We start from the raw sequence: 60,948 nt of genomic DNA, 5'->3' as shown, positions 1-60,948 counted from the left end.
TTAATGATATATAAATATATACGGATATTTTATAACATAGACTCCTGTTACAATATCAAAATTCTTTTCCTGTCATATAAATGGCCAATTAAAATTTCAATACTTCACTTAATTAAAAAGTAGCTTTTATCCGAAATCTCAAAAACCAAAATTTTTTAATGATCTTCCATTTCGAATTTATATGTTACTCATGAAACATAGCCAAAATATGTCATTGAGTACCAATGACAATCAATTGACAGCGGTTGTCAATAGTTTTCGCAAGATGTCGTCTAGTCGAGTAGTTACGAACATATTTCCAATTTAGTTTTAATTTATTTTCATATTTCATTTAAACTATTTTCAACGAAAAATATTGAAAAACATAGTTATAAACGTGAACGACGGTTTTGTGATGAACGAGAAAGTGTGCAAGTATAATTCAATTATTTATCAGCCTTGAAAGTTAGCAGTTGAAAAGTGACAAAGGCAATAGGGCGCAGCCCCAATGCCAAAAGTGGGAAAAATCGAAGTCCACAGATCATTAAAAAAAAGAGCAGTAGCAAATAAGGGCGTATACATTTGCATCGCAGAAATTTCGTTTCATCAATTAATAATGTTAAGTGGAAAATGATGTTAGAATGTGTAAAAATGTATACGAAATGTTAGAATATAATGAGAAGTGCCCGTACAGTGTATTATAAGCGGATGAGATGTGATATTTCTTATCAATATATATATATATGTTTTTTTCTTTATGTAAAATAAATTGCGACTGATTAATACGGTAGTTTTAAGAAATTAAAATAATAATAAGGCAATTTCAAGATGGATATGGTTTCTGAAGAGACTGATAATAATTTCGGGTTCCCCGAAGCGGGTACCTGGAACAATACCAGCCACATACCGTTGGAAAACATGAAAATCGATGCGCCAATGGTGAGTGACACTAATTATATTATAAATATAAAAAAATTAATAGTCAATAGTTAAGAGAAATTAACTAATGTGAGTTTTAGAACACATCCATATCATTTTAGTTAGAAATATTTTTGTTGTATTAATAAGCTGTTTAATCATCAACTTATGGCCAATGTGCATGCCTATAAGTGTAATAAAATCCAGCACACGTACAGGCTTAAAGTGATTCATAATGTTAGCTTTATATTAATTAATGTGTAAAAGCTTATCGCATTTTCTACAGTTGCATATTTATGTTATCATAGAATTTTTTTAGAATCAATTGTATTTCTACGCCTCATTTTAATCAATACGCTACTTGAAATTCTACTTATCTCTATTGTTATAGTAGCGAGGTCGTTGCCTTATTTGTTCCGGAAGCATGCATACTTATAGATGTATGTACACAAATATGTATCTATAAAAATAAAATTGAAAATAAAGACTTTGATGGTTTTATTCCAATCATTGTCGAATTTTGCAGTTTATGAATACCAAATATATATAACATGGTATTAAAGTGTGGAGTCCTAATCAGTATTCGCTAAATAAATATCAACACTGATATATTAACATACTTAATATAAATATATTTGTATTGTTCAATTGGCTGCATCTTTTATAGATTGGTGTTTTGTTTCTGAGTAAAATTACTTGTGTCCTGTATATATGTACTTACATATGTTACAATAGTACATACTTTGGGTGGTATGAAGGTTTGGAAGCCCCCGATCGGAGGTGTGTTTAACTGTCTTAGTAGTTATGCAAAATAAACACAGTGAATCAATCAGCTGTTGATGTTGTTTAATTTGACATAAACAGTTCATGCGCATTAGCTTTGTTTTGATTTGAGCTGTTTTGTTTATTTACATTGTTGTTTTTGGGCTGGCATGTAAACAAGTGTTTGTTTACTATAACGCTTTGGGTATTTGACCTCAGACAACAAGTTGTCAAATAAATTTTAAACATATGCATGGCGAATGTGGGTGGTAAATAACGCCGGTAGGTTGACACCTGTATAGTATGTAACCTGTAGTTGATAACAGCATGATGTAAATATGTATGAAAAATAAATACTATGCAATATGTTAATCATAAGTTTGTTAATCATTTAAATAAAATAAATAATTTTAATTTTTGATATTTCTAGATATGGCTATTATGCTCTCTACTGACATCTATAACATGGGTTACCTATATAACATTTTACAATTCCCGCCTGGTTGGTGTTTTCATAACAAAAATTGTAAATCGTTGGTTCATAAAAGGCGCATACTTTAAGATTGGTAACTTTTCTCATTTCTATACGTACATAAGTGCAATAAAATAAATTTCTTGTAATCCTTTTTTAGGCTCAGTAGCATTGAATCCATTGGCGGGGAAAATCATGTTTCGTGATTTCGTCTATATAACATTCGACTACTCAGTGCGCGTACAAGATGGATATTTTATATTCCGTTGGTGGCGATCTTATGTGCCCAAAGATGTTTCCGAAGGTTGGTTATTCATCACATTATCATATTTGAAAACAGTAAATTAAATTTTTCATGTTGTCAGATCTTTCACATTCGGACACACGTCTCTCCGTGCAATTAAATGGTTTTGAGCTCCACATATATAATCGCTCTGACCTGTATGATCAGCTGGAGAAAACGTTTGGACTTAAGCCATCACTGCTAATACCGGTAAAGTTTTACAATGAATAATAAAATAAAATAAAAATACTCTAATAATATCTCTTCACTCCCATAGACGGATAATTTATCTTCCGAAGAGCGCTCCAAACTTAAAGAGCACACCATGAACATGGAAATAGCGCGCCAAAGTAAGCGCGAGAGTGTTAAAAATTCCGAGGCCATGAAAGCCACGACTTGGCGCGATTTAATACCGGTGATAAAGATGGACATTTGTTCAGGCCGTTTTGTATTCGGTAATCGTTTGACACCAACAACTTTATCAATTTCGGTGGAAGAGGCGCACTGCACGTACAGCACCAAACCCGCGGTGTGTCGTCTCGATCATTTCATGCATTTTGTGAAGGCAAATGTGGAGAATGCCAAGGTTATGTTTGCACCCAGTCCAAAGTATACCGGTTTGGTGGATGAACCACCGCGTTATATGGGCGAAGGTTTTGTCGTTATGATGTGCAACCAAATGGAATTGTATTTTTATATGGACGAGCCGGGTTTGGTGCCAGAAGAACCAGTCACTATTATACTTGCCAATGGAGATGTTGTTGAACCCTCGCCACCGGTGTGGGGTATTAATATAAAATGTTTGAAAGGTACTGATTTTAGCTATGGCCCCTGGGCGGATCGTCAACGTGATCATCTCTTCAAGTTTTTCTATCCACCCGATTGGCAAGAGATGGTAGTTACACCGACGCCCAAACCGGGCGAGTTGCGCAGCTACCAATCATTCGATGTCACGCTCTGTGTGCTGAGTGAGGCCACAATCGATATACTCTTCTCCAAAGATAAAGAAACCAATGCCATGCATATTACGGTGGGACCAGCCTCCTATGTGGAATTGACCATACCGTGGGTAACACATGCTGATGGCTATACATCCAAAATTCAAGGCCAGCTATTTCATGTCGAAGCAACCACTTCGCTGCAGTACCGCAGCTTAGCCGAGCTGGAGTCACTCGAGTATAAAGTGCGTATACATTACCCAACGCTTTGGAACGCACCACAAGATTGGAGCATCGCTTTAACTGGCTGCAAAGCAACTGCTTTCATAGTTTACAAACACAAATGCTTCTTTCAGGATCTCATCGAAGATTGGGCTAGCAAAGCACGACCCGATATTTTAGCCTTTGTACCATACACATGCAAATTCAATATACTCTTGAATGAGTTTGAGATTTTAATGCTCTGCAATGAGTACAATTGGATCGACTGTTCGAGCGCAAATCAGGAAAATAATCATTTGGCATTCTGTGGTGACGTTTTCGATATGAGCTTCGCGCTGCCTTTCGACGATTTTCTGCCCAAAACAGTAACACTGAAATTTTGGATACATGGCGAAGGATTAGACTTGAGTTTGTATGTGCCAGAGGTGTCCTCGGTGCGCCCCATTGTCTTGGCGATCGATGAAAATGCGCGACTTTTGACACGCGGTGGTCGAGTTAAAACCAGACCGGAATTGTATACGAAAAAGTGGCGAAAAATATGCCAGCGCAGGTATGTAATCAAAAATTTTATATATTTAACATTATTAAAATGTGTTGTTGTTTATTTTCTCTTCAGCGCCGGTTGGATAGACTGTTGGACTGTGCCCATAGTGGCATTATCAATACAGTATGTGTACCATCCAGTGCCACCGTTGGGTCCCGATCCACAAGCTGATATCACTACACCTGAAAAAGAGGAAATTCTACTGAGCCCCATGCGCATACCCAAAATACGCAAGTCGCCCGTCTCCTCTTGGCAAAAACCCGAGCAACACAAATTCGATCCAGCCACCTTAGCTGCCGACCAAGTAACCGTTGAACTGGAGATCGGTTCTTCGGTGCTCATGTGTTATGGCAATGTGTTGCGTAATTTCATAAATTTGAAGGAGAACATATTTGGCGAAGATCAAAATTTCACCGACATGGAGCAGTCAAATGTTAATTTGAAGGAGAGCACCTCAACCAGCACAACAGCGAATCCTAAAGATCAGCTGCTGTCAAAAGAGAAAGACATAGCAACGAAGTCTATTTCGGAGGTGACTGTGCCAGAGGAGAAGCAAAAGCCTTTCGATCCACGTCTGTATCGTCCATTGGAAGTAATCGTTTCACTAATCATACACGACATACAAGCGCATGTGATGAAGAATTGCAACGAGAACGATCCGCCGTGTCCAGTTGTTCTGATTGAACGCTTTGGTTTCGAGATGAATAAGCGTTTTCACGAGACAACGCTGCAAGTTTTAGTTAGTCCCGCATATTTGATCACTTCAGATCTGGTAGTGCGTCCCAATCGAGATAAGCACATAAATCAGGGCCACTTACTACTCTCCGCAGTGCAGGTACGCGGTCATGCGATGTTCAGTAACGAAGGCTGCGCGCTAGACGAAGACACCTTGGAGTATTCTTGGTTAGTTGAAGTGCAACTGGGAAAATTATCGGGAAAACTCACATTACCACAGCTTTGCAATATAGTGGTCGGCTTGGAGACCTTAGTGCTGCTGGCAGTTGATCCGGAGAATTGCTTAAAATCACCCAAAACCGTGCGCAATTGTCATCATGGCGTACCGAGTAACCAGTGTCCACACACTAAGGAGGAGAATAAATACAAATGTCCTTCAGCTGAGGACATTAAGTACAAAATGACGCGTGTATCCATAGATGCAGTAGATGTGTATTTAATTGAGAGTGGCACAGCGTTGCATGCGTGGGTATCTCCCATACGCTTGGCCAACTGCAACTTGCATGGGCAACGTGTTAAGTCTGGCATCTCCGGTTTACTACCATCCATACTCTTACGTCTCTTCATGCATAATGGCAGTTCTTATTCAAATCTTACCAACTCCTACAACACCAACACCACGGGCAGCAATCGTTCGGGCAAAATGCGTCGTTCCGAACAGGATTCCATAAAGTCGGAGTCACAAGCTCAACAACAACAACATATTGGCAAGCCGAAACGCAGCTCGAATTCGTTTTCGCAACGACGCGATTCGCGCGAAGAAAATAACAGGAAATTGCGCGACAGTTTCTCGGAGACTAAACGTGCATATGAGACGGAGTTTTTCGAGAATTGGGTCGAGGTTGGCTGCACTTCATTGGGACCGATACTGCTAGAGGGTGCGTCTGCGTTGCCCATCCCCGATCACAAGCTACATATCGTGCAGCATAAGTAAGTTTTGAGCGTAATGTGAGTTGGAATATAAAAAAAATAATTTTATATAAACATTTTCCAGCTTTTTGCGCGAGCATGATGCTAAGTACAAGCGGTTATGGTTTTTGTGGTCTACAAACAATAGTAATACTGCGCCTGCGCCACCACCTTCAACAGGCACGGAGATCTCACGCTGCGGCTGCATAGGCGGTTGCGCATTCTTCGGCAGCAATCGTAATGGCTTGAAATTTTTCAAACCCTCCGCACAGGATATACAGGACAACTACAACATAGCACGTTATTAGTAAGTCCCATTAAAAATCTCTTAATATTTATCTTAATAATTTCTTTTTTTAGCATAATCAACAACAACAAGGATTATGGCTTTGGTGAGAGTATACTACATCAAGGTCAACTGGTGTTCCATACGCCACCGTACAGCTTGCATTCAGTTTCACTGCATGACAGCAACGACTTCAATGGCAAAGGTAAACATTACCGGCCCAGCGTGGAACTGCGTAACGGCAGTCTTAAAAAATCGGAGTTGAGCAGCAAGGAAGTGGGTGGCAAGCTGAAGATAGGCAATGCCATTGAAATATCAGACATTAGTGGGCGCAAATCTCGCGAGAGCATTGGTTCGCCAAATACGCTGGAGCGTCGCAATAAGCGTTACTCGTACACCACAAATAGGTGAGTAAGCAAGTGTGGTGTATAATTGTTGGTCGCTAATATACCTCAATTAGCAGACAAACTTCTGTCGAGGTGCCATATGCGCGTCTTTTGGATAGTCCGTCGAAGAAAGTGCTGCGTCAGGACTCGAATGAATCACAGCTGCAGGTGGCATACCGACGTGGCTCAGACACAGCGAAATCGCAATCGCAGAACAACACATTACGAGTTTCACCACCGAAAACTAGCATATCCGATTCGCGTCTAACCGGCGAAGCAGATGTGGAGGATGAGTTGGAGGTGAACGACTGCTTTGAATAGTTTACATCTGAAGACATATGTAATATTTGCTTGTGCTTTCCAGATACCCGATGAAATGTCACACTCAGCACCACATTCGCATCCGCTTGAGTATGAAATCGCCGATTTGCCAATGCAGTCACAGCAGTACAGCGAAACACCGCACGCCAACGGCGCTGATCATTTGACGCGCGAAGTGCAGCGCACGATATCGCTGACCTCGGAGAATCCCTCCGAGATGTTCTTCTCCGCTGAGGAGGATATATCGAATATGATGTCGCAAGGTGGTTCCATCAAAAATCGCAATGGTTCGATAGTTTTCTCTGGCAAGAAACGCTTTTCATCCGATCTGAGGTGCGCTGAAATACATTTTATATCGAGAATTTTCCGTTATTTACTTTTTTCCATCAAATATATTTCTATAGCATTGGTGCGCAAAATGAAAATGCCGGCCTCACGCTCTCCACTTACCGCAGCGATTTGGAAATACACGCGCCGGAATGCAAAACACTGCCGAAGCGTCCACAAAGCACCACAGAATTGGTATGCCTAAGTTTAAGTGTCAAATGCGTTTTTACCAAACAAAAAAAAAAAGGAAAAATTGTATTCCAAGATGCCTACACCACTTTCTTTCATGATTTAGTATTGCAGCTTTCAAGCAATTTTCTCATTATTTTTATATTCAAATTCTAAAGCAAATGCAAAAAAAAATCGGAAAAAATATACAAAAACAATTCAAACGAATTTACATATAAATTTCCAACCTTTTTAGCTTAAATATTTTCGTAAACGTTAAACTTCACTTAAAGTAAACTCAGCCAACTTAATTACTTCATATTTATTGTGCTAAACACTTGAAAAATGAAAACTACCCATAATAACTTTGTTAACAATATAATCACCGAGTCGAGTATGTATTATGCATGTTTTTGTGTATAATTAAGTCGTAATTAAGAAACCTTTTAACACAAAAAAAAATGGGGAAACTTTAGTATAGTATCCCCCGATTTCAGGGTTAAAATAGGTATGGTTGGAAAGAGGACGATCTCCAGATTACGAATATATATAATAGTTGCCGCAGGAGACTTATAGTTTTCGAGATATTCGCATTTAAAGTTGAAAATTTCACAAATTTTATGTGGCGATATTTCGATTATTACTTAACTTTTAATTTATATAATACGCTTATTATACACTAACACTTCACTAAATTGTTTCCACATGCTTATTTTATATCAATTGGTTTAATATTTGCTTTAAATAAGCATTTTAATTTTTAAACAATTTTGTTTATATGCACAATAACCAGGTTGACAGATATCAAGTATTGCCATAACCAAACAAATGAAAATAAAAATAATAATCTTTCGCGTATTTCTTTTTTCTGCAATTGCGGCCTTCGGCCGCGCTTTTGAAAAATAACTCTGGTCCACCCAATATCATGGGTTTTCAAGAAACAGGAATAAATGTATTATAAATCATGTAATTTTTTTATTAACTTTTATTCGTTTGTAAAATATGTAGATTCGGCAACACTTGATATCTGTCAACATGGTTATTGTGCATATAAACAAAATTGTTTAAAAATTAAAATGCTTATTTAAAGCAAATATTAAACCAATTGATATAAAATAAGTATGTGGAAACAATTTAGTGAAGTGTTAGTGTATAATAAGCGTATTATATAAATTAAAAGTTAAGTAATAATCGAAATATCGCCACATAAAATTTGTGAAATTTTCAACTTTAAATGCGAATATCTCGAAAACTATAAGTCTCCTGCGGCAACTATTATATATATTCGTAATCTGGAGATCGTCCTCTTTCCAACCATACCCATTTTAACTCTGAAATCGGGGGATACTATACTAAAGCCGACCCAAAAAAATTACCCCTTAAATTATGTCTATATACCTTTATATACAAAATATTCCACATGCGATTCTTTTCAAAATTCATCAATTTCATAGAACGAAGACGTGAGACGTATTCATGGTCTTGCCACACCAATCAGAAAACTATCAAATATTTCATCAAGACCTGAGTATCGACATTTTATTCATGATGTGAGTAGACTTAGCGCCAAATTACATCTACTATCCTACTACTACTACTAATACTACTACTTGCTAAAAAAAGTCTTTCTATTTCCAACTTGGAATTGTAAAAAACTGAAATTAATTGTTATGAATACGTTGAACAACGTCTGTTGTGCGTTAGTCGTAGTTTCTTTTTGAAATAGTTTTCCTTTTTTAATTTAGATTTAAAATATTTTTGAATTTAGTTATTTTTGTACCTTTAATAACCTACAAATTTCATAATTCTAAATTATGTCTGCATGTATTTTAAGATTTAATTGCATGTGCATTGTTGTTTCTTAGCTTTTTTGAGGTTATGTGTGAAATGCATGTTGCTAGTTGAAGTGATTTTGTCTTCGTGGTTATGCTAAAATTGAGTAACAATCCTAATTACAATTCACTTTAAATTCTCATACGATTCAAATAATAATTTTCATATTATGTTAGGTTAGGTTCGACGGCTGTTCCCTAGAAAGGAAACACACTTAGACTATTAAGGACAGTTCTTTGTGATGCTAAAAAATGTAACACCCTCATTTAACTTTAAGAATCGACAAAGCGCCTAGAATTTACTACAAATCTGCTTCTTTACTCCCATATATAATTCGCGAGGATGGCCAAAAAAATTTATATCCCAGAAAGGTTTGCCTAGATCTCACAAAGGCGGGAGCTTCTGCAGCTAGCATCCGGTAAAATGTTTTAGTTTGACCGCGTGAATCCCGATGGGACAATGGCCAGTTCGAACTACTATGACTACGTAAAGATTGACCTTGCCCACAGCAAAGAGTTCCCTTGATTTTTATACTCTCGCAACAAAGTTGCTAAGATAGTATTATAATTTTGTTCACATAACGGTTGTTTGTAATTCATAAAACGATTTAGAAATAGATATAAAATGATCAAGATGACCGTCCGTCCGTGCAACGGATAATTTGAGATATTAACGAAACTTGGTACACATGTTCCTTGGGACCGTCAAAGGGTTGCTATTGGAAATGGGCGAAATCGGTCCACTGCCACACCCACAAAATGGCGAAATCCGAAAACACATAAAGTGTCATAACTAAGGCAACAATAAAGTTATAAAAGTTAAATTTGGTACTAAGGATCGCACTAGGGATTGGATGTAACTTTTTTTTAGGAAATGGCTGCCCCCAAATAGGTTTCTTGTATAAAATTCTGAAACTCTAAATTTTACAAAAAAAAATGGCAGAAGGAAACTACACTCAAACTTTTTTAAAAAATGGAAAATTGGCGTGGCATCGCCCACTTATGGGTTAAAAACCATATCTCAGGAAGTACTCGACCGACAATGAAATTCGGTATATAAAATTTTCTTGACACCCTGACGACACGTGTGCAAAGTGCGTAAAATCGGTTCACAACCACGACTACTTCCCATATAACTCAATTTTGAATTCCATATTATTTCTTTACTTTATAATATATACATAAGGAACCATTGAAGATAGCGGAATAAAACTTTACACAAATACTGTATATGATCTGTGGCATCACTTGTGAAATATTGTCGAAATCGGACTATAACTTTTCAAGGCTCCGGATATCGGACATGATGAACTCAGCGCCTAAGGGTAATTTTTAACCGAAAACATGGGTAAATCTCTCAGATATCCTAATTAAAAATTGTTAAAATCAGTTCATAACTTCCCCCAGCTCCCATATACCTAATTCTAGGTTTTTAAAAAATTCGATTGGCTTAATACCTTATCGGTTAACGTGCAATGTCTTAACCCTTTCATGCCAAATGTTGCCTATAGGCAACATTGTACTTACCGTCTTCTAACTCTCGTTATTTAAATATTTTTGACCAGCGGTTTTTTCAATTATGTAGACTTATGTGTTGTGCAAGCTTACAGTTACATTTTTTGTAATGAGCTGTGCACGTATTCATTCAGTAGGCCTTCTCCGCAGAGTGGAATTGACAAAATCGGTTTCGCGAAAAAGTTATACTGAAGTGTTTATACAAAAAGTGCTCAAAAACATAAAAAAAATTGTTTTATTTTAAAACAAAGTGAACTATATAAATAAGTATAGATAAGAGAGTTATTAAAAAAAAAAATTTCACGAGAAAAGTGTTTAGTTTTTTTATAATAATCTAATTTGTGCCTATAAGCAACATCCTGTGACTAATGAACCAGGATACATAGGACTTTGAAATTTTTATCACTTCATATTTGAGTTAAGACTAATATATATCTGTCCCAAAAAAAATGTTAGCTCCGCCCATTTTAATTCTGACATGAGAGGGTTAATGTGCAATGTCTTAGCGAAATTAAGTAAGCATATAATATAATGCATGTTGATGGTGAAAATGAGTGAAATCGGTTCAGGAATTACCTCATCCCTCATATACTGTATATGATGAACTTCGTTATTTTATTGCACTTTATGCCGAATATATGGGTCAAATTGTGTTGTCTCTATAAAATTACATCAATAATTGCGAGAGTATAAAATGTTCGGTTGCACCCGAACTTTGCCTTTCGTTACTTGTTTCATATCAGTCCGTGAAAAACTTCAATTCTTAATTTCGAATTGAAAGCATACAAATTTCCGTTGACCTTTAAAAAGCGCTTAATGTTGTTGTAGCCGTGGAGAAATTACTCAAAGGATTTTGAGGAAGCCTGTCTTATCCGTAAAAAAATTAGTTACGTAGATTCAATTGTCATGAGAACTTTTTATTGCTATAGTAGCTTCAGAAAACATTTTCCAAATAATTTAGAAAAATACCGTCAAGTTAGCAGTTTTCTGCGTACAAAAATCCGTTAAGTAGACCAAACTGCTATGAGAAGAATAGAAGATAAACTTTATGTTGTTGTTCTATCTTCAGAAAACATATTCTAAATAAATTGGAAAAATACTCTTCTCCGTATAAAAACCCGGTATGTAGACTTTATCTTCGTAACGGTAGCCGAACTTGATGTTTTTGTTGTAGCTTCAGAAAGCATTTTCGAAATAGTTTTACGGAATGCCGCCGAGTTAACAATTCTCTCGGTATAAATAACTGGTAAGATTCCGGGTTACGTATCTCCAGAGGACATATACTTAAATAGTATCATATAATTTCTGTATTTTTCGCCACAAAATAACTGTAAAGTACATAAAATAGTTTGGATGTGATTTATTAGCATCATTTTTTAACCAAATACATATGTGTTAGCATGCTTTAAGTATTAGAAGTTTATTCCGTTCGTCTGAGCCCGAAGACTTAACCATAGCTCACGTCTCTTTCGCTTTAAAATGTTTTTAATTTTTGTGTGATTTGCATACTTTAGTGTATCATTTCGCTACAGTGACTTAGCGTTAGATGCTTTAGCGTTAGATGCTGCTCGTTTTGCTTACCTCTCTTAGCGCAAATTTAGTTTGCCTCCAGTTCAAACTCACGACACAGTAGCTTTTTCGCACTAAATTCAATTTGCAATAGAGAAAATGTAATTTGTTTTTGTTTCTTTTCGACATCCCAATCAACAGGTGGACTCTCGTGGCTCTTCTTCCGGCACACCATCACTGTCATCTAACTCTTTCATCTCGGCCATGTCCTCGCAGGAGGATGTCGCGCTCGTCAACTTACACCAACAAGTGAATCGTCCCATCATCGACTCACCATTACTGATGGCGAGCTATTTGAATCATTTGTCGCAAGTGAAGTGTTTCAACTGGACTGCGTGCTCATTTCCATCCGGTCCGGACGTATTTTCGACGCCCATGTTTCACGAAAACGAAGATGGCGGTCTAACCTATATTGGCAGTAAAATGTTGCCACACTTCGATTTGTATGCTTGCTGGCGTGAGATCAAAGTGGTGCCACGCTATGAGAATGCCACCGGCAGCAATAGTTCGGCCACATTTATGGGCGGTCCAAAGTCGCATCCGTGGGATCCCAGTGTGCTGTTGAAGGAGGAGGAGAGTGAGAAGACGACAAATGGTTTCGACGATGGTGAATTTATGAGCCTACAAGCGGAGGGTGCAGCCTGCACTTCGGTGGTGGCACGTCTCAAAGGACAGGTTAATGTCTTTCTAACGCCCCTCATGCTTGAGGGCTTGCAGCGGTGAGTGGTTTATTGTGGCAGTGCTGCACTTATTGATAAATATATAAATTTATTGAAATCATAAAATATAAGTTTATAAATTAGAATGTAATATATATGACTTGATCCAGTTGCTGCACTCAATTGCGTTTCACGCGTATATGCTCCTTCTTGTCTTCGCTCTCCTCATTGTTATTTTGCTCCTGGTCACGTGGAAAAGAGTTCTCCAGTTGCCTTATATACTCTGCATCCACGGCAGCCTAAGAAAGAGAGTGAGGGAGAGTGAAGAAAATTTTAAATGCATTGCGAATACAAAATCGCAACTTTCCAAATTGAATTACTTGCCTGTTTTATTTCCCGTCCATTGTCGCGTTTCGTTCGCTGATTCTCCGTTTGTTCCATGAAGGGCATTAAGCTCTTGCGCGGTATTTTGAAATGTAAAGGATTGCGCGCATCTCTTTGTGGCTCATCTATGTCATCATAATAGTTTATATTCGAATCATCGTCCATCGGGTTTCCGTCGAAGGTATGATCACGCGGTGGCCCCAGTGCATAGTTGTGACTTTGAATTCAAATAAAACTATTATTTTAGTATATTTTCTTTAAACTCCCCTAAACTTTACCTGTCGTAATCGACGTAGTCATAATCCGGCGCATTCGGCCGATCAATCAGCTTGTTTAGCACATTCAAATCCGATAAGGAGAGATCGTCTAGCGCCATATCGATTTCGGCATCGGTTAAACCTTTCGTTGGGTCGCTGACATCCACCTTTGGCACTAGATCTCTCCGCTGCAAATACGTGTTTATTAGTAATTATCGGTGGGTATGTGGTTCTATATAATCCACTGTGCCTACATGTATATTGTACTGTGATCTTCCTCCATGCAAGCACATCAAAAATATAAATATGCAGTAAATTATTGTTGTTTGAAAATAATACGACATTTCTTGCTAATTGTTTTGAAAACATCTTGACGTTACTTATGATTTGAAAAACTTTTGTTAAAAGATTTTCAGTATGAAACAGGTGCCAGTAAGCCGTTTCAGTGTTCGAAAACGATTTGGATTTAAGGTTGTAGCTAGTAGAGTACAAAAAGGTCACTCTTATTAAATTGCAAAATAAGTCTTTCCATGGAAAGACTTGAACAAAGTTTACAAACTGTTCAACTGTATTACGAAAAATCACGAATGGCACCGTTAGCAGCAACGTATGAACATTTTATGTCGGGATCTTAAAGAAAAAGCGTACAAACTACAGCTTGTGAAAAAATGCAGGCGCTCGACCTTTCCAAACAAAGACGCTTCGTTCTATGGTTTGTGTGCCGGTGGAATCTTCAAAAATGATGCCAGTGAGAACGTAACCGTCAATAGTGACCGTTATCGCGCCATGATAACCGACTATTTGATGTCAGAAATTCAATCGTGATCATGGTGATTTTTGGTTTCAACAAGACGACGCCACTTCGTACACATCGCATCAATCAATATATTCACTGAGAAAACACTTCGGTGATCAGAAAGTTTCAAGTTTTGGGCCGGTCGATTGGCCACCAAGATCGTGGGATATCAGTCACCTACTGGAAGCCGATCGGCCTACCAGAGCCATCAAGAGTACCTTCCTGAAATACGTCGACGACCTAAAAGACTATACAGACAGGACTTTGGATGCGACTAACTATAGACAAGCACTGAACGCCATTCACAGAGGAGCTATTAACACCTTCACTGACTCCCTCCCCGTGAATGGCGTACTTGGAGAAACAACAGCCCCCGTTGCAGACACAGAGCTCGAGTTGCCTCGCGAAACTAGAGTGACCCTTGCGCAACTTCGTTCTGGATACTGTAGCCGACTAAACTCCTACCTATTCAGACCAGACCCAGACTTACTCAACATATGTCCTGCATGCAAAGAGTCCCCGCATGACACTAACCACCTATTTGCCCCCTTAACCCTACTCATCTAACACCCCTTACTCTTTGTCACGACCATATCGAAACAGCTCGTTTCCTGGGCCTCCCGTTAGATGACTTCGATGACAATTTGGCTAGGCTTGTCGGTTCAGGCAGGCCTGGGTAACCCCTACAACAACAACAACAACGAGTCATCGAAAATTGGACACAACGGATGGACCATCTGAGACATAACTGCGGCCAACATTTGAAAGAGATAATCTTTAAAAAATAAATGGCAAAGAATGTTCTTTTGAGTGATAATAAACTTTCTACATTGAATTTTAATTTTCTCCGTTTTTTTCTTTTAAAAAGTAGGGAACCTCGAAATGGATCACCCTTTACATTTATCAATTTTTTTTTTTCTTTAATTTTTGTACTTATTCCTAACAATTCCATAATTATTTATCCAATAGCATGGTGGAAGCCAGCATACCTACCATCTCTTCACTGCATTTGCTCTCGGTCGTCAATCACATACATGCCTCGTGTATTGCAAAGGTGCAGAATGACAATATACTCAAGCGGGATCAAAGTTTGAGTTACTGGTCACAGGTGAGCATCTGAATATGTGTGCAGCTAATTTAATAAATTAACTACCGTTATATTACGCAGGTGCATTCGAATTCCAAGCGTTCAACAACGGAACGTAATCTACAGGGTCCGGGTGACTCATTTCTCAGTGATGTCTACGAAGAGAGCATATCGACAAAGACGCAGGGGCTAATTGTATTACCCAAGGTCAGTATCACTATGCTGCAATCTTCCATAATTGAAGAGGTAATCTCGGTCGCAGCCTTGGATAATGTACAGGTGAATGATTGGATTTATATATTGTTTTTGTATTTATAAATAAATAAATTTTGTTTTATTCTCTCTAGGATCTCAGTTGCGTCTCATTGCTCACATTCTACATTGAAGGCGTGTCGACGAAATTCCACTTGGGCAAAACGACACGCGCCTCCATGCATAACGTTTACATACAACAAACCGTGCAATCGGGCAATAGTCAGAAGAAGGGTGGCATTATGAAGGGCACACGCGCACTCTTGGCGCATTTGTCCTCACAAACACGTCCCGACAACATACAGGGTGAGCCAATACTTATTGAAACGTCCGAAAAACAGCTGGAGGAATTGGTAATAACACTCGATGTGGGTCGTGCGCATGTACAATTGCGTCGACTCAAAACCGAATCGAGTTGTGGTCAAGAGTCGCCAATAATTGTGACTGCCATACCGGAACACAAGAGTAAAGTGTTATTTGAGCTGCTTAAGATGCCCGAAAGTACGGGCGGCATTGAAGGTATTGGTTACATAATGTTTGAATGCGGTCTAGAGGGTGTCGGCGTGAAGATTGTGAAGCGTTCACATTTCGAAAAGTCCGAGAACACTAAAGAAGATCTCGCCGAGATTGCGGAGAGCGCCACCGAGGCGGCTGGCATTGCGCGTGGCGTAAATATAAGTGATTTTGTGGGCAGTGCGAATGCCGATGTCGGTGCGACATCGAAAGCCGAGGCAGCTTGGCGCTTGATCACTAAAAAACCACCAACACCGAAAACGCCAAAGGAGAAATTCCAAACAGCTTTGGAAAATATAATTGTGCATGAGCGTACAAATAGCATGAGCGAGGGACGTAAACCCAACACAAAGCCACAAGCTGAGGAAGACGCGGAAAAGTCTAAAAATGGTGGTAAGGACGCTTTCGAAAAGAAAACGCCAAATGTGAAGGAAACGGAGAAAAATTCTTCTTGTGTAATTGAGTTGAAATCGGTTTGGTTCAATTTCGCTGCGCCGCCTTGCGTACCAATCACAAGGAAAATTGATTTAACGCGGTAAGCCTGTGACTACTGATTTATTGTGTATGATTTGCATCCATTGAAATATTACTTTTCAGACTTGATTGGAATCTCTTGAGTACCGCTTCACCAGCTATCACCGCCTGGATGAATCCCAGCAACCGTTTGGCTATAAAGATTGTGTCGCTTATGCGTGCTTTGCATACGCGTCAAACAGCCATCGCCGCGTGTTTAATGGCGGATGCGCTGGATAATGAGAAAATAAAGCGCAGTCCGAAAATTAAGAAGGTTTGCAAACACATACAAAATTTGAGGTTATGTTAATAATATATTTTTTGTATGCAGAGTCGCTATGCCAACAATTACACGCTGCTATCGAAAACTTTACAAGAGGATCCCAGCTGCCAACTCTGTTACATAATGCAAAAACTGGTGTTGGACGAGGGTGTGCAGAGGGTTGAGCAAATCTTCAAACAAAGCGATGTACCACATTTGAATACCTTGCGACAGGTACGTTATACACTAAAATAATATTAATGCGCATGTGGTGAAACTTTCAATTTTTAGGGCGTCATTGTGTTGAGCCGTCAATGGAAGAATACGCTCTATAATCCCATACTTTTCGAACATCAATACAAGAATAAATTGGCGCGTCCGATAAATGTGACATTCTCGTTTCCGCAACAGGAGGAGGAATGCGACGATGCGGAATGTGAAGGTGAAGCCGATATGGGTGTCTATGCGGGAGTCGTCGATAATCCCGAAGAGAGTGAGAATGCTTTATTACTTGGGCAAACACAGCATCATCGAAATCATATTGGTATTTTTGATTAACCACCTCTCAAAACGTACAAAACAGCGTTTTCCCCTCATTCTATATACATATATATATATAATGACTTTCGAGGAGATCACGTATACACTTTCTATATCTCAAACAACATTTATATACTTACTTAATTTTCTTTATTAAGCTTCCAAAACTTTAAGCTTTGCTGTCTCTTTATACTCACCACTTGATTGGCTGATATTCTATAATATTTGAGGCCCAAGCGCTTGAGAACTTAAAAACATACACACACAAATACACAATGAAGATTTCGTGATTTCGGCAAGGAAGCACATGTAATGCTTTCACGCGTGGCAATAATTTAACTTCTTATTTAAATTTAACTTTTTTTTCAAGTATTGATTGCGTGCATTTCAGTTTATGGTGACAATCTGCTGCTCTCTCCCACTCACGCCCTCTTTTTTTTATATCGTGTTTTAGTAACTATTTATGTGCATATTTTTACCGTTATTTGTACTGTATTTAATATTTGTGTGTTCCTTTTGGTATTGTGGCAGCGTCATTATTTGTATTCTTTACTGCTTTTTATAATCGTCAATTTGATTTCAAAAACTGTGTCTTGCACCTTTTTAGTTTCGCAATTTGTTTGTATTTGTCTTCTTTATGTGTTTTTATGTTTTGTTTCATTTCATACCATGGCTGAAATGTGCTGATCACACTTTATATACACGCACACACACACACACTAAACTTTTCGATTCTAATTTTCAATATTTTCAAATATTTTCCAAACTATCCACAAAACGTATAGTTTTGTAATATATACATGATTGTCTGTTTATTTGGATTTCCACTTGTTTTGCGCTTTGTTTTGTGACACTTTTGCACACGCTACAACAAACCGCTGGCACTCATGTCTATAGCACAAGCTATACACAATTTGTTAAAATCTAACTGTATATATATATATATATGTTTGTGCTAATTCGAAATGTTTTATTAAAAAACCTATTTAGATAACTCACAGTTTGGCATGGGCTTTGCCAATGAGGCGTCGCTGCATGGCGCCGCACAACGATCGAACTCCGCTTCGCCGAACATACATACGTCGCGAAAAGGGTGAGTTCTTATTTCCTTATTTAACCGTTATTTGAAAAATATTTTAATTAATTATATGTACATACTGTTGTTTGTTTATACGAAATTCATTTTTTTATTCTCATTACTCTCATTTTGTATATGCGTTTGTAACCCCCACGCAATTGGCTATATATTTCCAAATATATATGTATATGATAACCTCTATGTACCTGTCCGCTGTCGTGTAAATATGCGTGGTTCTTCCGTTTTTGTAACGTGTCCCTCCAACGCTTACACCAACCAACGTCTTTGTTGCGTCTTGCAGCAAAGCGCTTAGTAAGGGTTCGAATATTTCACATGGCAATTCATCTCGTTCCAGCATACAAATGCTGCCGATAATCTCTGGTTTGGTGGAAAAACAGGTGCCGGAATTCGGTAAGCTTTTATTATAATTAATATTTTATATTTCTAATTTATTTTGCGATTTTTCAGAGTATGGTGCATTGCAGGAGGGTTCATTGAGTTCTAGCAATTCGGTAAATAAATTTTGGCTCGGTCCGGAAAATCAAAAGGAGGACCTGTACTTTTGGATGGCCAAACAGCAGGAGAATAAGAAGAGAGAGAATTCGGTTGAGCGCGAAATTATACGGCCGGCACCGGTGAAATTACCGGGCGCCGTACAAACACGCGGCGGCATTTTGCAGGACTCAATAAAACTGCTCGATGCGCATTTGATTTTCGAACCATTGCTCACATGCTTGGGTGTAATGCCGCAGCAGATGGTCAATAAATTCGCCAATGCGGGTATGTAGCTAATGAAAAATAAACCTTTAGCATAACATTAAATCTATAAATATAATTAATTTTTGTAGACATTTCATCCTTGGAGAATTTCGGCACCAATCTCTCACTCATTGGCACTTTTGACTCCATACGCGTTGATATTGTCGTTAGCGAGGCTGGTGACAAGAAGAATAAATCGGCCAAAATGAATAAGAAGACAAATGGCGCTGGACGGCAGTCGATCATGTTGGATACACCTTTGTTTTTGTGCGAACGTGTGGGTGTTGAGTTGGAGGTGTTGAAGAAATCCGATGGTATGGTGGATCAAGCGCGTCAAAATGTTATTTATATGTCGCGGCGTCAGTTGAAGAAGCATACCAGCACCGTTATCAATTTGAGTCTTAATATACGTTATATTTCACAACAGGTGAGTGCATAACAATATTGCAATATTTAGTCAAAAGTGTACAGAAAGATAACGGACATTTTATTAAAAAAAATCACAACAACTATGTACGTCGCACGTGTGAATATTTCCGGCTGCTGCAATGCGGAAAAGGTCGCTGTCAGACTTAGTCACGGTGGGTACATGAAGGGTCCCAAATAGGGGTACTCTGAAATTATTAGGTCGGTTTGATTGAATCCTTGCTTAGTTGGACCACTGCACCAGGGAACCGTCCCCTAGTTGTTTCTTCTCTGCGCTCTTACCTAAGAGGGATATGCGAGAAGGGAAAAGCCGATGGAGGATTGATCGAAGATAAGGGGGAAGATGAGAAGGGGAATTTTCTGTCGAAAACTCTCAATCAACACCAGTTTAAGCTACCAGACAACTGTCTGCAGTGTCGATGCGATTAAAGTAATAGTGGATACACTGCTTCTTGGGGTGACATCCGTTAGAGCATTTACTCAAACAGTAGAGTGACAATACTAGCATTGAAATCGATGGCAGTACGCTCTAAGCTAGTTAAGGAGTGTCTAACATTTTTATCAATAGCTTCTAGCCATTTTACTATTTTATTCGAGTGGGTACCCGGTCACCGAAGAATCGATGGTAACTGTGAAGCGGACAAGCTTGCAAGAGAGGGTATCCTAACAAAATTGACGTCGGAATCGGGGTGGGTTGGCAGTCCATGGTCGACTTGTGCAAGAGCACAGTTATCGCTTCTGATGTGCAGTTGATCGCGGTGTAGGGTAATAGGTCCTTCGAACTCCTTTTTCTCAGCACGGTCCATTTCGGGGTCATCATTGGTGTCCTTACTGAACATTGTCCAATAGATGCATGATGCCAAAGCTGTTTCGAGAAAGGCGAGATGGAATCATCTAAGCATTATCCAGCTTTTCCCAGACCGAGGTTGAAAAACCTTGGAATGCTTATCTTCGGCGGAGCAAGCGAATTGGTTAGAATTGATATCTAAAAATTGATGTCTAAAGAAGTTTGTAACAGATTTCAAGCGTTTTACCGAATCATACGGGTCTTTTTGATTTAGTAGGAGTTGATTGATATCACAAAGAACAGCGCTCAAAATTGCCCAAGTGCCTTCCTGCACATCTCTATCTACTAACTTAACATAACATTTGAATCCTTTGAACTCTTTTATAATAAAGTTTGAAGTGTTTGTTGTAAAATATATCCCTTTAATAACTCATTATTAATTTTCTTTTATAATTTTATTTGTAAAATAGGTCAATATGCCACTCCTACGTCTACTACATCAAATTACAAACATGTATCAGAATGTGAAGGAAGCGCAAAATGAGTTCCATCAGCAGCCGGATTTGATTAGAAAATCGCATGCCAAGGATGAATGTAGTTTAGGTAAGCAGGGCGCTTTTTTTCAACTAAAAAATAAAATCTTATTTTCTTATTTATATGCGTTCCTTTCAGCCTCCGAACCCAATGATATTGTCGGCTTTGGTTCAGTATCGGATCGTTTTGCGCATACTGAGAACTCCTCCGATGAGCGTTATGACAAATTCAATGAAATGATATCAATGACACATCCCATTGGCGGCAGGTGAGTGCAAGCATAACAGTGTTTTGTTTATTTTATACACATTATTCTAAAATAACTGTTGTTGTATATACACATAGGGTGCGTCCAAGTGGCATTGGCCCGTTAATTCAATTGACACCCTCACCAAATGCGCGGAATCGGCCCTCAAGCTTTGCGCAGAAATTACGCTCAACTGGCAAATCGGTTAAAGGCAAGCTAGGTATTTCAAAATATAAAACTTTTTCATATAAATATACAACTACAATTTAATTTATTCACACCGCTAGGCTATACAAATTTAAATGAGACCAGTTCCTCGCCCTTGCGCGACAGTCCCACCACTTCTGTGAGTGAACAGCACATGTTCAAATTGTCGCTGGAATCCAAAGCATCGCTTAATGGAGTGTGCGCCACCAGCGTTAGCGGTGACTATAATACAATTACCAAAAACGGCTTTGATGGCATACAACCGCTGCTACAAACGCCCAACTGCTGGAAAACTATTTACAATTTGCTTGAATTGTATGGCACAATGCCAGAAACGAAGACTGTGCAGCGCAGTTCCATGTCCAATGAGGTGCACGATGCCGCCAAATATGGTGTGAAGAAAACGCCTGTGGGCGGTTTTATGCGGCAGGATACACGAAATGATGATGACGATGTCACGATCGCTCCAACACCTCTGCCACAACATCGTGAGCTTGTCGGTTAGTTGCTTTGGCTTACATTCCAATATTATAAGTATTTTCTCTACTGTATATTATAATTATCTGTATTATTAGAGACATTATCTCAAGAAAAGACGCGATTGGTGGTGTTCGCGGTTGCGAAAATCCACAAGACACGCTTAATGGCGACATTAAGCGGCTTAAAACTGGAAGCTGAAATCACCACCTTGAACGGCAGCGCAACGTGGCGTAAGAAAGCGCGTCCCGTCTCACTGGAATGCTCAATTACTGGACAAGTAGGCCGTACCATGATCGTGCTTTTAGAGGGTGTTGCACCAAATCAACAGTAAGTCAACATAATCTTCTTTCTTCACACTAATATAAGCTAAAACCCATATATTCCATACAGAACTGTCGTAAAAGTAACTGTGGGCAAATGTCAAACGCTCTACTCCAGCTTGACTAAACGCGGCAAAGACAAGAATAGCGGTTTGCTCTCCATTGGGCCGGTAAATATTGAAATACCGCAACATCCCGTCGCTTTGCATGGTATGATGACGCGCAGCTCCAAGCAGCTCAGCTCAACATTGCAAGAGTTACGCGTCGGCCGCAATTCTGGACGTTCGGCTTCGCGTGCACACAACCCCGATGAGCCCGAGTCGCCATATCATTCGCGCAGCGCCGGCAAAAGCGTCGATGCCAAAGAGAAGACGCACTCCCAGCAATCCAACAAGAAACCGGCACCAACACACAAGTTGCCAGCGCAGCAGAATGGGCTACTCCAACCGTTGGTTATGCAATTCAATATACTGTTACACAGTTTGTCCATAAATGCAGCACTGCTGCCGTCGTTGCAAGCTCAGTATCGCATGAATTGTGTTAGTTCGACGGGTGTAACAGGCAATCGTGCGAAGTTCGTTATCGATCTGCCGACACACACGCTCAGCTTCAACACGAAGATACAGGTGCGGGTGAGTAGCAAACATCACCTTCAATTGCTTCGTTTTTGGAGTTGAATTATTATTTTTTTTTTAGAATGAGATGAACTTGCCGTCGGAGGCCTGCATCGCGCTGCCACCCGTGCATGTTAGCGCCGAATATATACCGGAGCACCGACAAGAGGTACTTATTTCGATTTGCACGAAACTATATACAGTTATCATTAACTTATTCTTGTTATTATTGCATTCTAGGAGACCGAGCGCGTTGAGGGCATTGTCTTGAGACGCGGTGGCTATGTGAATGCCTCAGCCGAGATTGGTGAATTCGAGCGTTGCTTAACCACAGATCTGCTAAACCATCTGGTATTTGTGCAGAAGGTTTTCATGCGTGAAATAAATGAAGTGTTGCAAAAGGTCTATGGCGGCGAGAAACCTGTGCCGCTTTGGTCCGAAGACAGTGGCGATACCGCCAGCGTACAGGAGTCATCTCTAAAGCGTATACTCTTCTCCATCAATATTTCAATGAAACGCATACAGTTGACAGCTACAACACCCTGCTCATCAGCTGTACGCTTCGAGACCGGTACGCTGGAACTGCATTTGTCCAATCGTGTAAAGAATCTGGGCGAAGGCAACGATCGTAAAATGTTTGGCAAGGCGCATATCGATTTTAATCTCTCACTTGGCCAAATTATACGCAATGTTATCTTCGATGAAGCCGAACCGGAGTTCCAACAATATGCTTTCTTCCACACAACAATCGCTTTGCGCAATGCCTTCCAGGATGAGTTGCTCAATGAGGACAAAGAGCTGGTGCTGCTGAAGCTCAAGCGGCCACTGCTTTACATACAACCAATTGCCGTGGACAAGGCCATACTGGTTTGGTTGAACTACAAGAACGCCTACGAATACTGGGCTGAGAAGCGCGCAAATTTGAATTACGATAGCTCACAGGTAAGTTACAATTATTAGATTAGATTTATATACTAATTTCTCACTTTTTTGTAGGCTTTCGACCGTGTGGCCTTCGGGCAGATCAGCAACATTGCCGCATCCAACTTGTCAACATTATTCTTGCAGCTAACTGTGGAGGATATGGGCATATGCGTCCCACTAAACCAACCCGCTAACGTAAGTGCAGACTCACGCTGTGTCATACTCTCCTTCATTGTTATTAATTTGTATGTGCTTCCTGCAGCCTTGGAGCACACGCGCTTACCATGACTTCGAAAGCAAAGGTGCAGTTGTCATTACCCTGGAGAATACCATAATATCGGCGTGCAACTCTGGTTCGTTGGTCTCCAAAGGCAAATTTCAAGGACTGTGTCTGCGCTTTGCCGACGACTTTGAAACCACACTTGATGATTGGAAACCAAATGTGAATGAGCCCATAATGAATGTATGTGTCGTCTCGGAGGGTACCTATGAGGTTTGCTCGCGTACCACTGCTGCTAAAAAGATGGAAAATGCTAAGTGGTTGCTGAATGTGAAATGGCAAATGGAAGGTGTCGATATACATCTCGATATAAATATTGGCAAGCAACTTTCCTCACTCGGTCACACGCTAACCATGCTGACCGGATTTGAGGAGGAAGAGACCAACATGGAATCACCGGATAGTGATGAGGGTGATCATAGTTGCCGTGATACCTATGTGCGCCGACGTGAATTTGACAATCTGCCATCGTTCGTGTTCGATCCGACCATCGATTCGAAGAAGCGTTCATTCATGATGGAAAAGGAGATGGCGGAGCAACTAAAAATCATCAACGACTTGCGTACATTGGGTGCTTCACATAATACAGTTGCGCATGAGGAGCGTCGCTTGCAAGAGTTACAAGCGATTTGTTACAAATATTTCCGACGCGATATGATACAGAAATGGAAGCGTCCATCACTGCGACGACCGATGAAAACTTCCAGCCGTTCTTATTCGTTCATAGGCGCTTCAGCGAATCGTGAACCCACAGATGATACACTTATGCCCGGCCCCTATACGGGTCGTCGTTTAGATCCGATTGCTTCGAATGATGAGATATCCAGTTTACAGAGCACGCCGGTCTCTGGTCACTCGCGCAGTGCTTCGTTAAAAACTTGTCCGGCCAATCGGGTGACCTTCTCCGAATCGATGCGTCAGACCTCGCTGCCCAATGCGGACACGGACAGTGAAGATATTGATTGGCGCACACAGGAAGGCCACGGCGAATCGACACCGAGTGAAATGGATATTGACGGCACTTCGGTGGAAATGCGTAAAAAACATGGCTACCAACAGAAACAACAAGAACCCAATATCGACTTTGAGCTCGACATAAAGGTGCTTGTCAATTCGGGCAAGTGTGTGCTGCATACCAAAGAAACTACCGAAGACCGCATGCAGACGAGTGGCTCAACCACCGCAAAGACTCACAAGCGTGAACGCAGTCTCGGCAACGATTGGGGCAGTCCGACGCCATCGCGGCGTCAACGTGATAAGAGCAAATTGCGCTACAACACATCGAGCAATGCAATGCTATCCGATCTCACAATTTTCCACATTCCCGGCTTGGATGTCAAACTGCACTATCAGTCACGCACAGTGACCGATTTTACAGAGAATACACGCAGCATGAGCAACGATAGCCATCATTCAACGACACGCCGTTTGGGCAACAAAAGAGCTTCACTCTTCGCCTGGATGACGCTGCAAAGCATACCGGAGGAGACAATTATTTCGCCACACATTTTGGAATTCCTCGAACAGACTTTGGAGCCAATACCAACAAAGGCGCCGGACATTAGTGGTGCGCAAACACCTTCAGCAAATCCAGTTAACTTGGACATTCTACCCACGAACTATGTCACATATGCGTCGTTCCCCGTGGATGTTATTGTATACTTTCACATGCAACCATCCACCTTCCGCTTCTCCTGCTTGCCCGTGTCGCGTGTGGAATGCATGTTGCAGTTACCCAGTTTGGACATTGTCTTCAGTTCTAAACGTTCGAGCGATGAGGAGCCGCCCGGCCAACAAGAACATAATCTGGACAAATCAACAGCGGAAAAGGATAAAAAGCCCACAGGCGGTTTGAGGTGAGTCTTTTGTCTAACCACTTACAAAGTATTTATTACCGCTTATTTACAGTGTGACCGGCTGCTTGGCGGATTTCAATGTCTACATCTTTCATCCATATGGCGGCAAGAAGAGCAATGTCAAAGAGGCGCAGTTCTCACCCCTCTCGGATAGCGAACGGAAAGATTCGTTGAGCATAAATGTGGAGTTCGTGAAGTTCCAATTGACACGCTGTCGCAAGATTTACGTTGAACCCGCTGTTATGAGCAAACGTTCTGTGGATCAGTCGCGCGCAGTCATACGCTTTTCTACTATTGTTGATATCGGCAGTGCTTCCTTCAAGTATGACATGCGTCGCTTAACCGAAATTTTGGCTTTCCCCAAGGCTTGGTACCGACGCCGCATAGTACGACGACTCTTCCTCGGCGATTTGAGTATGCAACACATGGCCGGCACAGAGCCTGCCACACCCACTGGCACACCATCTACACCCAAGGAAGCCTGCAAGACGCCCGGTTACGAATGTGCGAAGTCACCGGCTGAGGCATTTTATGGAAAAGATAAAATGCGTTTGGACTTCGACTCGCAATCGTCAACACCACAACAGGCACCACATTCTGGTGCTGTACGCAAGCTACGCACCTTAGGTAAGTCCTCCAGTGCGGAATCGTCAAGCACACCACCGTCGGAGAAGAACCAGATTACCGCCTGGGAAACGCTCGTGCTATTCGCGGTGAATTTCACCAAATTGAATGTACAAATGAATATGGGCAATGTGATGGGTAATGTGGTGTGGTTAACCAAAGACTTCCAGTCGGATGGCAGACTCTCTATTGGCAGTACTGGCTATAAAAATATGTACATTGGCATATATCTGGGCGGCTCATCGTTGGACGCCAAAGGTGGCATAGTCGGTGGTAGCTTTGAAGTGAATAAAATCAATACGCGTTTCCATATTAAGGAAGAATCCGGTGTGGAGCCTTACCACACCATACGTTTGAGTTTTATGGCTTTGGAGCTACGACTCGACTATATGGGCACATCGGTATTAATGATGCGCATCAGTTCGTTTTCGGCTGCAATGAAGGACGAATGGAAGACATCCATAAATGCGTTGTCCACAACCGACTATGGCGGCAGTGTGATAACTGTAGGCGGTCACACCACCAAGCCGCGTGCTATAATCTTCATACATGGCGACTTATCATGGGATCAGGTGGGTCTTAGAGTACATCATCAATTTGCTTTATTAATACTAGAAATGGTTTTTGTTATGATATTCTACTAAATTAACCTTTTTCGTTTCTCCAGCTGCAAATAATGATTTCGAAATCGACCACAGCTGATTTGCTTAAGATGTACTACAAGCTGGAAGAGTTCTTCACTCAGCAATTCAAGTCGTCGAAACGCGTGTTCTCCAGTCTCGAGCCGCGTCTGCATGAGCGTAATGCCAGCATGAAACGTCGACAAAATCGCGACAAAAAGAAGGCGACCACTAATGGCACCGTCGATAGCTCAGCCGTTAATGCGGCTGACATCAGCAACACAGATGCACGCCATCATCGACATTGGCAGAAGCCCTTGGAACAGGCCATCGGTCTAGTGGTACCCACATTGGTGACACGCTTACCACGCAACGGCAATGTGCTTGGCGGCACTGTGGAGCTACATGGCAATAACATCTCATTGGCCTGCTTCCATGGCTTGAACTTCAAGTCGAAATCGTGGGCACTGTTTAGTTTGAAATCACCCTCCATCAATTTCGCCACCGAAGCGCATCAGGCACATGATACACATGACGTATTCGTAACGCAGACGCTCACATCTTGTCTGGGACAGACAACTGAGGTGCAACAGCAAAACCACTCCATGGCCATAGTCAGCAGAATTTCACGTAACATCATCTTCCCGCCACAATTCAAAACGCTCAACGAGTGGTTCCACTATGCGTTTGCTAACAGTGAAATTGATTGTGAGTCATTGCATTCATCTCTTCAAAAGTAGTGATTTAATGTTTTTATATTTGGTTCATTTCACAGCTGTGGATCGTTTTCCGATACTGGAGCGTGATCGTGAGATTGCTTCCAACTCCATAGAGCGCACGCGTGCTGCAGGCGCCAGCGCTAGCAGCACCTCAAAGACGCAGGAGCACAATCACAATCGCGAGGTGATATTTGCATTGCCCAGCTTACAACTGAATTTCAAGACTGAACACAGACAAGGCGCGTCCACACCGGAACCGACTGGTAAATAAATTGGCGTATGAATGTGTTTCCTTATTATATTTTTTCTTTTTTGACCTCACAGAAACCAAGCCAGAGGTGCTCTGCAGCTTCATAACCGAATTTGATGATCATATCTTCGTGACTGTCGATGCTGACGCATTCTTCTTCCTGCACGACTTGATAACATCGTACGTTAAGGAGAAGGAACGAGTGGTAAGCCAGTGTAGCTTTCACCTTATACATACCAGCTTTCTTATCATAACGTTTACTTTTATTAGCAGATCGGTGGACAATCGGTGCGCGCTGCCTCGCCAAACCTCTCACAGAACCTGAAGAGTCAATTGAAACCCTATGTAACCGACGAAATACTCAAAGATGCAAACAAAGCATTATCGTCTTCCGCGAGCAATAATTCCTCTACTAACGCCGTTACAATCAGCAATACATCCATCAACGCTTCGAGCACTACCTTGGACCAGAGCAGCAGCAGCTTGAATGCCAACAGCAACAGCAAGACGAATATCGCGGCTGCTTTTAGTGTGGATAAGAAAGACACAAGCACGCTTGCGTCGCCAACGCCATCAAGTTCAGCAGCAGCTGCAGCCAATACCTTGAGCTCACCCACTGGCAGCAATGTTGGCGCTACCGCGTCCTCAACGCTAAATGGCGCCGCAGTAAATGGCAATTCTATAGATCTGGAGTCTTTTGTGCGCGATTGGCGGCACTTTGAATGCCAGACTTGGCATCTGGAACCGACGGTGCGACTGCTTTCGTGGGCTGGCAAATCCATTGAGCCCTATGGCATTGATTACATATTGAATAAGCTCGGTTTCGCGCACGCGCGCACCACCATACCGAAGTGGCTGCAGCGCGGCTTTATGGATCCGCTGGACAAGGTGCAAGCGCTCATGATGCTGCAACTGCTGACAATGGTGCGCGAAAATAAAGTGGAGAATTCGCCAAAATCGAAATCGTCGAACTAATTTATTCTTAACTTAAATATAATTAATTGCAATTTAGGCATTGTTTATAGCGAAATAGTAGGTTATGTTTGAATGAATGGACTTGTAATGTTGTAGCAAGATTTGTGGTATAATAATCGCTCTTTTATTGTTTGGTGTGTTGCATTTTTGACAGCGCTTTGCTGGCTCTGTTCTACCTTTACGTGATTGCGTAAATTATGCAATATTCGAAGTATTATTGAAAGTGTAATATTTTTCTTGATAATTTTCGCATATTCATTATTTTGTTGAAAGTTGGTAGCACGTTAAGCGAATTGTTGATTATTTTTTCTAAAACTGGAATGTGAACGTAAAAATTTTAATGCAATTATAACTTATTGCCAATAAAAATATATATATGTCATTAAAGAAAAAGCAAATACCTGCTCAAACATGTGGCAACTACACATGTGCAGGGCATTTCAATAAATAAATTATTCAAAAATCGAAATATTTAAATTGTTTGAACTTGTATCTTGGTAAGGTAGTTTTGTTTACAAAAAAAATATATTTTGAATGCAAGCCTGATTCTATACCAAATTCTTCTTCTTCTTCTTGACTGGCGTAGACACCGCTTACGCGGTTATAGCCGAGTCCAAAACAGCGCGCCACGTATCCCTCCTTCTGGCAGTTTGGCGCCAATTGGTTATACCAAGCGAAGCCAGGTCCCTCTCCACCTGGTCCTTCCATCGGAGTGGAGGTCTCCCTCTTCCTCGGCTTCCACCAGCGGGTACTGCATCGAATACTTTCAGAGCTGGAGCACTTTCATCCATTCGAACAACATGACCTAGCCAGCGTAGCCGCTGTTTTTTTATTCGCTGGACTATGTCTATGTCGTCGAATAACACATACAGCTCATCGTTCCATCGTCTGCGGTATTCGCCGTTGCCAATTCTTAAGTGACCATAAATCTTCCGCAAAACCTTTCTCTCGAAAACTCCTAGTGCCGTCTCATCGGATGTTGACATCGTCCACGCTTCTGCACCGTAAAGTAGGACGGGAATGATGAGGGACTTGTAGAGTTTGGTTTTTGTTCGTCGAGAGAGGACTTTACTTTTCAATTGCCTACTTAGTCCATAGTAGCACCTGTTGGCAAGAGTGATTCTGCGTTGGATTTCCAGGCTGGTGTTGCTCAACGTCAGCTTACACAGACGTATTAGTTTTGTGGGGATACCAAATTCAGACATCGCGGCATAAAGGCAACTCCTTTTCGTGCTGTCGAAAGCAGCTTTAAAGTCGACAAAGAGATGGTGTGTGTCGATCCTATTTTCACGGGTCTTCTCCAAAATTTGGCGCATGGTGAATATCTGGTCTGTCGGCCAGCTTGTCAAGCTCTTCATACTCACGCATTTCGGCCTCTTTCTTTTTTTGTCTTCAAATGCGTCTCGCTTCCCTCTTCAGCTCTCGGTATCTTTCCCATCCCGCTCGTGTTGCGGTCGATCGCAACATTGCGAGGTAGGCAGTCTGTTTTCTCTCCACTGCGAGACGACAATCCTCATCATACCAGCTGTTTTTTTGGCTTTTCCGAAAACCAATGGTTTCGGTTGCAGCTGTACGTAAGGAGTTTGATATGCCGTCCCACAGCTCATTTATACCGAGATGCTGATGAGTGCTCTCAGAGAGCAGGAGTGCAAGTCGAGTAGAAAATTGTTCGGCTGTCGGTTGTGATTGTAGCTTCTCGATGTCGAACCTTCCTTGTGTTTGTTGACGTGTGCGCTTTTCTACACAGATGCGGGTGCGTATTTTAGCTGCTACAAGATAGTGGTCCGAGTCGATGTTGGGACCACGAAGCGTACGCACACCAGAAACACTGGAGACATGTCGTCCATCTATCACAACATGATCAATCTGGTTGCGAGTGATTCGATCCGGGGACAGCCAAGTAGCTTGATGGATTTTCTTATGCTGGAATTTAGTACTACAGACGACCATATTTCGGGCCCCGGCGAAGTCGATCAGCCTCAGACCGTTTGGTGATGTTTCGTCATGGAGGCTGAATTTTCCGACTGTTGTGCCAAAGACACCTTCTTTACCCACCCTAGCGTTGAAATCGCCAAGCACGATTTTGACATCGTGGCGGGGGCAGCGCTCATAGGTACGTTCTAGGCGCTCATATACCAAATTCACTTGTCATTAATCCTAACTCCAAACTGTATATCTTATTGTTGTTGTTATAGTTATATGTATATGGTGTAAATATCTCTAATATTAGGTATATAGGAGCTAGGGGAAGTTATGACCCGATTTCACTCACAATATTCCCTCTGAATTTCTTCAAAATATCTAAGAGACTTACCTATATTTTCGTTAAAAAATTTATTGGAAGCACTGAAGTCCTCATGTTCGATACATGGGGCCTTGAAAAATTGTGGTCCGATTTCGACGATTTTTAGAACGGCGATGACACATTATAATTGCAGTATTTGTGTTTCTTCTGTTCCAATATCTTCACTAGTGTTTACTTTATATATTTTTATTAGTTTTCAACATAACCTTTTTATGGGAGATAAGCGTGGTCAGAATCCCATTTCCTCCATTTTTAGACTGTATAAGGAGATGCTTGTAGAAAATGACTCATGAGACTTTCGTTGATATAGCTTTAGTAGTTTACGAGATATGTACAAAAAACTTAGTAGGGGGCGGGGTCACGCCCACTTTCCCACAAAAATTACATCAAAATATGCCCCTTCTTAGAACGATCCTTTGTACCAAATTTAACTTTCAGAGGCTTAGTTATAGCTCTTTATAGATTTTCGGTTATCGCCATTTTTTTGGCGTGGCAGTGGTACGAATTTGCACACAGACATTCGAATTTCAACTCTACTCGTCACCCTGATCACTTTGTTGTATATAACCCTATATCTTTTTTAGTTTTAGGACAACCGTACCGAACCCACCGTTAGGTGAACAAAACTATTATACTATCTTAACTTTATTGCGAGATAAATTATACTAATAGTCAAAAAACATATGAGGTCGAGTACAGTTTTATAACCACTAATTGCTGATAATCACTTATAGAGCCAGTGGGTACTGCATCGAACACTTTCAGAGGTGGAGTGTTTTTTTATCCATTCGTACAACATGACCTAGCCAGCGTAGCCGCTGTCTTTTTATTCGCTGAACTATGTCAATGTCGTCGTATAAATCGTACAGCTCATCGTTCCATCGTCTGCGGTATTCGCCGTTGCTAATGTCCAGAGGACCATAAATCTTACGCAAAACCTTTCTCTCGAAAACTCCAAGAGTCGTCTCATCGGATGTTGTCATCGTCCACGCTTCGGCGCCATACATCAGGACGGAATAATGAGCGACTTGTAGAGTTTGATTTTGGTTCGTCGAGAGAGGTCTTTACTTTGCAATTGCCTTCTCAGTCCAAAGTAACACCTGTTGGCAAAAGTGATTCTGCGTTGGATTTCAAGGCTGACATTGTTGGTGTTGTTAACGCTGGTTCCCAAGTAGACGAAACTATCTACTACTTCAAAGGTATGACTGTCAACAGGGACGTGGGAACCAAGACGCGAGTGCGCTGACTGTTTGTTTGATGACAGGAGATATTTCGTCTTGTCCTCATTCACCACCCATACGCTTCTCTTCTTTATCTGGTCTGGAAAAAGCAGAACAAACGCGGCGCGGTTGTTGCTTCCAATGATATCAATATCATCGGCATACGCCAGTAGCTGTACACTCTTGTAGAAGATTGTACCTTCTCTGTTTAGCTCTGCAGCTCTTATAATTTTTTCCAGCATCAGGTTAAAGAAGTCGCACGATAGTGAGTCACCTTGTCTGAAACCTCGTCTGATATCGAACGGCTCGGAGAGGTCCTTCCCGATTTTGACGGAGCTTTTGGTGTTGCTCAACGTCAGCTTACACAGCCGTATTAGTTTTGTGGGGATACCAAATTCAGACATCGCAGCATAAAGGCAACTCCTTTTCGTGCTGTCGAAAGCAGCTTTAAAGTCGACAAAGAGATGGTGTGTGTCGATCCTATTTTCACGGGTCTTCTCCAAAATTTGGCGCATGGTGAATATCTGGTCTGTTGTTGATTTTCCAGGTCTAAATCCACACTGATAAGGTCCAATTAGTTTGTTGACGGTGGCGCAAATTGTGGCCACGGTAATTGGCGCAAATTGTGGGGTCTCCCTTTTTGTGTATTGGGCAGAGTACACTGAGATTCCAATCGTCAGGCATGCTTTCTTCCGACCATATTCTGCAAAGAAGCTGATGCAAGCACCTTATCAGTTCTTCGCCTCCGTATTTGAATAGCTCGACCGGTAGTCCATCGGCCCCCGCCGCTTTGTTGTTCTTCAAGCGGGTAATTGCTATTCGAATTTCTTCATTGTGGGGTAATGGAATAATTCAACGATTGGGGGATCGGGCTCGCCATCTCCTGGTGTTGTACTTTCACTGCCATTCAGCAGGTCGGAGAAGTGTTCCCCCATAATCCCAGTATGCTCTGGACATCCGTTACCAGATTACCTCCTCATGATAATGTTTGAAACCTTCTGTAAATCGCCTCATCTTTTCATAAAATTTTCGAGCATTATGACCGATTATACATTGTTTATTTATACATTGTTTGTGATTATAAGCAAATTTTGTGCACACTCGAGTCTAAATCGATCACATTCAATACGAACGGGTGTAGAGTTTCAGTTCCACCAGTATATCCAATATCGGTCTAAACCTTGGTCTAACCCCACAATCCTCAATGTAATGCCATTATCTATTTCTGTTCCTTTATTTGATGGTATACCGTTAAAAAAGGGAAAAAATTAAACTTTTTTGAAAAAAAAAAATGTTTATTCAGTAGTCGACATTATTGTTGCCCTTTAAAATAATCCTTGCTTTCAATTCCCTTTATTTTTTGAACAGACCACGTATACAAATTATGGCTATTTCCACTTTACTAAATGATTGACATAGTGATTTATGTTACTTTGGTTAATATAAGTACAAATATCTGAATCAAGAAGCTAAATTATATGGCTTATAGTATAAGTTAATATGATACCAAATCGTTCACAATTTCTTTGAATAATTAATATTTGATTTATTTCGCAAATTTTTGTAAATAAAGTTTTGGTGACATTTGAAATTTTTCCTGCATTTTACCTGACCTTAATCCTTTCTTACTTAGTTTTGAGTTACTGTATTGCTCCTCACTATTTATACTCTCGCAACAAATGTTGCTAAAGAGAGTATTATAGTTTTGTTCACATAACGGTTGTTTGTAACACCCAAAACTAAACGAGTTAGATATAGGATTATATATACCAAAGTGATCAGGGTGAAGAGTGGAGTTCAAATCCGAATGTCCGTCCGTCCGTCCGTCCGTCTGTGCAAGCTGTAACTTGAGTAAAAATTAATATATCTTGTTGAAACTTGGCACACTTATTTCTAGGCACCATAGGAAGGTTGCTTTCGAAAATGAGCAAAATCGGACCACTGCCACGCCCACGAAAACCGAAAACACATAAAGTGCCATAACTAAGCCATAAATAAAGCTATGGAAATAAAATTTGGTATGAAGAATCGGCCCTATGAAGGGGCATATGTGGATGTAATTTTTTTGGGGAAGTGGGCGTGGCCCGCCCCCTACTAAGTTTTTTTATACATGTCTCGCAAACCAATGGAGCTATATAAACTTTCTGCAGTCGTTTTTTTTAGCCACTTCCTAATACAGTCCAAAAATGACAGAAATCGGATAATAACCACGCCCCCTCCCATATAAAGGTTAGGTTGAAAATTACTAAAAGTGGATTAACTCACTAACCAAAAACGTCAGAAACACTAAATTTCACATAGGAAATGGCAGATTTTTTTACAAAATGGAAAATGGGCGTGGCGTGGCCCACTTATGGGTCAAAAACCATATCTCAGGAACTACTCTACCGATTTCAATGAAACTGGGTTCGTAATAGTTTCCTTACATCCCAATGATATGTTGTGAGAATAGGCCAAATCGCTTCGCAACCGCGCCTACTTCCTATATACCAGAACTTTGAAGACGATCTGAATCGTTTACTTTACAATATATAAAGTAAGCACTAGTGAAGATATCGGTGCAGAACTTTGCACAAATACTACGTTTATAGTGTGGCAGCCCCATTCTAAAATCGCCGGAATCGGACCATAGGTCTTTAAGGCCCCATATATCGAACACAAGGACCTCGGTGCTTCTAACCTAATATTATGGTTTCCAACTTTCAATGGACTTTATACCATATACATATATGAAGAATATGTGGGTCAAATTGTGTAGTATATAATATAAATAAAGTTAAATGAATAAATTGCGAGAGTATAAAATGTTCGGTTACACCCGAACTTAGCCCTTCCTTACTTGTTTTATAATGCTTATATTATAAAAAGCGCAAAAGTATTAATTTATTAAATAAATATTAAAATTACTTCGAGTTTGCATTTATTTATAGCATGAGTATGCAAATTATATTATTAGCCTTGCAAAAAACAATAAAAGAAAGCACAACTTTGACTCAACTTTGATGACAAAGAAATTATTCTTTCATCGCGCTGGCCCTGCTCTACATAATTACCTTGCAAGTGACAACAAATACCCTTTGAATATATAATTTTTTTGTGAGAACTCTTTTCTTTGCGAGTTATGTTTTTTAATTTATGCAGTGTCTTTTGCATTTGAAAATGTTTGCTTCAGTTGACCTGCTGCTGGGCGGTAATGAGAGGCGAAGATATATATTTTTATTGCGTGCAGGGTGGTCTCTAAAAGAACTGATTTATGAAACTCTTTTATGTTGCGTACAATTGTCTCGTAAATATCATCCTACAGACTTCTGACAGAAGTTTAAATCGATTTTCTGTAAGCGAAAAATAAATGCATTAAAAGACTGTTTTAAAATTATAAAAAATATATTATTGCACTGTTATATCTGTGTTAGGATAACATAATATGTTTACGAATTTGTTTTTAGGTTAACACTATATAATATATAAATAATTGTCAGCCTAGAAATCCAATGTAGAATCACTTTTGCCAGCAGGTGCTACTATGGACTAAGTAGGCAATTGAAAAATAAAGTTCTCTATCGACCAACAAAAATCAAACTCTACAAGTCCCTCATTATTCCCGTCCTGGTTTATGGTGCTGAAGCATGAACGATTTCAACATCGGATGAGACGGCAATTTTGAGTTTTCGAAAGAAAGTCGGAAGATTTATGGACCTATTTCAGGAATTTTTATACTCTCGCAACAAAAGTTGCTAAGACAGTATTATATTTTTGTTCACATAACGGTTGTTTGGAAGTCATAAAACTAAACGAGTTAGATATAGGGTTATATATATCAAAATGATCAGGGTGACGAGAAGAGTCAAAATCCGAATGTCTGTCCGTCCGTCCGTCTGTGCAACGGATAACTTGAGTAAAAATTGAGATATCTTGATGAAACTTGGACCACTGCCACGCCCACAAAATGGCGAAAACCGAAAATACATAAAGTGTCATAAATAAAGTTATAAAAGTAAAATTTGGAACAAAGGATTGCACTAGGAAGGGTCATATTTGAATGTAAGTTTTTTGAGGAAGTGGGCATGGCCTCGCCCCAAAATCGGTTATTTGTATATATCTCGCAAAACAATAAAGCTATATAAACCAAACTTTTTGCAGTCGGTTCTCTTACGTATCCCACCACACACCATGCAATTAGTTTAAATCGGATAATAACCACGCCCACCTCCCATACAAAGGTTATGTTGAAAATTACTAAAAATTAATCACTAACGAAAAGCGTCAGAAATACTAAATTTTACAGAAGAAATTGCAGAAGGATACTGCACTCAGATTTTTCACAAAATGGAAAATGGGCGTGGCTTCGCCCACTTATGGGTCAAAAACCATATCTCACGAACTACTCGACCGATTCGAATGAAATTCGGTATATAATATTTTCTTGAGACCCTGATGACACGTGTGGAAAATGGATGAAATCGGTTCACAACCACGACAACTTCCCATGTAACTCAATTTTGAACTCCATCTTATTCCTTCTCTTTATAATATATGTATACATAAGGAACCAATGAAGATAGCGAAATAAAAATTTACACAAATACTGTATATGATCTGTGGCATCACTTGTGAAAAAATTGTCGAAATTGGACAATAACTTTCCATTTGCAGGAAATATTTTTCTTCAAATAGTGTAACATCCTCTATCTCTCATATACTTAATTATAGGATTTTCAAATTGGGTCAAATTGTGTGTTATCTTAATAAAAATATATCAATAAATTGCGAGAGTATAAAATGTTCGGTTGCAACCGAACTTAGCCTTTCCTTACCTGTTTTTATTAAAAAAAATTGGAGATAGTTTTCCGAACTTTTTATCAGTGTTGGCTAATTGATTGGCTATCATTTGTTTGATGTACCTTGATGTTAATCTACAAATATTGGGGTCAAAAAGGTTTAATCTTCTTTAGCGCTCCCCTGAACGGCTAACTTTTTTATAGCACAAATACTTGTTGATTGGAAACCAGCTTCTACATACCGAAAGTGCCTTACTAAGACCCTTACATAATTGTTACCGATGCAATTCGTCAGGTTTTGCTAGTTTGCTAAAAGAGGCTAGAACTATTGTGATTAGAATCCGGCCGATTAATTTGCCTTATTCTTTCTCCTTATTTCTGTTTGTTTTTATTTGTTTTGATTTCTTTAAAACTCTTCTGTACAACTTATAAAACAAAGTTTGATTCATATTTGACTGAACCAAACATTCCTCACTATAATAATATGGACTAACTATAAGGTGGATGCAAAAGAACCTCTCCAACAATTTCCCGTAACTTCATTTGAGTCACTATCAATATGTGTGGCCTGTCGGTGTCCTGATGGAACAAACCCCTTCTGATCGCTTCTGTGCAATTGTTTCTTTTAGGGGGTAGACCAGTGCCTTTAAATAAAATAAGCTATAGAGCTCGGGAGCGACTTCGGCCGATTTTTTGCCAATTGGCCGATTAATCGGCATCGGTGGGATACTAAATGTGAGATCGGTGGCACACTAAATTTGAGATATTCCACTACTCTTATGGAACTATTTAAAAGGATTTCTTTATGAACTGCCAATGTTGTAAACTATTTTGAAGAGGTTGATCCGGAGGTCGTAAGGTCAACTAAATACATATATTTTATTGGGATTTTGTTGATCTACAGCAAGATGTTCATATAATTTCGTGCACATTTGTTACAGGTAAACTTAAATTCCATTCAAAATAACCAAAAGTTTTGCGCCCAAACTAAAAATTATTCCAAATTTACATACTAATTATTAGCTATGGATGTACGAGTATATGCATACATACATATGTACTTATGTTAGTCACATTCCAATTTTTAAGATTGCTTAAACTTTTAATTTTCTACCCTAACGAGGCTGCACTTTCAATTATACTTACTTTCTTCATCAACATATTTCTGCCTTCCAATAGCAATAGTGAGCTAATACTGTGTAGCGGTTGCTTTTGTTGTACCTAGGAGAATATGTGCATACAACTCTATATCCCTCTATTCCTTTTACTTTTACCTAACTTTCGTAAAAAATTTATGCGCTTCGAGTTTTTTCTAGACCGTCTTCATTTCGCACTTTATTCATTTGACTTCATGAGAATGACTTTTTCATCAAAAGTCCGGAACTAGACCTCCGCGTAACAGCTGGAGGTGGAGCGTAGCAGCATCGGACGCGGATGGAAGGAAATTCGCGCAAAGCGAATGGGGTTTTGCAAAAAGTGAAGTGAAGAAAACTCAGCGAAAAATCTCAGCAAATTGGTGGACAATACCGTTGCAGCGGGTGAGCGGCTTCTCCTGGCGTTGGTTTACATTGTAGATTAGTGCGTGCAAAGGTTAATGGGAGCTTAAATCGGTGGAAATCACCATTGCATTTGCCAGTCACTACACTAATTGCGATTTAAATTAGAATTTGAAATTAGTTAAGTGCAGAGCGATGGGAAAGCCACATATATATATATATATGTACATGGTGAACTCTAAGCACTCACGAACATCTGCTCGATTATTTGTAATTGTTTACGCAATTTAGTTAAATGCATGGCTACTAAATGCGTCAAATTTAATATTTGTAATAATTAGGTGCAAAGAGGAAGCTCTGTACCAATAATAGGAGGTCCGCAAATAAGAAAGGATCCCGGATTTTTAACTAGTCAAGATCAACTCGAAATAATGCGGGAGAGGTTTCGTCCAGATATAATACCGTCAACAACAGATATGTTCTCTCTTCTTTGAACAGTTCAGCTGGGGTTGTCTTATTTTATTCAATTAATGTTTTCTTAATACTATTATCCAAATTTCCCTTTAGTAAATTCCATTTCGTTTTGAAACCGTCTGTAAGTTGGTATTGCTTCCATTCCTGAATTTTATTATTTATATTATATTCTTCTATAATTATTATAGTCGAAGACATACTCGTAAGTAATTTCGATTTCTTCCGAACGAGACGAACTCACATATCCAAGTTTTAGAGTGATCGTTGCAGTTTTTAGAAGGGTAGATGTTGTAGAAGTCATAGGCCTTGATAAAAAATTGGGTTCGTTGCGATTACATAAAGCAACATCGTCATTAATTTCTGTACGTTTCTGTCGAACTTACTTTTACACAGAGCTATATTTCTAAACACAAGGTCAGGAAATAAGTTAAAGACTCCTTTTGGCAGTTTGGCACCAATTGGTAATACCAAGTGAAGCCAGGTCCTTCTCCACCTGGTCCTTCTATCGGAGTGGATGTCTCGCTCGGCTTCCAACGATTATCTTCTAAAGTGGATCTCTAAATCCCTTTCAACTCATATAAATCCAATCCTAAACGAATCAATATTATTGGCGTTTCATTATTTGATGATACGAAATTCCAAATATATTAGCTTAACTGAGGAAGCACAAATCAACGCAAAATCGAGGATATAAAATTATCCAGTTTCTGAACTCAATATTTAAGTAACAGCTAGTTGGAGTGGATCTTATATTAATTGGAGAGAGAATCGTATTTCTCGTTTCCTAAGAAAAAACTAGTGGACCAACTTGTGTTAGCGTTTTTACGTTATATGTCACAGAGTTAAAAAAAGAAACAGTGTCATTTCAATTTAAGTGACACTTTGTTATTTCCTTCGCAACAAAACAAAACGAGTAAAAAACTTCCTAACCAAAATGAAGTAAGGACGAACGAAGTCTCGGCACAACCGAATATTGAAAACTCGAGTGATTTTTTGGAACAATTATAGGGGTGTGAAATTTAATGGGGAACCTACAATATTTTTGTTAAAACAATAATCGAATCTATTTAGTTCCATATCTGAGATTCCTACTCAGTTTTAAGATATCTTGCAAAGTGACCCATAGAGCTTAAAGTTTCCGACACAAATTATTATATTGGATATTCAAGGACCAATTTCATACGTTTTTGTCGTTAAACGAAATTATGTTTTTTTATAAAACTAAACGAGTTAGATATAGGGTAATATATATCAAAATGAAGAGACGAGTTTAAATCCGCATGTCTGTCTGTCTGTCCGTTCGTGCAACAGATCACTTGAGTAATAATTAAAATATCTTGACGAAACTTGGTACACATGAAAATGGCCCATTCCATGTCCAGAAAATGACGAAAATCAAAAACCTATAAAGTGTCATATCTAAGCCATAAACAAAGTGGCCCTGCTCCCAAATATTTCTACAATCATTTCCCTTATGTACCTCATTACACACCATAAATATAGGTGAAATCTCGCATATAAAGTTTATGGTGAAATGGTAGAATGAAGCCCAGATTTGTTTGAAAATTTAAAATGGGCGTGGCCTCGACCACTTATGGGGCAAAAACTATATCTCAGAAACCACTTCACCGATTTCAATAAAATTCGCTACATAATATTTTATTGACATCCTAATGACACTTGCGGAAATAGTATAAAATCAGTTCACAACCACGACAACTTCCCATATAACTCAATTTTGGATTCCATTTTATTCCTTCACTTTATAATATATATATTAGAAACCAATGAAGATAGCGGAATAAAACTTTACACAAATAGTGCATATCATCTCTGGCTTCACTTGTGAAAAAATTGTCGAAAACGGACTATAACTTTTCAAGGCCCCAGATATCGAACATGTTGAACTCATCGCGTAATGGTAAATTTTAACCGAAAATATGGGTAAATCTCTCAGATAATTGAATTAATTGAGAGGAAATTTTTTTCTTCTACTAGTGTGTCTCTGTTCCAAAAGTTATTGAAATCGGGCCATAGCATCTTCTAGTTCCCATATACCTAATTATAGGTTCCTCAAAAATACGGTGCGCTTTATTCCGCATATATCGGTGAATATTTCATATATTAGGATCAGGAATTAAAATTATGTGTTGTCTTAATAAAATTGCCGACGGACATCCGAAATTATTTTTTGCCTCATTTGATGTACATAACTCTATATCTAACTCGTTTAGAATTAGAAGTTACAAAAGACCGTTAGTGAAACAAAAGCAATTATGTATTTCATAAAGTTTTGCGGGTGTATAAAAATCACTAAAAATCCACAATGCCGAAAGTAAGTTTTAACATATTGATTTATTACGCTTTTGTCGGCGCACAAAGTACTGTCATTTCTGCCATTGCTTACTAAACGAAAACAACATTCGATATTCCAAATAAAACTTTGATAATATGTTTACGCAGGAAATATGGAAAAAGAGCATTCGAAGTAAAAGAAATCCATTAAGAAACTCAATAAATTTTCCATAAGCGCTGACGGTGGTCATAACATAACACTGCCACAAGGCGATGGATTTCGCAAAAGCAGCAACAAAAAGTTACAAAAATTTGGCAAGAAAACTTTGACTCGCTTTCTCAGTTCACTTTTAACGTTCATTATTGTTGCCTTTTGTTTACGAAACTTCATTAAATCACTCAACACATTCAGTGCAAGACTTTTGTATGTATAAGCATGTACATATGTGATACATAGGTGTGTAAATGTAAATAAATAATGGTGGGCGAGATTAAAAAAGAGTAAAAACTTATTTACACTTGCATCCACCACATGCCTGCATTCACAAGTTTTGGCCTTTTTTCGGTGGTTCACAAGCGAGTTCTTGTGGCAAGCAGGTAAATCACTGTGTGCCACAGTATATTTGCTAACGTATATGTATGTATGTACCCTCAACTCACCCTTGTGAATATAGTCGCCGATCTTTGGTCGAAAGCACTGTTGCCATACAGCGGTTTAGGTGCGCCATGGCGTATACGTGTCATCTGGGCTTAAAAATGAATTATTAACTCAGCTCATACATATGTTCATTTGTTGTTGTTGTGTTTATGTGTGTGTAAGTTAGCTAAGGTGTATTACATTTTTGATGCAGGTAGCCTTGGGAGTTTGTCTATATACATATGTATATACACATATACTCACATAATTGTATTTGTGCGTGTATTCATTACAGTTGACAGAAATCAAAAAACAACATTGTTGACAAAATACACAACACTAAAAAGCAGCTGTGGCTATTGCGGCACTACAAAATGCCCACACTGCTGTTGCTGCTGCTGCCCAATTGAGAGTGTGGTGTCATAATTTCACTTCCCAAATGTGTAAGCCGCACATTAGTGTAGTTAGTTGTTGTTGTTGCTTAAGTGTGTATGTCAGCAGTAAATGCGTCATGTGTTGGGAATGTGCGGCGTTCGTAGGCATAAAATGTTGTAAGAATTATACACACGCCCCACAAGTATATTATCACATATTTATGTGCATTACGAGCGCTTATGTCACTTGGCTATCCAATTACATTGCCACACTTATTAAAAATTACACTTACACATACATTTCTATCTATGCTCATGTGATATCTATATGTGTACATATTCGTAAATAGAGTGTTGTTTAGCCACGTACAGTTATAAATTGTTTACTTAGAGGCATGTGAGGGGCAACCTTTTATAAAAGAAAAGTAGGACTAGATAGCCAACAGCTTTTGAACAGATATATTCCGTTGAAATTTCGACAGCCTCGTGCAGTTCTATGACAATGGTAATGTCAATTTCCACACTTTGAAGTATTTTACTTGTGGCGTTAATGCGATCTAGTAAACAACCCCATGAGGGCCGTTTCAAAACGTTCCAGTTTCAAACGAAAATTGTTGTGATTTGTGGTCTGTGTTTGAAATAAACTTGCGAAACCGTTCTCCATGTGATCCATTAGACAGGACATATCTGATTACATAAGTGAGCTGGTCTACGTGAGATATATCCAGTGTCAGGTCAATGATCAGAGAAAAATATTTTGCTGTTAATATTTCCATTACAATTGTTTCCAAAACTTTGTTTCCCATAAGTCGCATGAACTTGTTGAAGAAAGATAACTCGTAAATCCTGAGCCTGGATTTCCATAACGTGTAATGTGTTTAGCTAAGAACGGATCGAACTCGATGATAAGCTCTAATGGCATTAAATAATTTCCATTGTGGATTGATCCAAATTTTTCGTCGTGTCCTCTGAAAGGCAAATTCTTTTCAGAATGTTTTTCCAGTAATTTATTCCTTCATCCAATTGCATTGTTAATGCGCGGTTAATGCGACCTAACACGTTGCTTCGTTTTTTCATATGCAGAAAAGATAATTTGTGAGTAGGCGGATTCTTATGAGTTGACACTCGATGATATGAATTTTTTCAGTCATTGAAAAATTGGTCACAGCGGCGCGACGCACCGCACTCGTCCGCACTGACACGCACGTAATAACAATAGGTTAGGTACCTAAGTACCTATTCTTCCTAGATACTTTATATGTACGATGTACGAAATGATTTATACTTTGATACGCAAAAATATTGCTTTAAGAAGATTGTATAAGCATACGGTTAAGATACTTTGCATTTGAGTTATTTCTTGTTAATCTTGTTGTTATCAGTGATTTTTTGGCACGATTTGCCGCCCTAGGCCCGGGCCTACTGGGCCTTAGGGCAAATCCGCCTCTGCAAATCATAGTCTATATTTCTCAAAGTGAGATGATTAAGACGTTTGTCGTTTTAACGTTGAAAAACAAAAAAATGTTCGGGAGAGACAAGTAAATGCGCAAGGTAATTTCTATGTTTGGGAAACACGATTCTATGGAATTATTTAATAAAAGTTCAAAAAATTGCATTTCCAGAGGCTCTTGTGTCTTTCTGTCAATAACAGAAGCCATATTTAGCTGAAAAGGTAGTTCGTCGCCTAGGCTCTTCTCCAAATCATCTTCGTATGCACTGACCATACTTGATGATTTTTTCACAATTTCTCCTCTGTTTTAAGGGATTATATATGTATGTCGAAATACTCAAAAAACACCAGTAATTTTATGATATGCTGCCATACGTTTAGTTACGTTTTCAATAATGACAATAACCACCTGAATTTCAAAATGTTGCCCAGGTGTTTTCTTCTCAGCAAAGCCGTCGTCATATTTGTTTTCGTTTTGAAATTGGTTGGTCGTGTGCACGCGAATAAAATGTTGATTGATTTGTTTATTGAGGCATAGTTAGTTTAGTTTTTGTTGTTTATTTATTATATTTAATAAATAAAATATACTTAAAGTTAAATTGTTCACATAAAATTATTTTCACTTTGTTCCCGAATCAGTATGAAAACGGCTACTGATCGGTTCATCTTGAATATTTATACTCGCGCAACATGTTGCAAAGAGAGTAATATAGTTTTGTCCACATAACAGTTGTGTGTAACACCCAAAACTAAGCGAGGTAGATATAGAGTAATATACACCAAGGTGATCAGGGTGACGAGTTCAAATCCGGATGTCTGTTCGTCTGTCCGTGTAAAATTTCGTACAAAGGATCTCACTAGGAAGGGGCATATCCGGATGTAATATATTTGGTACATATCTTGTAAACTACTAAAGCTATATCAACCAAACTCTACAGTCGTTTCTTTTAGGTACTATCTTGTAGAGGAAGTCGGATTATAACCACGCTCACCTCCCATACAAAAGTTATATTGAAAACTACTAAAAATGCTTTAATTCAGTAAGGAAAAACATCAGAAACCTTAAATTTCATCATTAAGAGGGTACAGAAGGGCTGCATTCAAATTGATATACAAAATTTTAAATGAAACTACTCGACCAATTTCAAATTCGGGTCATGCTCCTGGCATCCAAATTATATGTTGTGAAAATAGGCCAATACTTCCTATATACAAGAACTTTGAAGTATTTATTTATAATTATGTATTTATATTTGAACTTTGTATAAATAGTTTCGCACCCCCTTTCTAAAAATCGCCGAAATCGGAACATAGCGAAACCTATCAACGCCCCATATATCGAACATGAAATTTTTTTTTACCGAAAATATAAGTATCGCTTTATGGCACTCAGATATTTTGAAGAAATTTGTAGGGCTTTTTTCAGCAATAACGACTCATTTATCTTATGACAGCGAAACGGATTTATATTTTTCACAAATAACGACCGAATTCCAAAGGGATTCTATATTTGCTAAATAACGGGTGATTTTTTTGAGGTTAGGATTTTCATGCATTAGTATTTGACAGATCACGTGGGATTTCAGACATGGTGTCAAAGAGAAAGATGCTCAGTATGCTTTGACATTTCATCATGAATAGACTTACTAACGAGCAACACTTGCAAATCATTGAATTTTATTACCAAAATCAGTGTTCGGTTCGAAATGTGAAAATCCGCTTTTTTATCGACAAATTTTGTTCAGCGATGAGGCTCATTTCTGGTTGAATGGCTACGTAAATAAGCAAAATTGCCGCATTTGGGGTGAAGAGCAACCAGAAGCCGTTCAAGAACTGCCCATGCATCCCGAAAAATGCACTGTTTGGTGTGGTTTGTACGCTGGTGGAATCATTGGACCGTATTTTTTCAAAGATGCTGTTGGACGCAACGTTACGGTGAATGGCGATCGCTATCGTTCGATGCTAACAAACTTTTTGTTGCCAAAAATGGAAGAACTGAACTTGGTTGACATGTGGTTTCAACAAGATGGCGCTACATGCCACACAGCTCGCGATTCTATGGCCATTTTGAGGGAAAACTTCGGAGAACAATTCATCTCAAGAAATGGACCCGTAAGTTGGCCACCAAGATCATGCGATTTAACGCCTTTAGACTATTTTTTGTGGGGCTACGTCAAGTCTAAAGTCTACAGAAATAAGCCAGCAACTATTCCAGCTTTGGAAGACAACATTTCCGAAGAAATTCGGGCTATTCCGGCCGAAATGCTCGAAAAAGTTGCCCAAAATTGGACTTTCCGAATGGACCACCTAAGACGCAGCCGCGGTCAACATTTAAATGAAATTATCTTCAAAAAGTAAATGTCATGAACCAATCTAACGTTTCAAATAAAGAACCGATGAGATTTTGCAAATTTTATGCGTTTTTTTTTTTTTTAAAAGTTATCAAGCTCTTAAAAAATCACCCTTTATGAGACAATTGAAAACTTTAAACCCTTCTCCAGAAAAATCGACTCTTTTGAGTTGTGACACTATTCATGTAAATGAGCTATATGTTCAAAATATTAAAAAAAAACGACAAATATCATTTGAGAAAACAAGTCCTTTCGAAAATTTTCTCCAATTCGCTTTTTATTTTATTATAAACCAATTTGACGGAACAACTTGTGTGGAACAAGTTGATTTTTTTCGTTACAGTCGATATGACAAAACAGGCTATTTCCCTATTTTCTTTTTTTAATAAGCTACTATATTGAGCAAAAAACCACATAAAATGTACTCCAAATATTTTCTTCATTTTGTGTGTTTTGTGCTCTCCTGGAAAATAGGTATTTTAAAGAGAGGTTGTTTTGTCAAATGCCCACAGATTTGTTACTCCGTTCTGACATGAACCGCATGTTAGTGAGGACGTCGTGCATCGACAGGAACAATTGGTAGTCAGAAGGTATGGATGGTTGAGTTAAAACTTCACAGCCGTTGTTTTCAAAATTGTTTTTAACTGGTCTTGCAATATAAGGCATATATATGAATTTATTTACAAGTTCCGCACAATTTTTTGTAGGTTATGTAAGTAACATATGTTCTTATTAAAAGGTATTTGCATAAAGAATGAAAACCAAAAATCAAATAGTCTACCGGATTTCCTTTTGTCACTAGAAATGCCAGAGTAATTTTTTCTTTTTTCTACACGAACTGATACTGCTAACTGGTGCAGAGATGTAGAGATGTGGACAGAGACAACATCTGAGACCTTTATCTAATTTACTACAATTTACAAAGTGCTAAGGATTTCGTATAATATCCCCGAAGTTCTTTTTAGAATATATGAAAGATTTAACCATATTGTGGGCAAAAAATTAGGCACAAGCACTGAGGTCTTCAACTTCGATACCTGGGACCTTGAAAAGTTATAGTCCGAATTCAACAATTTTTAAATGAGTAATGTCACACTATAAATGCTTTTTCAAACTATGGAATTGGTATGCTAAGAAAATGTTATGAACCGAATTTTTTTGAGTAGTTCCTGAGCTATGATTTTTGGCCCATAAGTAGGCGGAGACACGCCTTTTTTATTTTTTTATGCCTTTATGACTGTTGCCCTTCTATACAATCTTTACCATACAATTTAGTTTCTGGTGTGTTTCCTTAGTGAATTAAAGCACTTATTGCAGTATTCAACAGAACCTTTGGTTGATATGTAGGCTTGGTTATAATTAGAGTTCATCCATTTGAATGCTGCATAGTTAAGTGTCTAAAGGAAACTACTCCAGAAAGTTCGGTTAATATAACTTAAATCGTTTTCCAGATATATAGAAAAAAAAAAGATATTTAGGAGCGAGATCACGCCCACTTTCCCTAAAAAAACATCGATATATGACTCTCACTAGAACCTCTGTACCAAATTTTTCTTTCCTAACTTTCTTTATGACTTAGTTATAGCACTTTATAGGTTTTTGGTTATCACCATTTTGTGGGCGTGACTGTGGTCCGATTTACAATATCAACCTTCTTATAGTGCCAAGAAATACGTGTACCAGATATTTCGTTTTTTACTCAAGTTAGCGCTTGCACGGACAAACGGGCAGACAGACATCCGGATAGCAACTCTACTCGTCTCACTAATCACTTTGGTATACATACGTATATGTATAACTCCATATCTAACTCGTTTAGTTTTAGGACTTAAGAACAACAGTTAGGTAAACAAAACTATAATACTCTGTTTGTAACATGTTGCAAGAGTATAAAAATGTTTATCATGATTTGTGTCATATTGTTACACCCGACTGTAACACGCACGCACACACACACATTTGTGTACATACATACATTTATAACAGTAGAATGCCAGCAAGTGAAACAACTATAAATTATGTTAAATTCTCGATTTTCACACGTTAACACTCAGTAAAATTTACAGTGTAATTTTTCATTATTAATAGCTGCAACACAAATATTTACTCAAGTCCAAGTTATTTATTTTGTTTTATAGACTTCATTAGCAAAGGCGCAATTTATTACATTTGGAAAGTGTTGCACCTTGATACACATTTTGAACCAGCCAACATCTCAGCACTAAAGCACACCTGCGCTACTTTCTACAACAGAACGTAACGGTATTGGTGGTATGCGTGCCCTGTAAGTCCATCCGCATATATTTGCACCCGGGCACTTGCTTTCATTTCTTATTACTTGCCATCGCATTCGTGTGCAATTATGTTGATGTGCATTGCAACTGACTTGATGAGTATTTATGATTAAAGTTTACTCAACCATAGTCAGTATTTATATGTGAGTGCGTACTCGAATATAGGAAATTGTTGTACCGCGATGTTGTTATTTTTTGTACTCCTGTAACATTTTGTAATAGAGTGTAATGATTTTGTTCACCTAACGGGTGCTTGTAATACTTAAAATAATATAATTATTTGTATTTCAAAGAAGAGCCTAAGCTTGATCTCGGTATATTCGTCTTCCCAAATGCATAACATTAATATTTTAGCTAGGTAGGCATTTCTTGAGACAGAACGAGAACGATGATAATGCATATAAGTAGTTGGAATTGAATCATTGCCATGCTCACACAATTTTTGATAGATAATAATAGATAATAATGATGTAATAGAATTTGTTATATAGTATTCTCTACACAGAGTTTGAAAACTTTAGAACCAAACGTAGTTATCACTATAAAGCTATTTCGAGACTCATTTGTTTATTTTAGTTTACAATAGATGGCGCTCCCGCTCCGAAAGTTGTTGAAATTGGTTAATATCAAATTACAATCCGACAATTCGGAACCATTTTTACTTCCGAATAGGTCTCTGCCTAGGCGGTTACCTTTTCTTTGTTGCAACCTCTCTTTGCAGCGAGCTTTTTTTTTTTGAAGTCTAAATATAAGAAAAAGTCAGAGCAGTTCCGTCGAGTATATCGGGATAAAATTCTAATTAATAAATAATCAATATAATGATTTCTGATTCTCTAGCTGTCTCAATATTATTGAGAGTAAGAGATATGTTATTAAAACGAGGAAAAGCGAGAACATGCCATTTATTACAAAGTGATTTGATTTCAATATTTTTTTATGTCCTAGGCTAAGTGAGCACAGTTTGGTCTAATAACAAATTTATAGACAATGCGTAAAATTCTCTATAATAGTGTTCTGAAGACCCCTCAACCTTATCTAATATTCCGTTGTGCCCGCACATCAGTTCATCCTTACTCATTTTTATTAACTTTTTTCACACTCTTTGCTATGCACTGAGTGCTCTTTCATGTTGCACTCAACAAAGTTACTGTCAACGCGAGTTTCTTACTTTGCAATTTCTGTGATTTGTTATTAACTCGTTAGGTGGAAAAATATGCTCATTAATTTGCTTTTGTGTATGCGAGTTTGCTGTTTCTCTTTACATGTACTCGTTAGGATTTAAATGATTTTTGTTGTATCCACTTTTTGCCTGGCAGTTCATTTGCCACATTTGCTATAAGTTAATTACATTAGTTGGTGCTATATGTATATCTTTAAAACAAAGCCAATGATCAACATTGTTTCCATGTTTAACTGTCAGTATTGGCGGCGTGACTATCTCTAGAAGGGTTGAACTAATAATGTTGTTCCGAAGTAGCCCACCATTATATATGTTAATCAAGCTAATCTTCGAGAGAATAATTTGAGGTATAAAGTGGTCTTGTGGAATCTCTTGAATACGGTTATTTGCGGCGTCAGCATGAGTTAGTTAGAGTTTTGTCTGGTATTAAATCCAGAATGCAATTTTGCAAGTAGATTTCCGATTGATCCAAGAAATTCATGCTCTTTTCCTGCAATAGTTGGTAGTTTGTTTGTCAGAATATCATTTATAAGAGGTCTGTTAGAGAATTGAATAATTGAATCCATCTTAATGATGGAAAGTGGTATATCATAATATTTATCTGAAGTTCTTCTCGAGATACGGTATATGCAATTCATGCACTGATGAAAATACCACTGTATTAGGAATTATACTGTTCTTGTTAAATATATACTTGATATTTAAAAGCATAAAGAGGCGTTGTATTATTGTATGTAATGCGGTGTTCCAGCAGATCTTTAGCTTTCTCTACTTCGTCCTAATGATCCCGCACACCGATTTAGTATGTGCAATTAAGTACTCAAACAACTCTCTCTCTCCCTCTTTCTGAAGTTGCATCTGGTACTTCGTTTTCAATCACAAAACTTCGATTTGTAATAATAAAAATATGTGGCAAATCTCGTATAACTTATGTGATATTTCAGAAAACAAAAGATAACAATTAAGGAAAGGCTATGTTCGGGTGCAACCGAACATTTTATACTCTCGCAATTTGTTGATGTAATTGTATAAAGATAACACAATTCAACCCATATTCGGCATAAAGTGCAATAGAATAACGAAAATCATCATATATGGTATATGGGAACTGAGGTAATTCCTAAACCGATTTCACTCGTTTTCACCACCAAGATACAATATATCGAAGACAATACGCTCACTTAATTTTATATTACCTATAATTAGGTATATGAGATCTGGGGGAAATTATGACCCGATTTTAACCATTTTTGGTACAGAGACAAACTGTTATAAGAAAAAAAAAATCACGCCCCTCCCTAATGCGATCCTATGTTCAAAATTTTATTTTCATAACTATATTTATGGCTTAATTATGACACTGTATAGGTTTTCGGTTTTCGCCATTTTGTGGAAGTGGCAGTGAACCGATTTTGCCCAGCTTCGAAAGCAACCTCCTCAGGGTGCCAAGGAATATGTGTTCCAAGTTTCATTAAGATATCTTAATTTTTACTCAAGTTATCGCTTGCATGGATAGACGGACAGACGGACGGACAGACATTCGGATTTTGACTCGTCTCGTCACCTTGATTATTTTGATATATATATATATCACCCCATATCTGCGTCTTTTATTTCTGTGTGACACAAACAAACTATAATACTCTCTTAGCAGCTTTTGTTGCGAGAGTATAAAAATTCAGAAAATTTGCAGCATTTTTTGTAATGAAAAATTGAACACCCCTAATGCACAGACTCGTAAATACCTTTTTCGTTCGTTCTCATGTATTCTTATTGTACATTGCAACTGTGGTAAGATTTCAAGCAGAAAAGATTCGTATTCTTTAAAATATTCCTTCGATTACAGAACTCTTATCACCTCGTTGATTGCGCTTTCCAATCGCCGTAGGTTGGCTTGGATTACAAACTGAACACGCAACGTAGTATACATTTGCACACCTTTACACATACACGCACACACTTACAAATACTCAGCATGGACCTGAGGCATATTGGGTTACTGCTATCACAGCCAAGATGTGTAGTGGTGGCAAACAAGAGAAAGTGCAGAAATAAAATTGAACTGAGCGCATTCAATTTTCAACTTTTTAAAAACCAATACGATGCCGATGGATTTCATTGCAGTTGCCATTTATTTTGCTTATTTCTCTGTTTGCTATTTCATTTCACAGATGCGTTGTTCTTGTTGTTGTTTTGGTTTCTTTTTTGCGTTGTTGCGCTTCCATCAAAAGTTATCAGATACCCTTTTGTGACGCTGCAAAGGGATTGTTGTTGTTGTTGTTGTCAGAAATGATAAAGATACAAGAAGAATCACATCCAAATGGTAAAGGGCTGAGATGTAGTGTTGTCGCTGTTGCTGTTGTTGCTGTGGGCGCACGAAAGCAAATAGAGCGAAGAATATGAGTACAATGTGCTTGTTAATAAGTGAACATCGAATTTCTTCTGCTCCAATAAATAACGTTGCTAGGCGGGAGAGAGAGAGAGTGCAGGATTTTCTTTATTTCTTTCCACCTAACATTATGTTGTTTGGCTTGACTCTCTATGTTGTTGTTGTTCTTGTTTTTGTTATCAATTTTTCATTTGTTGGCCGTTGACAAGAATGATGACGTCTAAGTATACAAGCAGTTGGGGTGAATAATTTTGATGATGATGATTCTTCTGTCCAATCAGCTGGTTAAAAATGGATGCGCACTTCCCATCAAGTTGCAAACAAGTGAGCTTTATGATACTTTACCGTTAGTGAAATCGTAGAAATTGTGGATTTCAAAAGAATTGTGTGTGAAAACACATTTAAGTGCAAGTGTCGGAATTTTATTATTCCGAAGCACAGAAATCAATTGATTTGGTCCTTTATATTTTAATGTGTGCCTATATATATATGTATAATATTTAATTTGCGAATATTCTACTTATTTATATTGATGATTTTCATGAATAATGACTAGAATAGAATGATTATGTAGGTACGCACTGCGATCTATGGTCTATTGTGCTCTCCCGATATCTACACAAATCAATTAGTCCCAGCACTCTGATGAATTCCAGGATGGTGCCAGGAGATTGCCAGATTGTATAGATGTTTCCTGAGCTTACAGTGACCTGGGCACAGTTTCGCCAGTATGTTTTGTTTTGCCTTTTGGGAGTTTTATTACACATTCAAGTGTGTAATAATGTTGTAACTTCCTAATACACGTTTTGCTTGGCGTAGACCCGCTGTCTACCGCCAGTACTCCTCTCTGTTTCATTTTACCTCCATTCGGTACATCTCCCTGATTGTGTGGGGTCCCATTGCTAAAAAGGGTTCTGGGCTAAGCGGAATTGTTGATGCTGTCGATCGAGCTAGTTCATCAGAAAGTTTGTTCCCTGCTATCCCTGTTATCCCTTTGTGTACCGGCACCCAGATTAGGTATACGTTGTTATAGATTGTTGTTGTTGATAGATTGTTGAGTCTATTGACGCATTCTCTGACCAAGCGAGACTTTGATGATGAATAAGGACTAACTGTTTCTTAACTTCTCTCTCGCTCTTGATCTCCCACCCCTTTACTCTTCTCTTTCCCTATTACCCTCTCAAATTCACTCAATCTTCCCATCTCCAACTCTATCTTTGAATCAAATCCAAATTGAAATGTATTTTTTCAAAGCTTATACCTCTCGGCACTTGATGAGTCAAAATTTTAGGTATCGAAGAGACGCTAAATCATTGTCCAAGACTCCACCACAGTATAATAATTATAATATGTATTTTAATTGTTTTTTGCTAAGAGAGAGAGAGATAGTGAGAGTATCTAATTATTTTAAACTAATCAAAGAGCGATTTCCTACTATGTTGCACTTTAATATTTCCAGATTTTTTAGATTTTATAGATCTGTAAGATCAGTTTAAGTTATTCATCCGTATCAAGACCCTGTTTAGGTTAAAAATATACCTGCATGTTTTAAGTTGCCAGTCCGATATAATATCAACAAATCTTAACCGCAAAATTGGATTAAAGACACCCTGTAAATTGTTATATTTTACTAACACATAACTAAAATCCTTCATTATTACATTACAATTCATTAGTAGTACGTTTGGTAAAGTTTAACTTTGTAGAAAACTCATAAACTAAATCTTTCTCATACATTACTCTCTCACCCACTTTACGAAACAGCAGTATGCTTGAAACAAGCAGATTTCGATATTTCAGCCTTTACGTGCGGACGTCAGTGACACAGTATCGAATGTTACAATGCATTGAACTGGATGCACACACGTATCGCTTTCAGCTTATACGATGCATATATGACGGCCAACACTCGTCTGTCAGCTCAACTGAGCACTCTTCAACTGAACTCAACTCAACACAGTTCAGTGCGACGCAGCTCAATTGTCCAAGCTGTCATTTTGTTGTTTGACCGACAACATCGTTTCGGACTCCAGGGAATGGTAGGTGGTAAAGTAGAGGCGATTTATTGGAAATCTGATCATTGTGAAGAGTAATTCCCTACACACATGCAAGCAAACATGCATGGGTCCATATGTATGCGTATGTGAATACTTTCGTGTGTATGTTCTCTGTAAGTAAGAAGAGCCAATACACCTACGCTATATGTGTATATGTAGTGACGTTTGTTGAGGAGATTTAAGCGTGTAAGTCGAGTGTTCACTACACGGAAAATATGACTATGCCACGCAGATATATTGGTATGTGACATTCAATATAGCTGCTGATAACTTTTATTTTATACCTATCACGAGTTTGAAATACTAGGTAGTTAAATTTCAACCGTCAATTTGAAATCCACTCAAGTAGAATTTGTGTGAGATATGACAATCAGTGGGTGTTTGACAGTTATTGGCTTATCACGCGACAACAAATAGTCGTTCAACGGTATGGTATATAGAAATAAATAGTTTACACGAAACATATAATACACTAATAAACATAAAGGCATTGCAAATTCTAAGTCTGCAGAGGGCAAAGTGATCGCTCAATCAACGATCTTCACACAATTTGGTTATATTTTTGATAAAACAGAATAACATTCTTATTCCAAGTGAAATCTAGCTGCAATTTAGTCCCAATATTTCAATTTTTACTTTCATTCCAACATATCAAGATTCTTATCATACTAGTTTCAAAATGTTGTACATGGCGTATACGTAACATTTGGTAAAACATAATAATATTCTTATTCCAAGTGAAACTTAACAGCAGTTAACTCTGAATATTTCAATATTTTCTTTCATTCCAACAATAGTATATCAAGATCCCTATACTACTAGTTTCAAAATGTAGTACTTGGCGTATACGTAACATTTGGTAAAACGGAATAATATTATTATTCCAAGTGAAATCTAGCTGCAATTTAGTCTCAATATTTCATTTTTACTTTCATTCCAACAATATTATATCAAGATTTCTATAATACTAGTTTTAAAATGTTGTACATGGCGTATACGTAACATTTGCTACATTTGCTTACAATAAAAAATAAACACATTCACATATCCCAAAACCATTTTTGTGAAACCATTTTTAATTTGATATAAAATAAGCGACTTTCCTCCGACGAACGCTCTTAATTCGTTATTTTCAACCCATTTGATATTTTTTGCTCCATTATGATCAGCTAATTTTTCGGTTATGTGAAAACATTTCTGCTGACGTCCATTCAGTGATCAAATGGCCTACATAAATAATGCTTCGCCTATCGCCAAACTTGGATAACACTCATCAAGCTACTTCATTGTATCTTATGTCAAAATGTTGGACATGTCGTATGCGTAATATTTGGCAAACAAAACAATAAATGATTAAAAATGTGTAGATATCGTAAAATCTAACTAACTAAAACAGTGTAACATCAAAGACTATATATTGATAATACCCCGTCTTGACAATATTTCAAAAAAATCAAACATTGGCCCACTGTCACGCAAAATCGCTATAACTTCAACAGGTTTTGGAAAAGAGGTTAGTGTTCTTAAATGTAATGTAATGTTAGTGTAAATGAGGTGAGAGATGACAATTCTATAAATTGTTATGTTATGCTTTTATTTCTAATTTTCTACATGACAATGTAGTCTACATGACATATGAAGTAAACAGATTTCGTAAATTTTCAAACTGAAACATCAAGATGTCAAGAAAATATTTTGTTGGATGGTTGGTTGAAAAGGGAGGCGAAGCGAGCCTGACCGCAAGCCGCCGCACTTAGATCCATTGTGCTCCCCGAAGGTATCCTGATAAGCGTCACCTGAACAACTCGGTCGATTTAACGACGCTTCTGAGTTTATTCCATCCCTGCTGCCCAATTTCTCTTAGATTAGAGTAATGGGAGCCTTGAAAGGTATCCCTTCTTAACCGGTGGAAGGCCGGGCATTCGCAGAGATAATACTCTAGCGTTTCGTTCGGCCTCTTAGAGGTAGCTGCCCCGTGATGACCCCTGTGATACAGCTTAGTTCTCTTTTGCTTAAAGTAAGAAGTCTTTTGGTCTGTCCAGTGTCAACACTACCCCATAGTAGTTTTGTGGTACGGCCCATGTTGCACATATACCAGGACCTGAGATGTTCCCCTAGTATCCATTGCTTTCGGCAGCGCTTGAGAGAACTGAAAGGTCTGGGGCAGTTTAAGGGAACTGTATTCCCAGCTGCTCCTGAGCGAGCCAACTCATCTGTCTTTTCGTTTCCTTCTATACCTATATGACCGGGTACCCAGATAATTCTAACTGATAACCTTAATCGCGGCTTGGTTATCCACAAGAAAGTTTATGGACCTGTTTGTTTGGGCGCAGGCCCACCTAGCGCCTTCCCTTAGTCCTACAATCTCAGCTTGAAATTCCGAATTGTAGTCGTTTAGCTTTAAGCTGCTTTCTGTGTGTGGGTATTTAGAAGAAGCCTGCTCCCGTTCCTGTTTCACCTATTGATCCGTCAGTGAATATATAGATTTCACCTTTTCACTATGGCCGAAATTGCGATTTTAGCGGCAAAAAGTCAATTTTTCAAATTTAAATTTTTGCAATTATTTTGATGGTGTTCAATACCCAACATATTGATAAGAAAAAATTAAACAAAAAATTTAATGTTGGCAACCCTGTTTATGTACAAACAGCTGGTAATGTTTACAAATTTTTTAGTACGTGTTAATACAAGTGAAGCAGCAAAATTTTTATAAAATTAAAAACTGTTTTTTAATAATATATTCTTGTAAAAAAACTTGTAAATATGAGTTCTATTACTCGAGGTGAGTAATTTTACTATATACAAATATAGTTTGCTAAATGATTTGGGGTCATATGTAGAAGTTCACGCAAGTGAGGAAAGTTTCTGATTGCCATTCACTTGGGGTGGCCAGGAACGATTCTTTTGCATATGACTCAAGCAGCTCACGACTTCCGGTTTTAGACCAAGTATCCCCTGGGTAGCTAACAGACATCCGTTTGAAGGCGAGCTAAAGTGAGAAGGCGAAGCCCGCTTATGCGGTTGTGCGTAGGGCTTGGGACCCACCACATAAAAACGAAGTACCAATGAAAAATCTACGAAAGCCTCGGATGAGACACCCCCCTTTTGATGACGACCCCTGCAAACGTTTTAAGGATAATGATATAAGGGCATGCACCTGGAATGTCCGGACCCTTAATTGGGAAGGTGCCTCTGCTCAGCTGGTTGATGTCCCCGCCATCCAAGAAGTGCGATGGACGGGACAATGACGGAAGAAGGTGGGTCCTTGTGACATCTACTACAGCGGCCATATAAAGGAGCGCAAATTCGGTGTTGGATTTGTGGTGGGAGAGAGACTACGTCACCGAGTCCTGGCATTCACCCCGGTGGATGAACGTCTTGCCACAATCCGCATCAAAGCGAGGTTCTTCAACATATCGCTGATTTGCGCCAACGCCCCAACGGAAGAGAAGGACGATGTGACCAAAGATGCTTTCTATGAGCGCCTAGAACGCACCTATGAGCGCTGCCCCCGCCACGATGTCAAAATCGTGCTTGGCGATTTTAACGCCAGGGCGGGTAAAGAAGGTGTCTTTGGCACAACAGTTGGAAAATTCAGCCTCCATGACGAAACATCGCCAAACGGCCTGAGGCTGATCGACTTCGCTGGGGCCCGAAATATGGTTGTCTGTAGTACCAGATTCCAGCATAAAAAAATTCATCAAGCAACGTGGCTGTCCCCTGATCGATCACGCGCAATCAAATCGATTACGTTGTGATAGACGGAAGACATGTCTCCAGTGTTTTAGACGTGCGTACGCTCCGAGGACCAAACATTGACTCGGACCATTATCTAGTAGCAGCAAAGATACGCACTCGCCTCTGTGCAGCAAAGAACGCCCGTCAACAAACACAAGGAAGGTTCGACGTCGAAAAGCTGCAATCACAACCGACAGCCGAACGATTTTCTACTCGACTTGCACTCCTGCTCTCTGAGAGCACTCATCAGCATCTCGATATAAGGGAGCTGTGGAACGGCATCTCAAACTCATTGAGAAAACAGACTGCCTACCTCGCAACGTTGCGATCGACCACAACACGTTCGGGGTGGGATAGATATCGAGAACTGAAGAGGGAAGCGAGACGCATTTGCAGACGTAAAAAGAAAGAGGCCGAAATGCGTGAGTATGAAAAGTTTGAAAAGCTGGCTGACATGGGTAATGCTCGAAAATTTTATGAAAAGATGAGGCGATTTACAGAAGGTTTCAAGACCGGAGAATTATCATGTAGGGACCGAGGAGGTAATCTGGTAACGGATGTCCAGAGCACACTGGGATTATGGAGGGAACACTTCTCCGACCTGCTCAATGGCAGTGAAAGTACAACACCAGGAGATGGCAAACCCGATTCCCCAATCGATGACGATGGAATAGATGTTCCATTACCCGACCATGAAGAAATTCGAATAGCAATTACCCGCTTGAAGAACAACAAAGCGGCGGGGGCCGATGGATTACCGGCCGAGCTATTCAAATACGGCGGCGAAAAACTGATAAGGTGCATGCATCAGCTTCTTTGTAGAATATGGTCGGAAGAAAGCATGCCTGACGATTGGAATCTTAGTGTGTTCTACCCAATCCATAAGAAGGGAGACCCCACAATCTGCGCCAACTACCGTGGTATAAATCTCCTCAATATCGCATATAAGGTTTTGTCGAGCGTATTGTGTGAAAGACTAAAGCCCACCGTCAACGAACTGATTGGACCTTATCAGTGTGGCTTTAGACCTGGAAAATCTACAATGGACCAGATAGAGAGAAGAATCGATACTCACCATCTTTTTATCGATTTTAAAGCTGCCTTCGATAGCACGAGAAGGAGCTGCCTTTATGCCGCGATGTCTGAATTTGGTATTCCTGCAAAACTAATACGGCTATGTAAGCTGACGTTGAGCAACACCAAAAGCTCCGTCAGGATCGGGAAGGACCACTCCGAGCCGTTCGATACCAAACGAGGCTTCAGACAGGGTGATTCATTATCGTGCGACTTCTTCAATCTATTGCTGGAAAAAATAATACGAGCTGCAGAACTAAATAGAGAGGGTACAATCTTCTACAAGAGTGTACAGCTCCTGGCGTATGCCGATGATATTGATATCATCGGAAGCAACAACCGCGCCGTTTGTTCTGCGTTTTCCAGACTAGATAAAGAAGCGAAGCGTATGGGTCTGGTGGTGAATGAGGACAAGACGAAATATCTCCTGTCATCAAACAAACAGTCAGCGCACTCGCGTCTTGGCTCCCACGTCACTGTTGACAGTCATAACTTTGAAGTTGTAGATAATTTCGTTTATCTGGGAACCAGCATTAACAACACCAACAATGTCAGCCTTGAAATCCAACGCAGAATCACTCTTGCCAACAGGTGCTACTTTGGACTGAGTAGGCAATTGAAAAGTAAAGTCCTCTCTCGACGAACCAAAATCAAACTCTATAAGTCGCTCATTATTCCCGTCCTGATGTATGGCGCTGAAGCGTGGACGATGACAACATCCGATGAGACGACTCTTGGGGTTTTCGAGAGAAAGGTTTTGCGCAAGATTTATGGTCCTCTAAACATTGGCAACGGCGAATACCGCAGACGATGGAACGATGAGCTGTACGATTTATACGACGACATTGACATAGTTCAGCGAATAAAAAGACAGCGGCTACGCTGGGTAGGTCATGTTGTACGGATGGAAGAAAACACTCCAGCTCTGAAAGTATTCGATGCAGTACCCGCTGGAGGAAGCCGCGGAAAAGGACGACCTCCACTCCGGTGGAAATACCAAGTGCAAAGTGACCTGGCTTCACTTGGTGTTTCCAGTTGGCGCCAAAAAGCAAAAAGGAGGAATGAGTGGCGCGCTCTGGTGGATTCGGCTATAATCGCTTAAAGCGGTTCCTACGCCAAATATATATATATAAATGATTTTATTTCGTACTTATTTTGGTGGTTTTTTGTATGTATTTTTTTGTGAAATTATGAAGAGTTTTATCGTTTTTCGTGGAGTAAAACTAAAAATGTTTTGAAGTGTAATTGGAACTATTTACATGTGATTGTTTGTAGAAAACTCAAGTTTTATGTCATGGTAAAAGTGTATGCATTTGACTTCTAATGAACGAATTTTTAATACTTTTGTAGAAACACTCAGGTTCAAAAATTCTGAACTATTTGAGTTTTAGGTGAGAAACAACAGGAATGTTTCGAATTACATAAAAGGAAAGATTTCATACGAAATTGACAGTGAATTAAGTAAATTGATATGTACTAAAGCCCGGAACTTATCTAATTTTATTAAACTTAAATGGAATAAACAATCCAGAAATGAGAATGCATTTAGAAAATATAATAAGAAATGGTTGAGTGGAGAAACAATTTTTGTAATACCGAAAAAGATTAATACTATTGGGCGACCAAAACTGACGTATGATGATAGCTGCGAAAGAAATAAAAGGAGATTAGCTTCCGAATTAGCTTCCCAGCAAGGAGACAATGCGC

General features: G+C 39.0%; 2 protein-coding genes and 1 long non-coding RNA gene across 13 annotated transcripts; 1 reads left to right on the top strand and 2 right to left on the bottom strand.

Moving 5' to 3' along the window:
* The first annotated feature begins 242 nt into the window (after nucleotides 1–242).
* Nucleotides 243–29,598, top strand: LOC105214751 (bridge-like lipid transfer protein family member 1). 11 transcript variants are annotated; one of them, XM_054228297.1, is made up of 39 exons: nucleotides 243–414; nucleotides 771–918; nucleotides 2,090–2,225; nucleotides 2,292–2,435; nucleotides 2,497–2,624; nucleotides 2,692–4,124; nucleotides 4,191–5,783; nucleotides 5,848–6,069; nucleotides 6,123–6,455; nucleotides 6,509–6,734; nucleotides 6,799–7,088; nucleotides 7,160–7,277; nucleotides 8,705–8,800; nucleotides 12,308–12,885; nucleotides 15,232–15,370; nucleotides 15,431–15,628; nucleotides 15,697–16,649; nucleotides 16,712–16,901; nucleotides 16,959–17,123; nucleotides 17,181–17,433; nucleotides 18,420–18,522; nucleotides 18,809–18,918; nucleotides 18,976–19,287; nucleotides 19,356–19,693; nucleotides 20,950–21,082; nucleotides 21,152–21,281; nucleotides 21,359–21,480; nucleotides 21,548–21,967; nucleotides 22,043–22,274; nucleotides 22,338–22,899; nucleotides 22,964–23,050; nucleotides 23,122–23,823; nucleotides 23,878–24,000; nucleotides 24,068–25,941; nucleotides 25,994–27,137; nucleotides 27,233–27,893; nucleotides 27,961–28,167; nucleotides 28,229–28,359; nucleotides 28,425–29,598. In XM_054228297.1, the coding sequence occupies exons 2-39, from the start codon at nucleotides 808–810 to the stop codon at nucleotides 29,127–29,129; spliced, it is 15,402 nt and encodes a 5,133-aa protein (XP_054084272.1). In that variant the 5' UTR covers nucleotides 243–414; nucleotides 771–807; the 3' UTR covers nucleotides 29,130–29,598. The 11 variants fall into 11 exon arrangements, with proteins under 11 accessions (XP_054084272.1, XP_011186652.2, XP_054084275.1 ...); XM_011188350.3 differs by having other exon boundaries at nucleotides 243–918; nucleotides 6,512–6,734; nucleotides 28,428–29,598; XM_054228300.1 differs by having other exon boundaries at nucleotides 243–918; nucleotides 17,181–17,382.
* Nucleotides 6,314–7,499, bottom strand: LOC128920571 (uncharacterized). The gene is made up of 2 exons (XR_008470659.1): nucleotides 7,206–7,499; nucleotides 6,314–7,093 (listed from the first exon to the last, which is right to left on the bottom strand). It is a non-coding gene; the product is annotated as an uncharacterized LOC128920571 (long non-coding RNA).
* Nucleotides 12,301–13,881, bottom strand: LOC105214750 (uncharacterized). Its single transcript, XM_011188345.3, has 4 exons — nucleotides 13,721–13,881; nucleotides 13,488–13,654; nucleotides 13,210–13,426; nucleotides 12,301–13,124 (listed from the first exon to the last, which is right to left on the bottom strand). Exons 1-4 carry the CDS (start codon nucleotides 13,808–13,810, stop codon nucleotides 13,005–13,007), a joined length of 594 nt encoding a protein of 197 aa, XP_011186647.1. The 5' UTR covers nucleotides 13,811–13,881; the 3' UTR covers nucleotides 12,301–13,004.
* Nucleotides 29,599–60,948: the final 31,350 nt, after the last annotated feature.

The sequence above is a fragment of the Zeugodacus cucurbitae genome, chromosome 3 (genome assembly GCF_028554725.1).
Source record: "Zeugodacus cucurbitae isolate PBARC_wt_2022May chromosome 3, idZeuCucr1.2, whole genome shotgun sequence".
In the NCBI taxonomy this organism is placed as follows: domain Eukaryota; kingdom Metazoa; phylum Arthropoda; class Insecta; order Diptera; family Tephritidae; genus Zeugodacus; species Zeugodacus cucurbitae.
Note: the sequence above shows the minus strand (reverse complement) of the source record. Positions and strands in the feature narration are given on the sequence as shown.

Excerpts from the sequence above, each read along its gene's own strand:
- LOC105214751 (XM_054228297.1), top strand. The coding sequence starts at position 808 with ATGGATATGGTTTCTGAAGAGACTGATAATAATTTCGGGTTCCCCGAA. Across the intron at positions 21,083-21,151 it reads CAAGGATGAATGTAGTTTAG|CCTCCGAACCCAATGATATT; the intron begins GTAAGCAGGGCG and ends CGTTCCTTTCAG. Across the intron at positions 27,138-27,232 it reads GCGACTTATCATGGGATCAG|CTGCAAATAATGATTTCGAA; the intron begins GTGGGTCTTAGA and ends TCGTTTCTCCAG.
- LOC105214750 (XM_011188345.3), bottom strand. The coding sequence starts at position 13,810 with ATGTCGTATTATTTTCAAACAACAATAATTTACTGCATATTTATATTT. Across the intron at positions 13,655-13,720 it reads GATCACAGTACAATATACAT|CGGAGAGATCTAGTGCCAAA; the intron begins GTAGGCACAGTG and ends ACGTATTTGCAG. Across the intron at positions 13,125-13,209 it reads ATGGACGGGAAATAAAACAG|GCTGCCGTGGATGCAGAGTA; the intron begins GCAAGTAATTCA and ends TCTCTTTCTTAG.